General features: G+C 43.7%; 1 protein-coding gene across 4 annotated transcripts; it reads right to left on the reverse strand.

Moving 5' to 3' along the window:
• Positions 1-259: 259 nt before the first annotated feature.
• Positions 260-36813, reverse strand: eif4ba (eukaryotic translation initiation factor 4Ba). Of its 4 annotated transcripts, none has more exons than XM_078536643.1 (15): positions 36764-36813; positions 22125-22262; positions 18894-19102; positions 18588-18704; positions 16167-16221; positions 15481-15615; positions 12937-13035; positions 10844-11029; positions 10028-10271; positions 7810-7904; positions 4634-4877; positions 3869-3933; positions 2924-3047; positions 2454-2523; positions 260-417 (listed from the first exon to the last, which is right to left on the reverse strand). In XM_078536643.1, the coding sequence occupies exons 1-15, from the start codon at positions 36774-36776 to the stop codon at positions 346-348; spliced, it is 1866 nt and encodes a 621-aa protein (XP_078392769.1). In that variant the 5' UTR covers positions 36777-36813; the 3' UTR covers positions 260-345. The 4 variants fall into 4 exon arrangements, with proteins under 4 accessions (XP_078392769.1, XP_078392768.1, XP_078392767.1 ...); XM_078536642.1 differs by having other exon boundaries at positions 4634-4883; XM_078536641.1 differs by lacking the exon at positions 36764-36813 and adding an exon at positions 32983-33031.
• Between the last annotated feature and the right edge of the window lie 35276 nt (positions 36814-72089).

The raw sequence follows: 72089 nt of genomic DNA on the forward strand, positions 1-72089 counted from the left end.
AAAGTGCACCGACAGTTATAATTTCTCTTATTCCATGGCCCACTGCTTCCACTAATAATTTTTTGCCAAACTCTACCTGCTTAGGTCAAAAAAAAAGGGATATCCAAATGTAAAATACCATTCTAACTACTGCACACAATGTTTTCTCAAAAGCCTGAGGCCGACATGTTTTTAAATGGAAGATGAAATCTCCATATGTTTCATGTTCAATGGCTGCAGCAGCATGCAAGAAAAAGTTCCGGGAGATGTAAGCCATATGGGTTGTTAACGGTCACATTTTAATTGAAGTTCATTCTTTCAGTTCTCTGAAAAGGGGAAAGTGACGTGTTTTCCTCAAATAGAACTTTAATCTGTACTGTCGTCGTCTTCATCAGCATCGATCATCAAAGCAGCATATTTGCTGGCTGAGCTGAATTTCTATACAAAAGACAGAACAAATACATGAGGCAGGATAAACAATTAGACAGCTACAACTTTAAACTCAAAGATTCTTCCCCCCTCTCCTGATGGTGCTTAGTCTTACTTGTACTGGGGAACAATCTCTCAAGCACCTACAGCATTTTGGTTTACCTAAGAGAACACGCTCCATACGAGCCTGGACAGAATATTGTCACTATTCTCCGTGGGGGCAGTATCATAGCTAAGCCTAATCCTGTCCTCACCCTGGCATCCATAAATGCACTTTGTAGTAAGTGTCACCAGGCAACAGGAAGTCGGGCCCAGATATTTAGACAGTCAACTCTTTGGTTCGAACATTTGTTTGGTCAGTTACTGATTTTCATTAACCGCTTCCACATCACTTTTCATAACACATCATCTCCTGTGGACCTTCATTCTCCAATAACACAAGTATTCTGTGACCTCAACTTGGCTACATGAATTTCAAGTTTGTCCCTCACAATCTATGAAGAGTTTTATACATTTAAAGGGTTTTCTACAAATCTGGCACAAAGTTTGTGTCTCCAGTGCGTTTTTAAAAAAAAAACACCTACTCCAATTTTGTCCTCTAAACAGTTACCACAAAGTTTAAAAAAAAATGTATTTTGTACGCAGTCAGATAAAGCTCCAGGATCTGTACCATGACACCAGTTCATTTTGACTTGAAGTTAAACCCAGTAACAAGCCACTAATCTGCAAGCCCCTGCAGGGCCTGGGAGGTTGGATGGATCAGATTATACTGTGTAAAGGGTGCATGCCATAATGAAAACCTACAAGACAGCAAGTTATCCACCATCTTGATTTAAATACTTTCATATGCCATAGGAATAGTTTAAAGTGGTGTGATTTTTGAAGAGGGATCCCTTGTGGAGGAGTTTCAACAGTTGCCAGGACCAACTGAACAGACATCAGATGGAGCAGTCAAATATAAATGCGTAATGAACATCTGATGATTGCCCCATGTGACAACCTTGCAAATAACAGCAACTGGAACCTGATGGAGAGATCTCCAGGGAGCACCCAGGAATGGGTGGAATGACCTTAAGTCTGCCCGTGGACAACTTCCCTAAAAGATGGCAGTGATGCAGAATGCCCTCTGACTGGATTGCTCTACAGAGAGCTGAAATGGACTGGATGCAAGTTTATTTCCCTTAAGTGACCATCCAATTTCCTTTTGAAATCATTGATCGTTTCTGCTTCCGCCACCCCCATAGACAGTGTGTGCCAAGTCATTACCATTCGCTGTGTAAAATAAGTTCTTCCTCACATCTCCCCCCTGCATCTCTTGCCCAAAGCTTCAAATCTGTGCCGCCTAAACCTTTCCAAGTGCCTGTTATTTCCCTGATTACTGCTTCTAAAACCTTACCCACCACAAATGTAAAACTGGCCAGCCTGTAGTTACTTGGAATATCCTTATACCCTTTCGAGGGTATCACATTTGTCACTCTCCAATTCTCCTGCACTTCCCCCCGTATTGAGGGAAGATTGTGGCAAGCCCTTCCACTATCTTCATCCCCACTTTAACAACCTGAGATGCAAGCCATCCGGACCAGATGACTTATCCACTCAAACACAGACAGCCTTTCCGGTACAGCCCATCTATTTTCACTTCATCCATTACTCCTACCACCTTCGCTTCTACAAATATTTTGTCAGCAAAGCTGGCATGGACTTGGTGAGCTGGTAGAGTCATTGTGGCACAGAAGGAGATCAATCTACATATCTACCCACTTACTGGGTTAAAATAGTTAAGCCTTGAATATTTGTAAACTACTGCACTCTAATCCTATGGGCTTCTAATTAGCAGCTGGAAGTTGATGTAAGCATTCCATTTGACCATTTATATCCATTGTTATTTATCTAGTTTTTTGAAAATCGGACACGAATCATACTATTGGTTATTAGTAATTGAAAATATAACAATCCTTAACTTCTGTTAGCTTGAAGGCAGAGTTTGATTTTACATTGCAGACGGGCTAGTTTTTTGCAATTAAAACACCATCTCAACGACTTACAGGAGTGGGTGATTCTTCATATTTCTTTGGCTCAGTTACAGGTTTTGAATCACGGCCCTTTTTATCTTTCCTGTGCAAGAAAAGCCATAATTTTTATTTAATGATCATATATTGGAAAAACATGCCAGGAACTGTGAAAGACTTCATTTTATGTGGAAAATATCAACTGACTTTTGCTGGTGCACAGCATGCAGTTATAATCTAGAGCAGAATTTGGCAATGTTCTATTTCCAATGATCGATGTTACGATACCAGGGAACCAAGTGTGAGCTACAACATTTCCCATGACATTATGCCATATAGTAAAACAAAGACACAAGGCAAAATGTTCCAACATCAAAATCAAAATTTTGCAAATTAATCTATTTTCTACAAATGTTGGACATCAGGATCAGGCACAAATGAATTGGAGCCAGAACTATCCATGAAAAAGGAGAAATCTGGAAAGATGATAACTGTAAAAGACAGACCTGTCTGGTTCCTTCCTTCGGTCCTTGTTTACGCCATCATTCTGTGCCCGGCTCATACCACTGTTTGCACCACCACGTTCTTTGGGTGAAGTTTTGTCTTTTATTTCAGATTCTGCTTTATCATCTAAAATTATATATGAAAATGCCTATTAAATTTTTGTAACGTGCATAAAAATTCAGGTCAGATTGCTTGGTGCTTGCCTGTTAGCAAAAAGTAGGTGTGGTTGGTTTCAACAGATGCATTATTACAAGATTCTCTTCAGGAGCTCCTGGCCCCCACTATGAGTGAGGGATATTGAAAATACAGGTTTCAAACTGTCAGCAGGTGCCACCAAGTGATTATTCAAAAATGATCTATTCAAAGTGTTTGCGGGAATACCAAAAATTGAATGTGGGCGCAGTGATCACTCAATGAGAGCCCATACTATTCTGGACTCCTGTAAACTTGAATGGCAGACAGACTTTTAAACAAAAGCACATCAATGTAATATAATATGGCTTTCATTATCACAAAAGTATTGACTGATTTTCTTATTTATGCGGTTAGACCTGGAATCCACGGAGGATTATTCTTCCAGAAGGACAGAAGAATAAAAAAGGTGATCTCCCCATTTCCATCAATGTCAGAACTTGTAAATTAGAATATTGTTAAAGGTAAAACCATCCAAAATAAATTTCACTGCAGCTAACTGCTTTTAAAATGCACTCCCCAAATTTCACAGTGATTAATTATGTAATACTCTCGGAGAAAAAAATTGCTAGGCAAGAGAAAGAAAACCAGAGCATTGACAACCCAATGTAATATGAATCGACCATTCAGCTGTTTTGAAGAATTGATTATTCATTACTTTTTGATTCTGAAAACTATTACTATTCATAATGATTAGAAGACAGATGCCTAGGGTTTTAAATTTCAGATCAACAATGTACCATTTCTTGTCATACCCTTAAATGATGTCTTCATATTCGTATGTGTAGGTGAAACTAGGCCAGCTTTGCCACTTGGTGAACTGCATTAAAGGTAGGTGAAAAGACAACTGTCAGTACATTTTAAATTCACTGATGTTTGCGAAATCAAAATTAAAGACAGTCTTGACCACATATTCCTCAAATTATAAATATTACAAAAGTAAAGAAAATGTGCAGCGGAAGAATACAAAGTGGATGCCTTCACTGGTGCCACATTTATTCAAATAACCCAAGACTTTGGGGAAACATTTTAGGAAAGTAAAACTATTTTAAGCTTCAGAAAAAGGGAAAAACAAAATTAGCGGACGTCTCTTTCTTATCCCTTCCCTTCACAAAAAGGTATATACTGGAGACTTAATCCTTGTGATATCAAATAGCACACTGTTGCAGTCAATTTTCATTGTCAAAGGGACCAGAAACAAAATAAATCAACAATTTTTTGTTCTTCCAGTTTCTCTCTCCTGGAGGCACAGATTTACACAAAGATGCAATTCCATGAGTGTGAGCAGCTCTTGTACCTCTCCCAAGTGGATATTCTTCAAGTGCAAACCTGGATAAGTAAGTGTCAGGAGTCTATTTGCTCACAAACAACTGCTGAAGCCAATCCCATTCTAATGAGACACATGCGCACACACCCTAATGTCTGTAATTGTTGGGAAATCTCAAGCTCTTTTCAACAATGCAAAAGTTTCCAATTTTATTAGAATGGTTCAGATTTGCTTTGGAAATTGCAACCTTTACCTGAGTGGTTTACTTGATAGTGCACTAGCAGGTGAAAGAGGTGCTGTGACTTCTGCTTCAGCGCTCTGGTTACTACTGGAACCTCCAACTGTTCTCTTCGTCCAGGCATTTTCTTTAGGTGGAGGGGCAGGTACAATCTTAAGTGGAAGCTGGTCTGGTTTAGTTGATTTGGACACTGGTGACTGTGGCTCTTCCTCCTTGCTGAACATTTCATTGTCCAATGACTTCTCACTCTCTCTCCTAACTGTAGCTTGGTTACATAGAAAGTGATTTACTTTGGTAGAAAAACAGCTCAGATCAAAAGAACAATTTAAAACAAATTTAATAACTTGACACTAACCTTGATGAACTCTATAAATATGAATGTTGATTTTCCATATTTACTGGAATTTAATATCACTCCACAAGCCTACAATTTTTCTAATCGACAATCAACATGCTTTGCAGTATATTATTTTCTGTTAGACTGAAATAGCACGATAGTGGCAGAGAAAAAACAAAATAAATCATGTATAGAGGCAGAGACCATGCTCTGTAGAATACAAATTTACTGCACACAGTAACCTCAGGATATGGAATGGACGAAGGTTTTTATTTTTATTTCAAGAGGTATGAGACCATCTCCCTCTCTCCCTTCCTATATTTCCACTTGACCGCTTAAGCATGGCCTTCTCATTACATACACTAACAAATAATAGAGGCATGGTTCTACCATTTTCTGCCAACATATGGACAAGTAATTCTAAGCTGTAGTGTCCCATTGAAGCAACCTTCCAGGTATGGTCTTTGCACATCAATAAAACTGTCACATTTACATCTCTATAGAAGTAAAACACATGAGGGTCGTGACATGTTATCGAGTGGGATTTCCTTAATAAAACAGTCACAAAAGCCAAAGCTTTACCTATGTGGCTTTGCAATTGCATTCTTCTATCTTTGAAGTCCCAAAACAGTTAGGAAGCATATACAAAGAAACAGCAGAGGATCAGTTTCAGCTTCAGATAACACAATATTAACAGTAGTTTACAGAAGTGAAGCAATTGTCCTGTGCAGGTCATTGTAATGGCCAGTTTTGTTTTTCACTACAGTCAATGTTGTTGTGAAGTGTACAGTCTGTTTGTGCAGGCAAGAGTTGCAAAACATCCAACTTTTAAAAATATTAGCAGTTTATAACAGGTTTTAGTGAAGTCAAAAGCTACTACTGCAATATAAGCTATACTGTCAAAAGTTATACTTGCAATTTTAATATCAGATCTGTTAATCTTTCATGACTTTACAAAGTTTGATATAGTAGCGAAGTGGCAGTGGAATAAAATTCCAACAAGGAAAAAAGGTTAGCTAAAAATGTTTGAATGAACCAGAAACACAAAATGCTCATGGTTTTATACTTTGTTTGCTGGTTAGATTGAAGTTTGAAAAAATATGAATTTTGTTACAACTGGCTACAAAGTTGCTACTTATTAAAATTACCACTTCAAACAAACACCTCTAACAGACCAACTGTGCACCAAAAATGCACTTACCCAGTGCCCAAAACAGCTAAACTCCTGTAATTGTTACATTTCTGATTCTAGAGTTCATTAATTAAAAAACTTTTTTTAAAAAAAAAAGTGGCACAATTTTTCTGCTCCCTATTTAGGCCCTTCTCAAAGACCATTTTCAGCTGAGAGGGAAGCAGATTGCACCAGATCCCAAATCAGTTACCTTGAAATTGTCTAACTGACATAAAAGTGACTGGAACACAAATCTGTTATATCGTTACCTGCAACATATATGCTTGACAACAGAAATTTCCCCAACTACAACATGTTCAAACTTTATTCTGTCACTTACATATTATATAAACTAGGGCAGAGGTTCCCAAACTGGGGAGCGTGAAGAGGTTACCAGGGTGGCATGAGGACAATGCCGGGTCTGATAAATGTCAGTGAAGTGCATTTACTAACCAACTGCACCCACACCCAGAAACATCTGCAGTTCCAAGAGCCTTGTTGCTGTTTTCCTGCAGCTGGGGGTAGGGCTGTCAGTGCGAGTCACATGTGGTCATTAGGGCCTGTAATCCAAATGGTGACAGACACCAGAGAATAGTTGGGGCTTAAGCTTGAAGGTGCGGATCTGCATGGTAAGCACCCGAGCAGCTGAACCTCCTCCCGCGGGACTGAATAACTGCAGCAACAGCTGGGAGAGCAACTGGGGCATCACAAAAGGAAAGGCCAGGTTGGTGTGAAGACTGCTGGTGAAGTGCCAGAAGCAGCAGTGCTCCTGCTGCAGCTGTGGGGAACAGTTGGTGGGTATCCACTCACGACTGGGATGCTTTCAAAGCAATAACCAACATCAGCAACTATCTCAGGCAGAGTCATCTGGATTCTAGGACAAGCCATGGTAATTTTTATTGCATGAGGGAGCTACTTTAATTAATACCTGTAACGTCCATTTTATTCCACTATAATAATGTTCCCACAAATTAAGCCTTGTGCTTGAATGTGCAGAGGCAAGAAAAATAATGATAAAAATCAAGTTGAATAAAATAAAACTAGGGAAAAGGAACAAAGCTTCAAGCCCCAGGTTACCAAAAGGGATGGCTTTTCAGCAGATTGCACAATTGTTTGGATTAATTTAAAGCATTTCCACACTTTAAAGTTTTCATGTGTTGGTGCAAATATTTTTAATTACGGCATTCTACAGGCTAAAAGCGTTTTCAAGAAAATCACTGGTTACTTCACTGCTTCCCCCCTTCCTTTCTGTTTTATAGATAAAAGCTCCTCTTAATCAATAGTTTTTGGACCTACTTGCTATTTGTTCATTGTTAAGATTCCCTACTTGGTAATAAATAAGTTTTAGTTTATGAAAATGTTGAAGTCAACTAGGTGAAACTGTGACACACACGTTGAATAATTGACAAAAATGACTTGAGTGTAATAATGTTGTCAAGTTTACAAATGCACATTAAACAGAAGCCTTCTGTATGGAGTCATTACTCAAGTTTTGCAACGAAATAGGCAGACTTTTAATTACCTAAAGCAGCAAATTTGGCAAGTGTTAAAAATAATACATTAGCTGTGCATTCACTTTAGAAACCAATCTTCAACAGCTTAAAAAGCATAAAATTCAAAATTACTCACTCAACATTCATCCACCTAACCTTTTAAATACCCAGCATAAAAGTTAAATTTTACCTCGACCTGCAGAAACAATGGTATCGGTCGGCTGTGAAGAATCACTAGCAGTCCTTGGACGCTCCAGCTGATCCTCACTGCGCCAGCTTGGATGCCTACATTGAACCAAGGTACATCACTAAATGGCACCAACAACTAAGATTTACATGTTGACTGAGAAAAAAATTAGTTAGTTATCACTCAAAGTCAATTAAGTCAATAGAGACATTTCCAAATAATTCAGGGTGTCAACTCATACTTTGCTCTTTAGAACCACATGTACATAAGAATGTAGGAAAAGTAAACTGGGCATTTCTTCTACACAACTTTAAAATTAACTGTGTCAAAATTTCACAAATTTTAGCTGCTATGTTAATGTGTAAATTTAATGTTTTGCACCTTGCTAAAACAGCAGGTGGAAGAATTGCAATCTTTAACAAACAATGCTTTCTTATTCTTAGGCCACATCACCAGTTACATGGTGCTGTGGGTTATTCAGCAAATGTTATTCTCCCAGTTATCAGTTATTTTTTTATTACATTGAAGAATTTTCATATGTGAATAGGGTGGGGGGGACAGGGGTGGTGGGAGAACTACAGGCATCTTTGATATTAGCTAATCAACATAGACTCAAAGCATGTAAATAATAGGAAAAACAAACATTAAAAAATGTTCTGCTCACTACAACATTTTTTAAAAAAGCATTTTACAAGCATCCAGTGGGACAGAAGAGTAATTTACAGGATCGATGCTGAGAGGATGTTTCATGGGGGAAATTCAGAACTAACTTAAAAATAAAAGGGGTTTCCCATTGAAGACGGAGATGAGGAGAAATTTCTTCAGGGTTGTTAGTCTTCGGAATTCTCTTCCAAAGAGAGCAATGGAGGCTGGGTCATTGAATATATTCAAGGCTGAGTTAGACAGATTTTTGATTTATAAGGGAGCTGAGGGTTATGGGGAGGGGCAGGCGGGAAAATGGAGTTGAGGTCACAGGCAGATCAGCCATGATCTTATTAAATGGCGGAGCAGGCTCAATGGGCTGAATGGCCAACCCCTGCTTCAATTTCTTATGATCATAAAGTATCACTTTTCTAAATGCAAAGCAAAAGTTGATTCCTTTTTTGCTGCTGGAGCGATATCTGCAGATTTAGGTGGTCAATCCTTTATCGTCAATTGATAAGGAGCAGCGACTATAGTAACATATTTCACTAGTTAGGGCACTGTGCTAATTGAGGGTACAGAGACTGGTCAAGTGAAATAATGGTTATGGACAACTGAATCATTATCATTCCTTTAGCCGACACAACACACTCTGAAACACCCTTTGTTCCATGCAAATGTTAGTATCACCCCCCACCAGGTAGGCAGCACATTATCGAGCTCAACTACAGATTACCTAAACAAATTTCTATGTGCCCTGAATCACCACAGCTTCTGTGCTGCCGCAGCCCATTGCAGACTATGTCAATCTCATCTTAAAACAGTATTCACTTAATGTTTTTAGCCTTAATGTTCACATTTGCTGGATTTTTTGAATGCCACATCTATTTATCTGCACAAGATTAAAGATCTTTAATACTAAACAGCTTTCATTTCTGCAATACTTGAATTATGAAATGTTAAGATAAATGTTGCATACTGATGTATTCTAAAAAGTATTAGCATTCAAAATATCGATCAGAAGTTTAGGTTACCTTGCATGGCACTACGGATGGCACAAGCTGAGATCAATGGTGAAGGTACTGCAGCTTAAACCTTTTGAAGACTTAAAAAGCCACAGTTGTGAGCAAATTAGAGAGTGTTGTCAGTTCAATCTCTGGCACTGAATAGCCATATTTAATAGCTGGTTGCCTCTATAACCTCAAGAATATATGCAAGCATTGTTATCAAGAGCTTGTAAGAGTGTAGGCTATGTCTGAATAAACAAATGCTGCAAAATTAGTACCTTCAGATATAAAGACATGTAGGTAAGACAACACTGCCTTAAAGTGGCATAAAGTGCTTCTGACTATATACTTAGATGTTGAGCTTCCACAGGGGTTTGCAAGATGAACAATTATTTAGAATAAAGTTGCACTTCTCTAAAAAGCAAACAGCTCTGCTGCATTTCAGTGCAATAACCAAACATACCACTAGCTCTTCCTGGATCGTGGCATTTCTAGTGAAATACACGCACATACAATTTTTGACCTATTTAATTTACCCTGAAAAGAGCTTGAGCCCACTTGGACTGGCTCACCTTTCCCTTGGCTGCTTGACCCCTTTAATCCCCCTTTCTTGATCCTCTATTTGCCGCTGATACTTTTCTTGCTCTTTTTTCAATCGCTCCTCAACCTCTCGTTCTTTAGCTGTTGTGTCTACTGGCTTGGCGGCCCCAAATATGGATGCAGATCTTCCAGATGACTGTGCAGGAGGAGCTCGGACAACTTCTTCCTTTGGAATGCTGCGAGGCTTGAGGTTCAGTTTAGGTCTCTGCATGGAACCTATTGATACAAGTCCGTAACACAAAGTGGTTAAAACACAGCACAATTCCAAATTCACTCAGGCAATTAATAATTGGAGACAAAACAATGTTCTGGGAGATGTTTTTCAGCTGATTTGCCTAGCAACATCAAACTGCTAATGCATACAAAATCATAATGAAAAGTCTCAGCATAATGTGACTTTCAGCATGGTGACATGCACAATGCAGTTGTGACAGGAATCACAGGATGAAGTTCAGTAACATTAAGTTACTGAATGACAACTTTGTACACAATGTTTGTAGACCATCAATTCTGACTTTGGCCAGAGAAGGAGAAGAGCAGTATATTACAAGTTTCTTCAGTATAGAACCAACAATCCATCATGGAAATGTGAATGGGAAAAGTTAATGGGCTGATGACGGTAGTGCACAAAACCTGTAAGATGACACATGCAGGTAAGTTCAACATTCAGCTTTAACCCAAGTTTACTGTTACTGGGAAAAGACTCAAAATGCAATGTGAGCTTTTCCAAGGGTATTTCAAAGTTTCATTTTTGATGAAAACATTTCCTTTAGTACGAAATCAGCTACCTCTATCTTCATGTCTCATTTCATCTCTTGAGCCATAGTCACTTCTCCTGTCATCTCTTCTTTCAAAGCGGTCAAATCCATCATTGTAGCGGTCGCTGTAACGATCGCCACCACCTCGAAAATCATCACTCCGCTTGTCATCATAATTATCTCTTCTGAAGCCACTGCCAAATACACGCCGGGAGCCTGGAAAACAATTCATTCTGCTGAGACATTTTTCAATTGCTAGTGAACAGGTTATCGCTTGAAGAAATTTATTTCCATTTACTCACCTACATAACCAATACAATGCACCTAATTCACTCTGTCCTCAGTGGAAACTGCAGTACCTTTCCATATTTTATTAATCTCAGTAGAACATATACTTCTACAGAATTCCTATTCGCAGGAAAACGCTAAGCACTTAACATCCATTGATCACATTTATGCAATCTGTTTCGCTTATGGAATAACACCCAATATTTCAAAATACTACATATTCCCTTATATTCTTTATTAAAAGGCCATGGTCCCAAGAAACACTAAAAATATAGCCAGCTGTTTTCATACTGTTGTTCGGTCTTGAACAAATAGTGAAAGGCACCAACCCAGAGAGCATACTAATAGGTCCACTTTAATCAAAAGGAGGTTTTATGAACAAAAATATATCTGCAACAATAGTAATCGCAGAACAATGCAGCAAGTTAGCAATAGGATAACATTGGTCAGAATTTCCTCAGCAGTAGGTTAAAAAAAATCTGCTGGCTCAGGTATATATTTTGCAAATACATGGAGTTTGGAGGTTCTCAAAATGAAGAGTGGGGGTGGGGAAGAGTTCTATATGGCAATGATTTTGAGTTTTTATGAAAGGGAGCATGATCACAGTCCCAACAGAGTAGAATAAAAATGTGATTCTCCAGAGCTAATCGAAAGCAACTAATTTTTTTTTAAAGTTCTTGCAATATGTTGGGGTGTCTAAAGGGGCTTAAAAAAATACTTCAGATCCAACTAACAGAGGGAGATTCTTGGCAATATATCCTCAGGAAATACCCTGTAGCTACAGTGAAAATTATTCTTGCAAATAGAAGTAAAGTCAAATAGGGAAAAATATTGCTGAGAGCCTCCCACAGTTCAAATTTGGACATTTAAATCTGTGTTCTAGTCTGTACCTATTTGATGTATAGTTTTAAAAGTTTTAAAAAGTACAACATATAGCAACTGCACTTACAGATTCGATGTGCAGCAACCTTCGGTCTTGAGCACTGCAGCCAATTACTGGCTCAAATTTAACTTTCTGATGTTTAAAAAACAAACTCAATGTGATTGCACTTGCAACCCATCTTTCCACCAAGTGTTCTAAAACATATGTTGTGGTTTGCTTTGCTCCAGTCCTAGGCTTTGCTGAATCGCACTCTGAGTGCATGAGGAAATGATTATGTACCAGCACTGTGCTATAAACAGATCGCTGGTTCATAAATAGGAAGCCTATTTTCTTAAAACAATAATACAATAACATATAATGGACATAGTTTAAACAAAATTGGCAAATTTATACAGACTGTTTACATCAAAAAATTAAGTTCTCTTAAGCATATTTCCCCTTTAGAGTACCTTATAAATGATGCAATATTCTAGTCAGAAGGCACTGCAAGTTAGGCTGACCCTAACAATGTACGTGCTGGAACTGGCCACACACAGCAATACCTGATTTAGAGCATTTACAGAAGAACCAACAAAAAAAAACAAATTAAAAAATATTTGAGTTCCTTTCAAATAATTTACTGTACAGTGTTTGTTTATCTGGGATGCTTACAGAAATTTCCACTTAAGTAGGACATTGTTAAACTTTGGGGAAGCTGAGATTTATTTTTAAACAAACATGACTAGTATTTTCAGTGATATTAATCTGTTGCCAAAGTGGATGGGCACAGTCCTAATTTAGATTGAGTGGACTTACTTGTTTTACTTTAGTATTCAAATTAGTATATCCAACAACCAAGGTGATTGTTTTTCAATATTAATTCATTGCTGCGCACCCAACAGTGGCTCACAATGTACTGGGAGGGCAGGTGCTTCATGGTTCACCCTGTAGCTGTAAGCATTAGTGAACTCACCTCTGTCATACCCACGATCCCTGAAGCTATCATCCCTGTATCTATCTCCATCCCGACGAAGACCATCCCGGTCACGAGACTCATAGCGGTCCCTAGTTCCTGCAAAACCAGGAGCCAGAAAGGTTAAGCGTTTCAAGAAGCTGTATACCGAAGAATGCTTACCTTTAAAATCTGAAAACGGAATCAATGGAGATTAATGATCTCACATGAAAAATCTATTAAGTGTTGCTCAACTTAGGCTTCTACATTGTATGCACAACGTTAAGACATGCTGGAAGTGCTGCACATGAATTAGTGGAGTAGGTGATTAGCAGTCATAGTACATCATATATCTATCTTGAACTCAAATCATAAGGAGCAGCTACGCATTGAAAATTGGCAAATATTGCCAGTACTGAGTAGCTGAGCCCTAATTTGCATAACGTACAATCATTTTCATTTCTTTTAGCTGACCAATAGAAAACAAGCCAAGGTAATTTACAAAGAGTGTGGGAGGGGGGAGGGGAGGCAAGAACGACAAAGAATACACATAGGATAATCTAACGGACATCAAAATAAAGTCACTGATAGAGATGTGCCGTGTTTGAACAGTTAGAAGAACTATGCAAAGTCAGTTCCATAGAGCTGAATAACAGAGTAGAGGTGATAGTGGATAGTGTAACCGACCATGCTAACTGCTATGAAAAGGTCAGGGAGACATAAAGGTGCCACAACTGCAGTGCTAGAGGTTGTAATTCTTGACTTTAACCAGAGTGGTCTCAATGCTGTGTGTGGACCTGAAACTTGACTGGACAGTTTCAAACAACGAATTTGAAACAAAAAGCAAAATAATGCAAATGCTAAGTTTTCAGTCAGCTGGGTGGAGACAAAGTAGTTAGAGATAAGGCAATAAAATAAAAGGGCAGAAGGGTCAAGGGTGTCCAAAGGAAAAGGGCCATGAACTGTCATCTAAGATTGAGGCCAGATTGGGTAGTCGAGCACTTGGGAAGGAAAAGCTGCAGGGTGACGGGGCAGGAAAGGAAGACAAGATAGGTTGTGTGCCAGAAATTAATAAGCCAAGTTCTCAGTAAGCTCTATCCCACTGTGAAGGAAAAAGTACGCTGGCATTGCATGTTTTGCATTACTCATTTCCCAGCTTGAATGTACCTGCAGCTATCACTGTAGATCCAGACTCGGCAGCATATCTCAATTCTGTGGGACTATTGGTCCTTCTTGATTACAAAAGCCTTTTTCACAGGTATAATACTGTTTTCAGAGAACCATCATGTAATCTTGACACTTTGGTGGATGTTTCAGGTTTTGGGAAGCATATATTATTAGCATTTTCTAAAATAATTTTTCAGATAAGAATCTCTGCCTGAGGGATGCTGAATGAGACTGGGCACTACCACACCAAGCCATCACATTACAAAAGTTGAAATTTAGTCAATACATGCTGCAAGTTTGCAAATTCTATACTGTTCTGACACTTTGATTATTGAACTACTCATATAGTTCCAGCTACAGAAAATGGTAGCACTGTACCAAGGCAGAGGAGCTTCATCCTGTAGTACAATGCATCTTTAGCTCTTAACTCATTCCTCTTTATTACCTTTTCACTAATGCCATGCTACTCCACTCACCTGGCATCATTAAAAAATGTTGCCAACTGTCCATCTGAAATGTCACTTCACCACATATGCAAAACACTACAGATGCTTCAATTTAATTTCTGCCAAGCACTGCCTTGACTTAACATTTAAAAAAGTGACATATGATAAAAAATTCAACGCATTGCAGTGAGTTAGGAAAGCAAACCCCAGGCAGATTATAAATGACAACGGAACCAAAACACTGAATAAATACCAGTCATCTTGTTACCCCATCTGTACTTCATAATATTCAACATTAGGAAAAGATTTTTTTTAAAAAGCCATCTGAGAATGTGATACAGAAAGCCCATGACTTGAAAGGATATATGCAGGTGATGAATAAAAATTAGATAACCATCCGGCTCTGAAGTACAGAACAGCCAAACACTGTTTATACATTGGCAAAAAAGGTAATCCTGAGCCAGAAGGTTTTGCTGCTTTGTATTGTATCCTGACTTTTATTTTGTTCTATACATTACCTACATCCTTCCAACTAAAGATGTTTCTCCATTGTAATCCCCCCTTTTCTGCAAAAATATTTATATATTTCGCTGGTGTTGAAACAAAATCGTACTAATCGAGGTGAGTCATGTCAGAGTCTGCAAATGGAACACTTTTTCCACACTGGCACCTGGTATCACTATTAAATGCTCCCAGGTCACACTCCCATGCCCCAGCTCTAACCTAGAGTGCTTATTTTGCATAATTTTAATTTTCCACACCAGCCATCAATATGGCTTTGCAATGAGATTGTCAGATCATGTTGAATTGCGTGCACGGCTGATGCTTACCTGGAAATTCACACAAGACCCCTACAGGAGGGTAAGACTTTTATACAATCTAATGCCCACGACAGGGGAAAGGGCAGCATATTAACCTATTACCTCAGCCTGTAAAAATCTGATGAACTCACTGTCTCCAAATGAATCTTCCATCCTTCTTAACGGATAATCATCGTTGCTGTTAGTCGTTGGCCTAGCTCTCCAGTCAGACTCCATCTCTGCGTCACGAATTCTGTCCCGATCTCCTCCTCTGCCTGATTCTCTTTCTGAGTTCAAAGGAAACCATTTTGTTAAAATCAAGCCCATCAAAAGTTATCAGAATTGCACGTTTATTTACACTCTACATTCAGCGGTCCAGTGAGCCATGAAGTACAAACATTTCTAGGTCAGTCCTTTGCTCACTGGCCAAGCTCAAATGAAAAGTACAATATTATATAGGTAAGTTAGTTATCAAGAGAGTATTTGATTCAAGAATGTTCAAAACTTTCATAGTATGGTTACTTCAAAATAACTATTTCAAAAGACTAATTAATGTGAAATTTCCATCTTGTGATCTGCTCTGAAGAAATCTTGGTAAGAACACAAGTCACATCAAAGTGACATCAGGAAACTTCAACAGAAAAAATACTAATGTTAGAAGAAGAATGCATCAGAGTCAGCAAATAAATGACACCATATATCTTGCCATCTGTAGGCTGCTCATAACACTAAATGCAAGTTATTACTTGTAATCTCAGTGCTAGTTCTGACATACTGTCATGGAATACTGAATTATTTTCTGAGGTCAGTTACCAGTTATATAATATAGAAACCACACCTTTTTCCTGAGCTTGATCAGCAATATCCACCCTTATTCTTCGGTTCTGCAACATCTAAGTGCCAGAATGAAAAGATCAAAAGAAGTAGAAAGGTTGTAACATGGTGCTAAAGGCATACATATAGGACTATTGCATAGCATATTAACTGGAAATTCCCCATCTCAAACGTGATCTTGCAAAACTCAAGAAATCATTCAGTCATTTTGCACAAACCACAATCAACCATAAGGCGTAGGAGCAGAAGTCGGCCATTTGGCCCATCAAGTCTGCTCTGCCATTCAATGAGATCATGGCTGATCTGATAATCCTCAACCACTTTCCTGCCTTTTCCCCATAACTCTTGATTCCCTTACTGATTAAAAATCTGTTTATCTCAGCCTTGAATATAATTAACGATCCAGCTCCACAGCCCTCTGTGGTAAAGAATTCCACAGATTCATTACTCTCTGAGCGAAGAAATTCCTCATCTCATGTCTCAAGAAATTACACAGAATGACTCAAATTAAGCTCTTCGTGCCTAAAAATGGCAAGGGGTGGGGAGGAGATCAAGACCCTAAAAATTAATCAAATGCTGAAAGACAATGAGGTGCAAGAGAGAGAAAAGGAGATAGTCTCCCCCCACCGCCCCGGCAAGAGAAAGAAAAGGGGTGTCATCTAAACAGGAGTTTGACTCAGAGTGGATCTGAATTCTTAAGATAAAAGCAAAATACTGTGAATGTTGAAAATCCAAAACGAAAACAGAAAATGCTGGAAAAACTCAGGTCTGGCAGCATCTGTGGAGAGAGAAACAGAGCCAATATTTCGAGTCCATATGAATCTGAAGAAGAGTCATACGGACTCGAAACGTTGGCTCTGTTTCTCTCTCCACAGGTGCTGCTAGACCTGCTGAGCTTTTCCAGCATTTTCTGAATCTTTAAGGCCAGACAGGCTAAGTGAGAATTAGTTCTAATTAATTCAGGCTAGAGCAACACAGAAGCTAGCAACTAACAAATAGTGAATCCGGGTGGGTGGGGGAATGGAGATGTGATAAAGAGACAACAGGAGGAATCTGTACAGGAAAATTCTGGAGCTCTGGACTTGTTCACAGGACTCAATACACAAAGTAAGAACAAGGATTGAGGTATTGAGAACTGTGATCAAGAGCACCGTACAGCAAGGGGCATAAAAAGAAAAATTTTAACCTTAGAGATGGAATAGGAAACTGGGAGTTGTGGGGAATGATGCCAGAGCAAGGAACATAAAGACAAAAGCTTCTGAAAATGGAAGAAAACCTGTAGAAACCATGATTCACAGAAGAGTAGAATGGAGTTCATGGGAACGTGAGAGGAGCTAAGATTCCTCAAATTCCTTAGAATCCCCTGGAATGACGCCCAAGATATTAATAAAAGTCATCTCAGGATTACTCTGCGATTGGAGCTGGACAGTGAGAAACATGACTCAGGAAGATTTCAGAGTCCTGGGGCAGAGAAAGTTATACAGGACAGGCTTCATCTACAGGGTGTGATAGGCTGAAGCTACAGTAAAACAAGCCACAAGGCTCAGTTGAACTTCATATAAAAATAGCCAGCAAATGCAGTCTTTCCATGCCATTATCTTTAGGTAATCATAAGAATTGGAAGTGCTGACAAGGATTAATATCAATGTCTAAAATGAGGCAGAGGATAACCCAAGAACTATAGCTCAGCAAGTCTAACAACTGTTGTGGGTAAAGTCCTAGAAGGTATCCTGAAATACCAATATAAAAATGGTATAAGAAGAGGGAGTCAGCATGGATTCCTTTGGAGATCTTTGCCAAAATGACAGACCTTGCTATCAGTGGACATTCTGCGGATATGATGTATCCTGATTTCAGCAAAATTTCTAATACCATGCCACATAAACACTTAGTCCACAAATTAGGAAGGCATGGAACAGGAAATGGAAGTTTCCTAAATCTGAGAAAACAAAGGGTAATTGGGAATGGAGCTGTCCTGACATGGTTGGGGCGGTTGGTGGTTGCACCACTGCTTATGGTATGATATATGTGCTCTGCCCAAAGGCAGGTCCTTGGCTCATTGTCTGCTAATGCGTCATCCTGAGTCATTTTTCTTGGCAGTTTTTGTCAGTGATGGTTTGCTATTGCCTTCCGCCCTCAGGGTCAGGGTGAGGAGGCAGGTCTCAAGTCTATCTCAGCTAGAACAGGAATCCAACCTGTGCTGTTGGCATTTGGTAACCAAGAGAATTGCGCAAATCTGATAGCTTCAATATAAAAATAGTCAGTGGGTCAAGACACCTGGGAGGTAATTTCTGGAGAACAAAAGTCAGAACTTGTTGATGTCATCCCCCGGGTTTAGTAAAACGACTGATCTTTAAAATACCATAATATGATGTTTCATCTAAGAGAAATACATATGCAAAAAGGCTGAAAACATTTACTCTACCTCTTCATTGAGACTCAAAGCATTCATCAATGATTCCACATCGTCAAACTCAGCATAACCAAATCCCTTCAATCTGTCCTGGTTGGTAGACTCTCTCGGCAAACGCACTGCACTGATCTTTGGGAGGCCAAAAAACAGCAAGTTATACATCTGGCATTCTACACAACTCGCAGTTCACCTTGGGGTGAATTTTATTCAACAGTAAAATATATGAAGCTTATTTCTTCCTTCTTTCCCCTGAAGGTATGGACTCCTTGCTGGAACTGGTTCTATAGTGTAATTTGTATACTGCTCTCATTTACTTACATTCATTCCATGGAAAAATTTTCTGATGGAGTCCTCAGACACATCATAAGGCAAATTGCCCAGAAAAGCAGTGTAGGGTGGCTGCTTTGGAATACGGTTCATATCAACATCTGGTGCCCGAGCAGCACGAGGTGCTGTTGGCAGCAATGCCCGGTTAATGGCAGGCTTATTATAAATATCCTCTTCAATACCAGGCCAGGCAGTGGAAACTATCAAAAAGACAATGAAAACATTGATTAAACATTAAAATAACCTTCCATCTGTTTAATTAAAAATAAAAAAATATTTTTCCCTCGCAGTGGCCTGAACATTGAGCATCTTATTTCTTTAATATAAAGTGCGCACTTATGGCTATTAAGAACAGGACCAGGTTTTTCCATAAAACCCATTATGGTGAATCGCCTGCTCGACTCAAAGATGACAAATGGATTTTTGACGATATTCAATTTTTAACTTGTATCTTTATGGCTAGGAGCAGCTCACGATGAATTTAAAGTCACAAAGGTTGGCTATTAAAGGCAAAGCCACAAGCTTGGAGATTAGAAAGGCTGGTTATGATAATCTTCACAAGGTGCGAATCTTCAGACACCCTATTTTCTTTTCCCTAAAAGTGTGCAGTTAAATGGCTGCAGATTTCATATTACATGGCTCGCACCATAAGCTATTGTTAAAGATTAACTACAAATATAATATTGACAAGGGAGAGGTAGCCTCTTGTTTCAATATAGTTTTAAAAGGATCTTGAAAGATAAAGTTCGACTTTACGCGAATGGCAAGTCTCCTAAGCAGTCTGCAGGTCATTCAGAAAAGCTTTGCTCGGGGAACAGCACCTCATCTTTCAACTGAACACTTTACCGCCTTCCTGACTCAACAAAGAGTGCAACTTTAGATTGCAACCTCTGCTCCCATTTTGCTCCCTTTTTCTTTGCTGCTTGTTTTCCAACCACCCCACTCTTATTGCTCTCAATTTTCCGTTTTTTTGCTTTTGGACAGCAGCTGTTCATGATTCTGCCATTAACAGAACCTCTAGACGTCTTCTGTTTCTTTCCTTATCCCATTACCACTCCCCCTCGGCCTTGCACCATGAACCCTTTCTTCATTTAAATCATTTCTGCTTTCCACCATATCACAGACCTTCCTTTTGGTTTCTTCCCCCACCCTCCCCCCATTACTTAAAGCCTATTACACTTGTAACTTTTCCCAGTTCTGACAAAGGTTATCGACCTGAAAACTTTAACTATTTCTCTCTCCACAGGTGCTGCCAGACATGCTGACTATTTGCAGCATTTTCTGTTTTGATTTCAGAAAAGCTCTGCATTGTGCCAACCAGCAGAGAAGCTAGGCCAGTTCAATGCCGCATGTTTCAGTATAAAAAGTGAGCATCTATATTATTTGATGCAACGTGAAGAACAATGATGGTGTGAGAATTATCATTTTATACTACATATTGTTCATTTACCCATTTTGTTTCAATAAACCATCTGTTGGTTCAGAGCCTAAATCTTGACCTGATAGAGAGTACATTCAGTCCATCTTTCAAAATGAAGAGAATCACATGGCAGTACGTTAAACTTTGCAGTTGCCCATGTAAAAATTACAGGTTCTCTGGTGCCATCCCTGGGCAGAAAAAGTAAAGTCCAGATTGTATAGATGCAAGGTCTGTTTACAAGAGTGGCCAGCAATACTGAAGCAGAGAAACCATTTATCAAAAATTCATGACACCACATTAAATAAGATCATTTTGGTGGTATATGGCAGAGCTGCTAGCGACTGTGCAGCAGTAACAAGCAAACATTAACAATTTCAGTAGGGGGGCAAAAGGGTAGCGTCCTAGGCCCAACCATCTTCAGCTGCTTCAAGGGCCTTCTCTCCATCATAAAGTCAGAAGTGGGGAAATTCACTGATGACTGCACAGTGTTCAGCACCATTCACAAAGTCTCAGGTACTGAAGCAGTCTGTGCTGTATGCAGCAAGATCTGGACAACATTGAGGTTTGGGCTGATAAGTGGCAAGTAACATTTGCACCGCACAAGTGCTGGGTAATGACCATCTCCAACAAGAGAGAATTTAACCATCTCCCACTGATGGCATTACCATCGTTGGATCACCCATCAACATCCCAGGGGCTTGACACCATCCAGGACAAAGCAGCCTGTTTGTTTGGCATCCCATCTACAAACGTTCACTCCCACCACCACTGACGCACAGTGGCAACAGTGTGTACTATCTACAAGATTCACTGCAGCAACTCCCAAGGCTCCTTACACAGCACCTCCCAAACCCACGGCCACTACCATCTAAAAGGTCAAGGGCAGCAGATACATGGGAACACCACCACCTGGAAGTTCCCTTCCAAGCCACTCACCACCCTGACTTGGAAATATATCGCCGTTCCTTCACAAATACAGGATCAAAATCCTGGAACTCCCTCCCTAACAGCATTGTGGGCGTACCTACACTCCATGGACTGCAGTGAAGATAGCTCGTCACCACCTTCTCAAGGGCAATTAGGAGTGGACAACAAATGCTGGCTGAGCCAGCGACGCTCACATCCCATGACTGAATTTTTAAAAAAGAGGCTGGGAATTCTGCGGTGAATAACTCACCTCCTGACTCCCCAAAGCCTGTTCATCATCAACAAGGCATGAGTCAGAGTATGATGGAATACTCTCCACTTACCTAGGTAAGTGCAGCTCCAACAACACTCAACAACATCCAGGATAAAGTAGCCTCCTTGATTGCCACCCCATCCACCACCTTAAATATTCACTCTCTCCAGTGCAATGTGGCAGCAGTGTGTAGCATCTACAAGATGCACTGCAGCAACTCACCAAGGCTCCTTTGACAGCACCTTCCAAACCCACAACCTCAGCTACCGAGAAGGACAAGGGTAGACGTATGGGAACACCAACACCTGCCAAGATCCGCTCCAAGCCACACACCACCCTGACTTGGAACTATATCACCGCTCCTTCACTGTCAGTGGGTCAAAAATCCCTCCCTAACCACACTGGGTCTACCTACACCTAATGGACTGCAGGAATTCAAGATGGCAGCTCACCACTGCCTTCTCAAGAACAATTAGGGATGGGCAACAAATACTGGTCTTGCCAGTGATGCGCATATTCCATGAAAGAATTTTTAAAAAAAGGTTACTGCTACGTGCATTTTCCACTTAGCTGCTGAATATCTCATATTATAGGTTACTATTTACATTCGTTGATTGCTTACCTTCGCTATCCAAGTCATCAGTCTCATCTGCCCAGCTGACAGGCTTCGAGGGAATGTAGTATTGGGCAGATCCTCCACCATCCTCTGCCAGAAAGTCAGTCAGGGTAAGAGTCTTTCCCTTTTTCTGCTTCTTCTTCCCTGTACATTAGGAGTTAGAATTGTTAATGTTTTTAAAACTCAGTTGCAACACTAATACACTATATCAAGAATGTTTACTGCTTATACATTAGAACAGAGTCTGGGTTAACATTCTGACTGCTCCTTCCCTCCCCACGTTGAGTCTGCCCACCCCTTTTCACCACTGTGTGCGCATAGGACTGTTCTATAGCTCTAGGGTCAGGACAAAAATAAAAACTCAATCCCAAAGGGCTGCCTCCTAGATTATTGACTAAACTGATACTCCCTTGAAAATTGTTTTCCTCTGGCAATGAGGTTACCTTCTAAACCAGACAAGTATTATGACAAGGCTGCAGTGTCTCAAACTGCAATGAGCAAAAAACAAGGCACAAAAAGGGGAAGAGTCACAAATCTAACAGTAAATTTAAACAGCCTCTTGACAAAAAGTGCTTAATCATGAAGAATGGGCAAGAGAGATAAAGACAAACCTGCAGGGTTATAGAATTGCAAGAACGTTTAGAATCACGTTCTGAAAATGTCTATCACACTTGACCTACAGATGCAAGCCCTGGAGAGATAGCAAACCAGTCATTTTTAACCTTTAGAAAATTCCCCAGCATATTCCTGAGATTAATTAGTTTCTAAATGACCACAGCTTGTTACAGCAACTAGGCCATGTGTTATTAAAGAGACATCGTTCCCAAAAATGTATTTTACATCATCACTATTTCTTTACGGGGGGCAGACAGGGAAATATGAAAATCTTGTAAGTAACAGAATTTTGTCATGGAAGGCAAGTCTGTAGCCATAGAAAATTCCAGGAAAATGCACAAGTGAGCAGAGATAAGAGAATTGTTAAGCCTTTCCTCCCCTCATGCACAGAAACCTAGAATCACCATCCCACCCACTATACATGACGTGTTAAAATCATAGTTAATCATCATAGTTTTACACAAGCATTCTAGATCTATAAAACTATATATGCATCTGGTCACAATCTAAAGAAATATTTGCTGTTATCGGTTTCCTTGCCATAATCAGCTAGAGGTTCCCAAACTGTGGTTCATGACTCCCAACGAGGTCAGAGAGAGAGAATTTGGGAGTGGCGAGCTCTCCCTCCTCTGAGGCAGCAATGGCAACTGTGGAGAAAAGACTACCCAGTCCAGAGGCTCTGGCGGGCCAGCCCTGGGCCCACTGGATCAATGCTGCCAAACAGCAAGGGGCAGACAGTGAGCCCAAAGTGCTCTTTAACCTTTGAAGCAGCAAGTGTCGAGCAGGCCCAAGATGTTTATGCGTCGACTTGCTGTAGGCAGAGGCTGGCAAGTGTAACTCATTGACTGCTGTGTCCAGAGTGAGAGAAAAACCAGGAGGCTATGCCAGAAAATGAGTGACGGCTTCAAACTTTGTTGTGTTTCTAAATGACCACAGCTTGTTACAGCAACTAGGCTATGTGACATTAAAGAGACAGAGACAACATAATACACTATGTCATCTGATGCACAATGTCCCTCTCCATATAAAACAGCATATTCTGTGACTTACCATGAATGACACAGGAGACCTACATAAAAACTTACACACACATTATGTACTCCACCCAGTGTTATCAATGGTGTGCACGGCATACTTCTGGTCATCATTTTAACGTTCCCAAAAATGTATTTTATATCATCACTATTTCTTTACAGGAGCAGACAGGGAGTTATGAAAATCTTGCAAGTAACAGAATTTTGTCATGGAAGGCAAGTCTGTAGCCATAGAAAATTCCAGGAAAATGCAACAAGTGAGCGGAGATAAGAGAATAATTATGCCCTTCCTCCCCTCACGCACAGAAGAAACCAAGAATGACCATCCCACCCACTACACTTTTCTGGGAAAAAAATATCTGTTTCTGCCTTAACCACAGGTTTAAACCAGGCTTCTAAAGTTAATACAGCCACTTCAGAAACAAAAAAACCCAGTCAGAGATTAAAGTGTAAACTGGGCATGGTATATAGTGAATCCACAGGACACATGAGTATAGCTGTCCTAGTTTGGCAGGCTTCCCTCCCTGGGGAGCTCTATACTAATGCATGCTGGAAGAGTACATTATTGTCCCCTCCTCCAGTTCAACAGGTACCAGATCAGTAATGAGTTGCTCAAGCAGCATGGTTTGTTCACTTGGTAGTGAGTACCAGCAGCCTGACTTTGGGGCAGTTCTGGCTTTTTGATTAGGGGCTGCTACACTCCTGTCACGTGGAACATTTCCAAAAATCACACGGCAGGAGGAGAGATCACAGGGTAAACTCTCTGGAAAAAAAAAATCTTTTCATTATCCCATATCAAGTCAAGCTGGTTTTAGCCCACACGTGCAGGCTTCACAGCAAGCAAGGGCAGATGTATATAATAATTTAGAACAGATCACACAATAAGGACACGGAGAATTCAGCAAGTAAGATTTTTGTTTAAAAACGGAGGGCAGGAATGGAAAAATGAATTAACCTGGCCCAAATTAGTTCTGCCACAAAACCAGCCCAAGGTGCACCTGTAGTGTTTGCAACTGTGATGGACTGACACTACCTCAAAAATGAAAAGTAAAGATATTTTAGTCATAACGTAAAATGCCGCTAAATTTCATCTTTTTCAGTTTTTATTTTTGAATGACTTTAAAAACAACAGAGCAATCCCATAACCTTTTAGTGAGCTGGCGATGTAACCCAGTTTCTTCCTCCCACTCTGGAATATTACTTGCACTGATTAGATGCAAATTACTAAAAGAATTTCATAGCCAAAAGCTTAATATTCCGAGGCTCCAGGTGGACACCCTAAGCTTTAGATTTGACCAGTAAATATTATTTTAGTGGTCACAATCAAGGCTACCGAATTGTTGTTTAAGAAGCAGTATATTTAACAACAGATTGACAAAAACGTAACCCAAAAGGTTGCAATATGTGAGCGCAGTAACCAACAATCATTAGGAATGTGTTTCAACAGAAGCACAAGGTCACTCTTCAGTGTGAGATGGGTAACTAGAGGTTATAGATTTAAAATAATTGGCAAAAGAAATAGAGGGATGATTAGGAGATAAAAGCAAAGTACAGTGGTTGCTGGAAATCTGAAATAAAAACAGAAAATGCTGGAAAAACTCAGCAGGTCTGACAGCATCTGTGGAGAGAGAAAAACAGAGTTAACGTTTTGAGTCTGTATGACCCTTCTTCAGAGCTAAAGAGAAGTAGGAGGAGGATAATTAGGATAGTTTTTTTGCACAGAAGATTGTTAAAACCTGAACCACACTACCTGAAAGGGTGAAACTTCAAAAAGCAACTGGACATACTTAAAGAAAACAAATGTGCAGGGTTATGAGGACAAGGCTCTCACGTGGGACCAAACTGAATAGCTCATTCAAAGAGCCGGAATGGACATGATGAGCCAAAAGGCTGCCTTCTGTGCTGTAAGATTCTACAATTCTAAGGTGGATGGGTAGGCCTTAATCAGCCCCCCTAATAACTCTCTGATTTGGTGTCCACTTTTTGTCCAATTACACTTCTATAGAACATCCTTAAAAGTTTTCCTGTGTTAAAGGCACAATCTAAATGCGATAAAGGTTCACAAAGGTCACAATATGGTAAAATGGTTGTTGGTGCATTTTAAATTAATATACTCCAAACACTCCAAGACACACATCCAAATTGCTCAGTTGAAGCAAGTGGGGAGGCCTGTGCTTGTGGGGCAAAAAAACGTTTGGGAACCTTGAGCAAGATTTCAACACACTTTATGGGTTTTGCAAACTCTTTTGATACCAGCCACAGAAAATCTTTATTGTGTTAGCCACTTACTTTAATTCGTGCAATACAGCCTCAAGCTCCAATCAATAACTTGGGAATTTCTTTTAAAATAAAAAATTACCACATAATTGTCAAGCCAAGAAACAGCAGTGGAATATGAATTTTGCTGTTAGAGGAGGCAATAGGAGTTACGAGTACATGAAGTGTTAAACCATAATTAATCATCATAGTTTTACACAAGCATTCTAGATCTATAAAAGTATATATGCATCTGGTCACATTCTAAAGAAATATTTGCTGTTATCTGTTTCCTTGCCATAATCAGTTAGAGGTTCCCGAACTGTGGTTCATGACCCCCAATGGGGTCAGAGAGAGAGAGAGAATTTGGGGGTGGCAAGCTCTCCCTCCTCTGAGGCAGCAATGGCAACTGTGGAGAAAAGACTACCCAGTCCAGAGGCTCTGGCGGGCCAGCCCTGGGTCCACTGGATCAATGCTGCCAAACAGCAAGGGGCAGACAGTGAGCCCAAAGCGCTCTTTAACCTTAGAAGGCATGTTCAGCAGCAAGTGCCGAGCAGGTCCAAGATGTCTGTGCGTCGACTTGCTGAAGGCAGAGGCTGGCAAGTGTAACTCATTGACTGCTGTGTCCAGAGTGAGAGAAAAACCGGAAGGCTGTGCCAGAAAATGAGTGACTTTGCTGCGCTTCTGCTCCTGTCTCCCTCTTACATGGGGTCCTTACCCCACGCTTGTGACACTGCTTCGCAAGCCCTAGCAACTAGACCAAAAGGGGCTGATTACAGTTTGTGTGTGTGTGGGGCGGCGGAAGGGAGGGGGAGAGGGACTTCATGGAGTCTTTTTTCACTGGGGAATATGCAGAGCTTGGTCCAAACCCCAGAGGTCAGTAACTACTGCATGTTATGCTCCATGCCTGTTCTGAAGCATTCCACTTTCCCTGGGTTGGGAGGAGCATGGCTCCACATTCAGTTGTTACTTACCTTGTGAATTAAATCCATTTTATTTCAAAGCTGCATTGTGTGCAGCAGAATTCATACTGAAACTGCAGCATCTGGGACTATGGATATTATTTTGTGTCACTTGAAATCCTCATTAGAAAATTAAGTTTATTTGACTTGTCTGTAATGTCAGGAGTACGCAAATAACATTTTTAAAATAACATCTTTAAAAACAGAGATGTTGATCTATAATACGCAAACTTTAATAATTATATACTGAATGTTAGTTACCATGCTGCTTTTTTACAGTTTTGTTTTTGCTAGAGTCACGTTAATTAACATAGGGTCACATTAGAAAATAGTTTGGGAACCACTGACCTACACTATGATATATTGTATATTGCAGAGCCATCTTTTACTAATGCATCACCTATCAATTTATATTAGTGTAGATAAGATGCTGCAAAATGTTCACCATTATAATTTTATCAACTGCTTTCTAATTGTGAGACGTCCCTGCAGAAGGTGTCTGTCCTGGCAGCTCCCCAGTTTTACACCACTCTTCTGACTCTTCTGTTGCTTACAACTGCGGAAATCGAATTAGAATAAGCACAATCACAAGATTTCTACAACCTCCGAGACTGAGTACCCATGATTTAAAATGGGCCTGTTAAAATAGGATTTCAATTGGAAATGCATTAGAATGTAGAAGTTTGCAGAAAAGCTTTACAAGTTGGAAATCTGAAAATCACAAGTTGAAATTTGGTTTGTGTTAACAGTATTCCAGATATAAAACAGACACCATTTTATATGTAGCATGCTCCCAATTATCAAAGCAGATCAGCAAAGACATATACATATTAGGAATCAGAAATACAACTAATGTCCACCAGTTTTGAATCTTACAGCATAAGCACAACCATCCCTCTGCCAAAATAGCCTGTAAAAAACATTCAATTAATTTGTGCTTGGAATCAACTAAACTGACTGTAGTTTGGTCAGCTCAAGGTATCCTAATTCAACGCAAGGCTCTCTAAAACATTAACCATAACGATTAATAGATGTCAATATGTGCAGAGGTCAAACGTTTGAATGTGTTGGAATGCAGGCTTTCAATATACCATCAGCGTTCTTGGTCAACAGAATCATCTGGATTCAGTAGTTTATTCAGTGGCTTTCCCTTGTTTTCACAGATTCTCTCTGCAAGATGCAAGTTTTTCTCAAATTCGATGCATATTTTTGTTGTATCGAATATAATAGTGAACCAGAAACATAATATATTAACACACTTCATGAACCAGTTACAGTTCAAACTACATCTACTTGAACCATTCAGGAGAATTTCTAAAGTGCAATGCTTCGTGTAGACCACATTGCATGATTTTCAAAATAAAACATTAAAGTAACGCCATGCAACACACAGAGATAGGATCTTTCACTCATCCCCTCCTAAATTTACTCATAATAATGATTAACAGTGCTTAAAATAAAATAAAAAAATTTAGTCCTGCATTGTCAATTTTTAAAAGGATGTTCAGGAATGCTTAAAATGGACACAGCAGGGTCCCAGAAATTGCTTTTAACACTTACTATTTGAAGACTATAAATTTTGGTGGAATTGAAGATAGCCACAATCAAAATGTTTAAGTATGCAAAATTGTTAGGAATAAAAAGTTGGAAAATATACAAGTTAACTTTTAGCAAGAACATGCATTTGTACATGAAAGGAGGAGCGCGTGGGCAGGGGTGGGGTGCAGGTGCGGGTGTGGCGCGGTCATGGAAGGGGCGCGCGGGTGGGTATCGGGGCACGTGCGGGTGGGGGGGGGGGGGAGAGTGGGGCGTGCGCGCGGGTCGGGGGGGAGTGGGGCGTGCGCGCGGGTCGGGGGGGAGTGGGGCGTGCGCGCGGGTCGGGGGGGAGTGGGGCGTGCGCGCGGGTCGGGGGGGAGTGGGGCGTGCGCGCGGGTCGGGGGGGAGTGGGGCGTGCGCGCGGGTCGGGGGGGAGTGGGGCGTGCGCGCGGGTCGGGGGGGAGTGGGGCGTGCGCGCGGGTCGGGGGGGAGTGGGGCGTGCGCGCGGGTCGGGGGGGAGTGGGGCGTGCGCGCGGGTCGGGGGGGAGTGGGGCGTGCGCGCGGGTCGGGGGGGAGTGGGGCGTGCGCGCGGGTCGGGGGGGAGTGGGGCGTGCGCGCGGGTCGGGGGGGAGTGGGGCGTGCGCGCGGGTCGGGGGGGAGTGGGGCGTGCGCGCGGGTCGGGGGGGAGTGGGGCGTGCGCGCGGGTCGGGGGGGAGTGGGGCGTGCGCGCGGGTCGGGGGGGAGTGGGGCGTGCGCGCGGGTCGGGGGGGAGTGGGGCGTGCGCGCGGGTCGGGGGGGAGTGGGGCGTGCGCGCGGGTCGGGGGGGAGTGGGGCGTGCGCGCGGGTCGGGGGGGAGTGGGGCGTGCGCGCGGGTCGGGGGGGAGTGGGGCGTGCGCGCGGGTCGGGGGGGAGTGGGGCGTGCGCGCGGGTCGGGGGGGAGTGGGGCGTGCGCGCGGGTCGGGGGGGAGTGGGGCGTGCGCGCGGGTCGGGGGGGGAGTGGGGCGTGCGCGCGGGTCGGGGGGGGAGTGGGGCGTGCGCGCGGGTCGGGGGGGGAGTGGGGCGTGCGCGCGGGTCGGGGGGGAGTGGGGCGTGCGTGGGTGGGGGGGGCGCACGCGGGTGGGGGGGGAGCGGGGCGGAGGAAGCGCGTGAGAGTGTGTCGGGGGAGTGGGGAGCACGTGTGGGTGGGCATACAAACAAGGAGCACATGTAGCCCATTTGGTCCCTCGAGCCTTCTCCGCCATTTGATAAGATCATGGCTAATCTGATAGTAACCTGAAATCTGCACCCCACCTATCGCCAATAGCCTTTCACCCCCCTTGTTTACCAAGAGTCAATCCACCTCTGCCTTAAAAATATTCCAAGACTCTGCTTCCACCACCTTATCAGGAAGAGAGTTGCAAAGACTCACGTCCCTGAGTGAAAAAAACTTGCCTCATCTCGGTTTTAAATGGGTGACCCCTTATTTTTAAACAGTGACCCCTCGTTCTAGATTCTCCCAAAAGAAGAAACATCCTCTCCATATGCACCCTGTCAAGACCCCACAGGATTTTGCATGTTTCAATCAGGTCGCCTCTAACTCGTCTAAACTCCAGTGGATACAAGCCTCACCTGTCCAACCCTTACTCATAAGACAACCCACCCAATCCAGGTATTAGTCTAGTAAACCTCTGAACTGCTTCTAATGCATTTATATCCTTCCTTAAATAAGGTAACTAATACTGTACACAGTACTCCAGGTGTGGTCTCACTAGTGCCCTGTAGAACTAAAGCATAACCTCTCTACTTTTGTATTCAATTCCCCTCACAATAAATGATTATATTCTATTAGCTTTCCTAATTACTTGCTGTACCTGCATACTAGTCTTTTGTGATTCATGTACTAGGACACCCAGATCCCTCTGCACCTCAGATCTCTGCAATCTCTCACCATTTAGATAATATGTTTCTTTATTCTTCCTGCCAAAATGGACAATTTCATATTTACTCACATAATACTCCACTTGCCAGATCTTTTTGCCCACTCATTTAACCTATCTGTATCTTTTTGTAACCTCCTTATGTCCTCTTCATAACTTGCTTTCTTACCTATCTTTGTGTCATCAGCAAATTTGGCAACCATCCCATCATCCAAGTCATTTATATAAATTGTAAACAGTCGAGGTCCCAGCACTGAGGAGTGAGGAGAGTGCACGTGTATGTGTGTGTGTGTGTGTGTGTGTGTGTGGGGAGTGAGGAGTGTCTGTGTGGGGGAAGTGAGGAATGTGTGCGTGCGCGCAGTGAGGGTGTGAGCAATGAGTGTGTGCACGCGTGCGGTGAGGGGGGAAAAGTGTGTGTGGAGTGAGGAGAGAGTGCGAGCGTTAGGGGGAGGGGAGTGAAGGGAGAGTGCGTGCATGCGGGGGGGGGGGGTTAGGGAATAGACTGCATACATACCTGTTGGGATTGGGGGAGTGAGGAGAGTGCGCGTGCGTGTGGGAGTTAGGAGAGAGTGTGTGCGGGGGAGGGAGGGCGGGAGTGAGGAGTGTGTGCGTGTGGGGTGGGGGAGAGAGTGCAGGCATATGTGTGGAGAGCAGGGAGTGAGGAGAGGGTGCATGCATGTGGGGTGTGTGGGAGTTAGGAGAGTGCATGCGGGGGGGAGAGTGAGGAGAGAGTGTGGGGGGGGGTAAGTGAGGAGTGGGCACACCATGCACATGTGGGAGAGAGAGAATGCGCGCGTGGAAGGAAATGGGCCCACTCATTCAGTCAGGAGCAGATCCTGACAGTGGCCTCCGCCCAGGGAGGCGCTGCCTGACATTTCGATGCAGTTGGCTACTGAAGTGTTTATGGGGCCCACCATCGCAGTAGGATGTGGCGTACAGGTGTGTACCACCAGTTCACCATGAGAGAGAAGCACATTCTGCAGGTAAATCCCTCACTCTAGCACTGAGGCGTGGCCAAGTCAGTCCACTTCAAGCCTGCATTCCCCCAGAAAGGACAATGCATTCTACTTTGCGATTAATGTCCTTTCTTTCTTTGAGCAAATCAGGCAATCGCCTCTATTATAGTAGTTGATACAGCTCTCACATCACAGGTTTTTTTCTCAAGTGGCCCTTGCTTGAAAAATAGTGATGAGTGGAGTAAGTGGTCTTTATGATGGAGAGGATACAGGATCGAAAACTCAGCTCAAGGCCAAGACAGGAACAGTCTGGTTCAGACAGAAAGCAAGCAGGGAGGGAGATGGCTGGAGGTACTGAAGCTTGTGGTGGAAACTGAAATGCAATTTTACCAGTGTTTAATAGAAACTAATATGGCTCACCCAAGACTGGATGTTGGACCAGCTGGGAAAACGAACCAGGGTCATGGTCACAGGGGACATCATCCGACTTTGATTACAGCCTTCAGTGCTGTGGCAGTGTAGAATATCTAGCAAGATATTACTCTAAAAATTCACACTGTTGTAAATATACAACAGACCACCAGCTCTAGTAAATTTAACGAGAAAAGAGCATACTCTGTTGCACCACTGGGGAAATCCTACTGTTGGGCTGAAACTTGACCTTAACCCACCGTCAAACTTCAGTAGCAGGAAGCCATGGAACATATTTGATAATGGACTGCATAAAACAAGGCTTACTGTTGTTTTATATGCTGAGGACAAGGTTTGTAAAGTTCGGATAGAAGTTACACTTAAACTTAATCCTGTCATTACAATAATTTATTGAACTGTCTCAAAAATCTAAATTGTTACCAAGAGATACGACAAATATCAGTGTTTTATACTTTTATAACTGCTAACTGTAAGCATTCTTGGAAGCAGACATTTTGTATAGAACTCCCCCTGACCTGTTGTCATTGAGTTCTACTCCAGTGATCTGATAAAAGGGCAGTGCTCACTCATGTCAGTGAGGCAGAACTTTTGAGAGATAACACTGGAGAACTACAAAATGTCTGCTCCTAGATTAGACCCAATAACCAGCAGTTTTAAATTATAAAACAGATTAAGGGAGGCAACTGATAGGCATTAATACAGCATTTACGATTCCCACAAGTAGAACCTGCTAAAAAATTAAGGTAGATCAAAGTCCAATCTACAAGATCCAAATATTACAAAGTACAAACTCCCATAAGATTCAAAAATGGAATTGTGTGTGGCAGGATTCCATAGAGGTGACAGTTTAGAGGGCCAGAATTTGGTAAAACAACTATTCTCAACAGACATCAATAGAATGCATTGTGTGTACACCATTGGGATTGTGTGCATAGTATTCTGAGAAATCAATCTCACTCGCCCACATACTCTTTACAGGAATACCTGGGAAGGAAGAGCAAATGACATGTTGGCATTGTACCCTATGTACCACATCAATAGTTTCTAATTCCAGTCTTACACAAGAATTACACCATGAAAACAGGCCAGTTGGCCCAACAATTCTGCATCCACATTTCAGTTCCAGGCAAACAGTTCTATGAATCACATTTACCCACCGTTTGCATGGCACTTCAACTCCTTTTCCTTCATTCACCTATTCAATCCCAGCTCAAACCTTGACAATTTCTGCATCAACCATGAATCCTGGAAGTGAACTCCAGACTCTCAACTTCCTGCCTTCAGTTCCGAATCTTATATTTAATCTTGTATATACTTTTGACTCAATGACTGAAAGTCTACTTCTACCCTATCCCATTCTTTCATAATTTTAAACAATCAATTAATTATATTGCTCTATAACTGTGTTAGAGCAGGATTTCTCCCCCCGCCCCCTCCCGAGTGTTGTGTGCTTGGAAAATGAACAGTTCCACAGTAATGTCTGTGAATAATTTAACATTTTGAAATTTCTGTATATTTGATCAACAATACCCAGAAGAAATGCCCGCTGAAAATTAATCTGAAGCTTTTAATTTTGAATCTACATGGTCTTATACGTCAGGAGCAGCATTTAAGAATAAAACTTGGTGTATTATAGGGGATATATATGGGGAGATATATATAATAGATATAATTAAAAAAAACAGGATACCATCCCAAGCTGCTTCGCAGGAGCACAATCAGACAGAAATTAACACCAAGCAAAAAGAGATATTAGAACAGGTGGCCTAAAGCTTGACTAAGCAGATAGACTTTAAGGAGGTTTTTAAAGGAGGAAATAGGGTAGAGACAGAGGGGCTTAGGGAAGGAGTTTCAGAGCTTAGGGCCTAGACAGGTGAAGGTATGGATGTCAATGGTGGAACGAAGAGAGTAGGGAACACACAAGAGGTCACAATTGGCAGAAAGCAGTGTTCTTGATGGGAAATATGGTAAAGAGGTTACAGTGAAAGGGAAATGCAGGTTATGATACAGGCAGCAGGGTCTTGGATAAGTTAAAGTTTGTGGAGAGCAGAAAATGGGATGCTGACTTGGAAAGCATTGGAATAGTAGAGTCCAGAGGTAACAAGGGCATGCATGAGGGTTTCAGCAGCAGATAAGCTGACACAGCAGTGGTGATATTGCAGAGGTGGATGTTAACTGGTCTTTGTGATGGAGAAGATATGGATCCAGAACTCAACTCGAATAGTTGAGTTAAATGGGATCAATAGGACGTAGAGGTTGCAAACAGTCTGATTCAGCCTGAGACAGTGGCCAGACAGCAGGTGCTGTGTGTGCATGTATGTCTGCCTGCGTGCATGTGTTGGCGAAGTGAATCAACTGTGAAATAATGGAGATTATGGCTGAAGATAATACCTTTGGTCTTCCAAAGTGGAGGAAATTGTAATTCAATCAGAACTGCTTGTCAGACAAGTAATCTAACAACAAGGCAGTGGAGAGGTCGAGACAGATGGTAGTGAGGCAGAGCTGGGTGTTGTCAGTGCCAAGTGTGGAACCTGACGTCATGTCTTTCACGATGTTGCTAAGAGGCAGCATGTAGATTTAAAATAAGAGAGGGCCAAGGACAGATCCTCAGGAGTCCCCAGAGGTAACAATGTGGTGACAGGAAGTGAAGCCAATGCAGGAGATTCTCTGGCTCCAACTGTGTAGGTAAGAGGAACAATGGGAACAGGAGGGCATTCAGTTCCACATGCTCATCCTGCCAGTTACGCCATCTACTCACCTTGGGTCTGTAACTCTTAATACCCTTACCCAACAAAAATCTATCAATCGTAGTTTTGACATTTTTAATTGACCCACTGCCTCAAACAGCTTTGAGGGAGCGAGTTTTACATTTCCACTACCCTTTGTGTGAAGAAGTGCTTTCTGACATCACTCCTGAAAAGCCTAGCCTTTGTTTTGGACTCCCACGAGACGAAATAGTTTCTCGCAATCTACCTGATCAAGTCCTTTAATTATAAACACCTCAATTAGATCACCCATTAAATCTTCTATACTCAAGGGAATAGAAGTCTAGTCAATGCAATCCGTCCTCTTAAATTATCCCTTTTTAGCTCAAGTATCATTCAGATTTGAGTACATACCCATTATCCCTACTCTCGTCTCCTTGCTCCCATCCAAGTCTATCAAAGGCAGCAGAGATGTTGTGAAAGATGAGGAGGGATGGTGCACAATGGTCACAGTTGTACAGGATGTCTTTGATAAAGGCCATTTGAATCTTCTGGCATGAGGTGCGATAATGGCAGATTTGGAGGGGACGGGGGTAGTATCCAAGCAGAGAAAACCCTTTACATTACCAGTGTGAAAGCCAGGAAGAAAGTTGGGTCATAAGCAGCTTAGCAGAAATAGGATCCAGGGAGCAGGAATTGGATCTCAAAGACAAGATGAGCTCAGAGGGGGCCATAAGATTAGAAGAGAAGCCAGAGAAAGATGCAGATTCATGGTTAAGGCAGGGGGAATGCCTTGTCTTGGCAGGCAAGAATGCCAGAGTGATAGCTGAAGAAATAGTCACAATCTTTGAGATTAAGTAGTCCTTGCAACTGTTGTTGGAGACGGTGATGGGGAAGGGAGAAAAGGATGAAGGAAACAGTTGGTAGTGAAGAGAAGCCAGGGATGATCCTGGAATACTGAGCATATTTTGAAAGAGAAGAACAGGGCCCAATAGTGCTTTATGTGGTCCAGCCAGAGCTGGCTATAAATGGCTAAACCAGTTGTACACCATATACTTAGGGACAGAAGGCCATCCCTTAAGCCTGCCCCCTCATTTAATTAGGTTATGGCTGATCTGTGCCTCAACTCTGTTTACTTGTCTTAACCAATAAAAATTGATTTCAATTTTAAAAACTCCATTTGTCCCAGCATCCAAAGCCTTTCAGATAAAAGAGTTCCAGCACCATGTGCAAAAAAGCATTTGCTGACTTCCTTCCTAAATGGCCTAGCTCTCATTTTAAGATTATGTTCCCTCAATCTTGATCCCTCAAAGAAATTTGTTTCTCTGTATCTACTTTACTGAATCCCTTTAACATTTTAAATACCTCAATCAGATTACCCTTCAATTTCCTACACTCAAGGTAATGCAAACCAACCTGTCCTCATAATTCAACTCGAGTCCCATTGAAGTCTGTGATCCCCCTGGCCTTAGGGGAGTGAAGATGGGTGGCATGCCAGGCGAGCAACCAAGGTTAGAGTTTTACTGGGGATGAGGATAATATAGTTGGAGATGAAGGCGTGATTGAGCAGATCAGTAGCTGGAGAAAAAATAGTGGCAAACAGAGGGCCAAAGTGATGTTGACTGTGATGGAGGCAATGGGAACAGAAACGCTACGCAAGATGGTGGCTGCGAATATGGGCAGGAGAGCTCATCGGGAGTCGCGACCCATGGGTTGCAAACCATACAGTCCGATTTAAGTTTCGGGCTCCCCAGAATTTAGAATGTGCAGATGCCATTTTAATGAAATGGGCGATTACAAATGATGCCGCTGGGATTCGCAGAAGTTCCAGCACACGCGTACGCAGCGTGACAGTTAGGACCGCAGGGTAAAATACCAGCCCAAAGGGATTGGAAGCATTTTTTGAGAAGCTGAAGTTGATTGCATATGGCCTGGTCCGCCCGGTGCGCGCATGCGCGCCGCGCCCGGGGCGGCCAAGCTGCAGCGGAGGCCGAAGCCCCGGGTTACCGCTCGCTCACTCTCGCTCGTACACGCACCACAACGTACCGCAACCCATTTGGCGGCCATCCGCCCCGCTTTCTTCCCACACCGCGGGCCTCCCTGCCACTCAACGCGACATACGTTCGCCCCACTTTCTGAGGCGACTGAGTGACGGGGAGAGGGGAAAATGCCGCAAGTTGGACGCATTTTTATGCCTTTTTCCCGGCCCCGCGCGACACCCGCAGCTACTCACCTGAAGACGCCATGTTGGAGAATGACCACTGACAGAACCCGGATGTCGGAGTCACGTGACGCTCAAACTTCTTGGCAGTTGGAAGATAAATCTTGTGGTTCGCGATTGTTTCATTTAAATAAAGCGCAGGCGGTCATTTTTTTTCATTGTTTTTTGAAAAACATGTTAAAATGACCGTTTTAATATAAGATTGGAATTGATCACACCAGAACCTTTAAAGACTAGAAATACTCAGCAGGTGGAGAGACAGAAATCAATCCAGTATTTCCAGGGTTTTTTTTTTAGCATTTGCAGCATTGACAGAAAGTTAATTTTTGTTTACATGAGTCGGTTTGCATTTGATAAATAATTTTGTCAATCCACGGATCTACAAATTAATACCAATTTTCCCTTTGCCACAAATAGCTGCCCAGGTCCCTTCCTACTTATCTACATGATGCCCCTTAATTGGCACCACCAGCTCTTTCAACCCCTGCACTGTATCTGTGCTGTTGACCTGTTTGACCAACATTCACTGTTGATGAGTCAAAATTTTCATCACTTAAGCATTGGAAAGACTGAAACCTTGGTCTTCGTTCCCCTTTGTCCGCTGGCCGGGGTGGTGGGGGGGTGGGAGGAGTGGAGGAGGCCAGGACAAGGTCACCCTTCACACTGCACTGTGGTTAAGGAGAGGGTGCTGATTCAGAATCTTACAGTCTTGATCACCATCTTCCCAAACAGCAATTACCTACACACAATAAAAAACTTTAAATCTCTTCCTTCACTGTAAAGATTTGCAACCAGTAGATTGACTACGTCTGCCGTCCTTACTTGGTCTGGGGCTATATGTGATTCCAGTCCCACACCAACGTGATTGGCTTTAACTGCCCTCTGAATTGGCCCAGCAAGCCACACAGTTGCATCAACTTGCTGCAAAGAATAACACCTTATTAGGGCAACCAGTGTTGGGCAATAAATGCCAGCCTTGCCAGTGACACCCTCATCCTGAACATTTATTTTTAAAAATGTATTCTAAGCTTACACTCTCCTTTCCTGCAGATCTGTAAAGTAAATTGGGGAAGCAGCAAGGCTCAGAGGATAATCAATTTCCTTGCAGTGATACTTTTCTACAGCAACTTTCATGTACAAAGCACCTTTAATGTAGAAAAACAGCTCACTTCATCGGTGCTATTGGACTCAATATTCACCCCTCTGTCACTATTGTACCTTTGCTGCAGTATGTATGATCTACAAGATAAACTGCAGCAACTGGACTAGCAATCCAGAGCCCCAGGCTAATGCTCTGGGGACATGGATTAAAATCCCACTACGGCAGCTGGTGGAATTTGAATTAAATTAATTAATAAAATGTGGAATTGAAAGCTAGTCTCAGTAATGGTGACCATGAAACTATCATTGATTGTCATAAAAATCTATCTGGTTCACTAATGTCCTTTAGGGAAGGAAATCTGCCATCTTTACCTGGTCTGGCCTACATGTGACTCCAGACCCACAGGTTGACTCTTATCTGCCCTCTTAAATGACCTAGCGAGCTCCTCAGTTCAAGGGCAATTATGGATGGGCAACAAATGCTAAGCATTGCCAGTGATGCCCACATCCTATTAAAGAATTTTTAAAAATCACCAAGTTGACCCCCACAGCAGTTCCTTTCTGTGACCTCTACCACAAGGGCAATAACAGCAGTGTTGTGGGAGCACCATCACCTCTAGGTTCCCTTGCAAGTCACACACCATTCTTTGCATGGATATAGATTAAAGGAAGAAAGACTTGCATTTAAATAGTGCCTTTCAGGACCTCCCAAGCACTTTACAGTCAATGAAGTACTTTTTGAAGTATAGTCACTGTTGTAATTGCTCTAATTGCTGCAGTTCTTGTGGTGATGGCGCTCCCACAATTATATTAGGGAATTTTCAGATCTTGGCCAAATAATGTAGGAATGGGGAGGGGAGACTGAACAGAGCTGACTCAGGAGGAAACAGTCTCTTGCCACTGAGTCAGGTTCAAGCCCCACTCCAAAACATGAGTACATAACCTAGGCTGACATTCCAGTGCAGTATTGAGGGAGCACTGCACTGATACCTTCTTTCGAATGATACATCTGTCCTCTCAGGTGGATGTAAAAGATCCCATGGCATGATTTCAATGAAGAGCAGGGAGTTCTGCCTGCCTCTCAATCAACATCACTAAAACAGGCTATCTGATTTCTATTATTGATGTTCGTAGGATCCTGCCAAGCACAGGGTTGGCTGTGGCATCTGTTCACAGCGGGGAAGCCAGCAAGGACAGGGGTGCTGACAAATGGGACCTTGTGTAGGACAGATTGTGGACTGTGGCGTTTGGGTGATTTGGAGTTTATGGCAGTCAAGAGGCTGGCAAAGAGGGCATTAAGTAGCCAAGTCTAATGATGGAGGCACAAATATGGGTTTCCATGGTGGGTGGGGTGGGGTAAGGGAGGGACAGAGGTTAGCGATGTTGTGGAGGTGGAAATAAATTGTCTTGATCGTGCATAAGATATGGGGTTTGAAGTTCAGCTGTGGGTCAAACAGGAAGCCAAAGCTTTGGCATTGCATAGAAATTACAGCATTGAAACAGGACATTCAGCCAACTGGTCTGTGCTGTCCTTTATGCTCAACACAAACCCCGTCATACTCTACTTCATCACACGCCATCAACACATCCTTCTATTCCTTCCTCCATCAAGTGTTTATTTAGCTTCCTCTTAAATAAAATGCTATTTGCCTCAACTACTCCCTGTGGGAGAGAGTTCCACATTCTCGCCACTCTCTGGTAAAGAGGTTTCTCCTGAATTCCTTGTTGGATTTATTAGTGACTAGCTTATATTTATGGCCTCTTGTTTTGGACTCCTTGATAAGTGGAAACATCTTATCTATATCTACCATATCAAACCCTTCTAAAATCCTCACCCCTCAGCCTTCTCTTTTCTAGAGAAAGGAGCCCCAGCCTGTTGTTTTCAATATTTGGTTGGACATCTACAATCTATGGTAAGAACTAACATAAATAAGCAGTCTAAAAATCTGTGTGTTTCTAATTGATACTGCTCAGATGGAGCTTAATTTATCCTGATCTTTCTGATCATTTTCTGGTTGGTTTTGCCTCATTAATATTCAGTCTGGGGATCAGATACATAGTCTGCTGCTATTCAGAGTATCTTGCACTGTGAGAGTCAAGCACAGCCACACAACCAGACAGAAAAGTGAGTGGATTCCCCCCCCAACTCTCAGAAAAATTAATATTAAAATTAGTCAAACAAACATGGTAATAAGACTTAATACATTAAGTAAATAGTAATAATACTATTGTAATGGCTCTAGTCGCAGAGATCGAGGGGAACATTTTGTGTAAGTATACTGGTTACACCCATAATCGTTGTGCGAAGGGGCTACATTTCTCCTTCTGGAAATTAATGGGATGTGAAATATGAAGCAGCAGACAGCACAATATCATCATTTTCTTAGTGATTTCCTTAATCACAGTAAATGTCAGCTCTCTGAAAGTAGACAGTGTTCACCATGTAACTTGAAATAATAACAATTATTGAAGGCGCCAAACTGATGTTCTTTATGGTCTGTGATACAAATCTGCCCACATCCTGTCTGCCAAATCGGAGATTTCGAAGACTGGGATGTTCTCTTTAACCTAGCGCCCTCATGTGGTGTCTTTGGATACATGTCAAACTGCAAAGCTGCGGTCATGGCTCTGCAAGATGAGCAGGCCTTTGCTCAGGAACCTAACTCTCCCAGCCGAGCATCTGCCTGCATTTTGAACATCTGTCCTGGCGGAGGGTTTCCAGTGTTCAGTATCCTGTGAATAAACCACCTTTTCCAAGAAACTCTTTTAAATTGGCTCGACCCAACACAGATAACCTCACAGAAAAATTGAAGCAGATGTAGGCCCATTTTGCCAGTGTGGCAGTTGTACCTCTTTAATTCCAACTTTTCCATCTCTCTTAACAGCGTAGTATCGAGTACATCGCCTCATTTTCAGAAGCGCCACTCTTCAGAGATGAAGAATGATTAAACCAAGATCCCTCCTGCAGTGCTTCAGGTGGATCCCGCAGCACGTTTTAAAGCAGAGCAGGGTAGCTTTCAGGTAATCTGGTCAACAATCAAGGAAAACAGATTGATTGCTCATTCAACTTTTATAGAAGAATGCTGTGCGCAAAATGGCTGCTGTGTTCATCACCACAACAATGACTGCAACCGTGGGAGAGGCGAATGCGTTCTTTTGGTGTCCCCTCCTTCAAATCTCAGATTTGCCGCTGATGTCTCTCAAGCTCTTTATGGCTGTTGACGAGATTAGTGTATAAATATACACAATCGGTCAAATCCTGCTGAAGTGAGGCATCTCGTGGCATGGCCCGTCAGTTAGACTTTTTTCTGCACCCTTCAGTATAAAAATAGGGAAATATTGTTGCATCTGTACAAGGCATTGGTGAGACTGCGCCTGGAGTACTGTGCACAGTTTTGGTCCCCTTACTTGAGGAAGGATGTAGTTACATTGGAGGCTGTTCAGGGGAGGTTCACTAGATTGATTCCAGAGATGCGGAGCTTGTCTTATGATTGAGCAGTTTAGCCCTATACTCGCTAGAATTTAGAAGGATGAGAGGAGATCTAATTGAGGTATATAAGATGCTAAAGGGGATAGACAAAGTAGACGTGGAGTGGATGTTTCCCCTTGTGGGGCATTCTAGACTGAGAGGCCATAGTTTTAGGCTAAGGGGCGGTAGATTTAAATCAGAGATGAGGAGAAATTACTTTTCTCAAAGGGCCGTGAATCTGTGGAATTCATTACCTCAGAGTGCAGTGGATGCTGGGACGCTGAATAAATTTAAGGGGGAGATAGACAGATTTTTAATTAGTAATGGGTTGAAAGGTTATGGGGAGAGGGCGGGAAATTGGAGTTGAGGCCGAAATGAGATCAGCCATGATCATAATGAATGGCGGGGCATTCGAGGGGCTGAATTGCCTACTCCTGCTCCTAGTTCTTATGTGCTTATGTTCAGCTCAAATATAAATTCCACCATAACATGCTGGAAATATGAGCTGATAATTACACAGTGAGCGCTTCGGGAACCTTAGTCAACAATGGGACTAACTGTCTAACTGATGAGATTTAAGGATTGAGAAAGAAACAGAGGAATAATTGAGAAGGAAGATGAATTAGACTGAAATCGGGTACAGAAAGAGAAACAAACAAAGAGGGCATTCAGTAGAATGCATACCTCCGCCACACTGTTTTAACTCAACGTTATTACAATTACACAGCTCTTCCTTGAGGCTTTTCCCTGCCTGATTGACGCTGTCACTACAAAGCTGAAAGAATAATCTTTTTATTAAGAGCTTCCATCTCACTGAGGAGGCTTCAGGCCTCATCTAACAATCTGCTCTGCAAGCTCTGCTCACATTTTGACAACTGTGACAAATTGCACCACAGCAGCTGAGACAATCCACAGCACTCAAAAACAATCAACACAATATTCTAAATAAAACAACCCACAACATTCTAAAAATAACTTAATTTGCTCCACTTCCCAGTGCTAACTGATCCTTTTAAAAAATTCCAGGATCAAAAACTAATCAGCTCTTCCTTGGGCCATACTCTAGCTGTATATCAAGTTTTGTTGAAATTAGTCCATTAACTTTTGAGATTTTTTTTACAGACTAAAAGGGGCAAAAACATTACCTCCGCTCACTTTCAGAGGTGGAGGTAATTATCACATTATTAGAAGGATACTTACACTCTTAGTTACTAGCCCTAACTTTCTGTGGTGAGTTTAATGGGCAATTAACGTGTAAATCCAGCAAGTTCTTAAAAACAAGGGGGAGGCTAAAGGCGAGATGACATTGGTGCAAAGCAAATGATGGAGCATTGTAAATCGGCCAGCAAGAGATTCATAACCCCATGAACTTGCTGGCCGGTTTGCACATTAACAACACCGTACATTGTTATTTCTTGAGGAAGATTTGCCCAATGTGTGACATTCCTGTCTGCTATTTTAAGAGAAGCATGAACCTCTTTATCTTTTTGCTTTGTTTGTAACTCTTTCGAGTTATCAACAGTCACAGATTGCAACTCTTTCGAGTACAATCACAGTTCTTGGTTTCCGGGAGTGGGACATGAACCCACAACCCTCTGATTCAAAGGCGAGGGTGCTATGAACTGAGCCACAGCTGACACCTCTATGAACCTCTTTATCTTGGAGGGGATAACCCTCTCAGCCAATTATCAGATAGGGAAATGTCGTACAAATCCATTGGTCCAGCAATTCCCTGCAGCTGTTCCAGCTCTGCTGTCACTTCTGTTTATTTGTTTGAATGCCACAAAAATGCTTCACAGCCAATGAGTTGCTTTTGAGGTGTAGCCACTGTTGTCACATAGGTAAAAGTGGTAGCCAATTTGTGCAAAACAAGATCCCACAAATAGCAATGAGATAAACGACCAGATTATCTGTTTTTTATGATATTGGTTGAAGGATAAATTATTGGCCAGAACAACAGGAGAACTTCTTAAGAACATAACATAAGAAATAGGCGCAGGAGGAGGCCATTCAGCCTATCAAGTCCACTCCGCCATTTCAATGGGATCACGGCTGATCTACTTCAACATTGTTTTCCTGAACTATCCCCGTATTCCTTGGTATTTTTAATATGTAGAAACCTATTGATCTCAGTCTTGAACATAATCAACAACTGAGCCTCTACAGCCCTCTGAGGTAGAGAATTCCAAAGATTCACCACCCTCTGAATGAAGAAATTCCTTCTCATCTCGGTCCTAAATGGCCTGCCCCTTATTCTGAGACTGTGTCCCCTGGTTCTAGACCCCCTCCCCAGTCAGGGGAAACATCCTTCCTTCACCTACCCTGCTGAGCATTTTGTATGTTTCACTTCTCATTCTTCGAAACTCCAGAGAATAAAGACCTAGTCTGTTTAATCATTCCTCATAGGACAATCCCTCCATCCCAGGAATTAATTTAATGAACCTTCATTGCACCCCCTCTATGGCAAGTATATCTTTCCTTAGGTAAGGAGACAAAAACTGCACACAATACTCCAGGTGAGGTCTCACCAAGGCTCTATATAATTGCAGTAAGACATCTTTACTCCTGTACTCAAATCCTCTTGCAATAAAGGCCATTTGCCTTCTTAATTGCTTGCTGTACCTGTATGTTAGCTTTCAGTGACTCGTCAACAAGGACACCCAAGTCCCTTTGAAGTTCAAGCTTCCGAGCCTCCCACCATTTAAGAAATACTCTGTCTTTCTGTTCTTCCTACCTAACCTCACATTTATCCACATTGTATTCCATGTGCCAAATTTTTGCTCACTTGCTTAGCCTAAAATCCCCTTGAAGCATCTTTGCATCCTCCTCACAACTCACACCTACACCTAGTTTAGTTTCATCTGCAAACTTAGAAATACTACCTTTAATCCCCACATCCAAATCATTGATATAGATTGTGAGTAGCTGGGACCCAAGCACTTATCCTTGCGGTACCCGACTAGTCACAGCCTTCCAACCTGAAGATGACCTATTTATTCCTACTCTCTGTTTTCTGTCTGTTAACCAGTTCTCAATCCATGCCAGTATGTTCCCCCAATTCCATGTTTGTTTGTTTTTTATTCATTCACGGGATATGGGCTTCGCTGGCTAGACCAGCATTTATAGCCCATCCCTAATTGCCCTTGAGAAGGTGGTGGTGAGCTGCCTTCTTGAGCTGCTGCAGTCCATGTGGTGTAGGTACACCCACAGTGCTGTTAGGGAGGGAGTTCCAGGATTTTGACCCAGCAACAGTGAAGGAACGGCCGATATATATTTGTGTTCTAATTTTGTTTACCAACCTCTTGCGTGGGACCTTATCAAAAGCTTTTTGGAAATCTAAATATACCACATCCACCCCGTATCTATTCTGCTAGTTACATCCTCAATAAACTCCAACCGGTTTGTTAATTATGATTTCCCTTTTATAAACCCATGTTGATTCTGCCCAATCCTAACATTATTTTCTAAGTGCCCAGTTATCACATCCTTTAAAATTGATTCTAGCATTTTTCCTACTACTGACATTAGGCTAACAGGTCTGCAGTTCCCCATTTTCTCTCTTCCTCCTTTCTTAAATAGTGGGGTTACATTTGCCACCTTCCAATCTGCAGGAACCATTTCAGAGTCTATAGAATTTTGAAAGATGATCACCAATGCATCTACTATTTCTACAGCCGTCTCTTTAAAATACTCTGGGATGCAGATCATCAGGTCCAGGGGATTTATCTTCTTTAAGGCCAGGAATTTCCCTGAAATCAGCAAAGTCCGATACTGGGCGGGGGAATCAGCATTTGACCTGCCGAAGGCAATGGTGAAATTTCACCCTGTGTCGTGTGGAACATTGTTAAAAAAGAATCAGAAGCACGGGTTTTACATTGGATCGCTGGTGGGGTGGCCTCTGATTCGCCCACCCCACCGTGACCTCAGAGCTTCAGTAAACCAGGCACCATATTTAAAGGCCACCCCTGCACAGGGCTAGCATTCTCCATCGGTTAGGAAACTGCTGGGAACTGATGGCTACCAAAGCTAGGAAACATGCTGTCCCCAAATTTAGCGACGCCTCCCTCAAGCGCCTATTAGACGCAGTGGAGGCACACCATGATGTCCTCTACCCCTGCTCTGGTGAAGACCAGCATGCAATGTCACCAATTCAGCATGGGAGGTGGTGGCAGTGGTGGTCAGTGCCAACAACCTGCAAAAGAAGACAGCCACTCAGTGTAGAAAGAGGATGAATGATCTCCATTCCGCTAGGGTAAGTCACTCTTCTCATCACTCTCAACTCACACACTCACAAACCCATCACACACCCACAGGGATCTCACTCACTGCCAGTTCAAAGGGCCATCACCATGCACTCTCTCACACACACTTTCATCTGCCCGACAGATCGTATCCTCATCCCGTCCATGGCACCACTCATCACCCACACATGCCAGGCATCCTTCTCATCTGGCCTGGCAGGCATCCTGCTTACACTCTCTCCATTTGTATTGATGCAGGACAAGCTGGCACACAACAAAAGGGAGAGGTCGCAGACTGGTGGAGGAATGCCTGACATCATGGTCCTCACAGACTTTGAAAACAGAGCCAGCCAGCTGGCCAGCGACGATCTGGACTGTTCCTGTGCTGACGGTGAGGTCAGCGGTGCTCAACCAAGTGAGGATCCAGCAGTGCAACATCCATCAGACAACCAAGCTGTGAGTGAGTTCCCCCGTTCCACAGTCCCCTGACGTGCACTCATTATCTCTCCTTGCTTTGACAGGCACATCTGGGAAGCAGCCGAGGGGGTCCATGACCCAGGTCCTCGACTCCAGCCCCAAGGACACCTCTGAATAGGAATTCGCAAACGCTGACATTGAAGACCCGTCACAGTGCTCACTCTCACCCTCCACCAGCGCAGAGAGACACACCTCAGTGGGACCTAGCTCTAGAGTAGCCTCGGGGTCACAATCTGGTGAGCACATCGCACTGTCTGATCCACAGCAGGCAGAGGCAGGGACTTCCCAGGTTTCTGGCACTCGGAGGACTGCTGGAGGCCAGAAATCTGCTGAGTCTGAGTCAGATGAGGAGCCTTTGGACTTGGTCATACCTCAGTTGCTGGAGTTGCAAAGACAAGCTTGGGAAATTCGGGAATGGAGTCCAGGGGGAGGAACGAGTTTGGAGGGGGGAAGGAGTCCAGTGGGGAGAAAGAGTCCGGAGGTGGGGGGAAGGAGTCTGGGAGGGGGGGGGAAGGAGTCTGGGAGGGTGGGGAAGGAGTCCAGGAGGGGGGGCCAAAGGAGTCTGGAGGGGGGTTGAAGGAGTCCTGGGGGAGGAAGGAGTTTGGATGGGGGAAGGAGTAAGGGTGAAGGAAGGAATAAGTGGGGAGGATGTCCAGGTGAACGTGCAAGGGAGGCGTCTGTGGAGTCGATGATTGCTTCCCGGGGAGGGCGTGGGAGGAGAGAAATGGTGAGAATGAGAGAGGGTAGAGTGAGTCAGCAGGATGGGAGGGTGCGACTGTAGCGGTAGAAGGGACGGCAAGGGTGATTGGTGGGAACTCAGAGGCAGACACGGACCCTGGGGTTGGGGAGGAGGAGGTCAATGTGGATGGGGTTCTCAGGAAGATAGGGAATGTGCACGTTCACCTGGATATCCCGGAATGACAAGGGTCCTGGCTGGTAGGGGACGGTGGGGAAGTGGAACGTGATGCTGGGGGAGGGAGGGGTTCAACAGTGATGAGGAAAGGACATGGGTGACTAGGGGAGGGGAAAGGTCGGGGGAGCTGAAAACATATTTCACTCCAACCATCTTGTAAATTTGAAGTTGACCACAGCCTCATGTTGGACGGGAACAGGCTGCATGGGAGTGTGGTCAGTGGGCGGGCGGAGATGTAGGGCAGCTCAGATGGACACTGGAAGGGAATCCCAGCAGGCAGCATTGAAAATGCTCGGGACAGTGAAATGAGTGTGATGGAGGAAGGATCCACGTCTGTGGGAGAGGCTTACACGAGACTCCGAAAGGCCCTGCCACACACACACTTCTCCCTCCAGACTCACTGGCGGTCCGGCTGCGTGCAGCTGAACTGCTAGTGGGCGAGGGGGTGGTGGGGGAGCATGCAGGGGGAGGACTCGCAGAGCCTGTCAATGAAGCTGAAAGACACCATTACACATTATTCAGTGAAAGTGAATATATTTTCAGATTATAAAGTGACAAAATGTGTTCACCCGAGTAACCACTTGTGATCAGAAATTCTTAACTTTTCTAGGCCTACCACTTCTTCTAGGTGCTGCCCTGACATCCGCAGCAGGGGTGGAGACAGCCTGTGCAATGGTTGGCCCTGTTGCCTCTGATGGCTTTGGCGTGGGTCCTCTGGAGAGCCGAGGCCTTGAGGGCCCGGACTTGCTTTGGCCGTCCTCCTGTGGGCCAGCTGCTCCCTCTGTGGTGACAGAGGATGAGGTTGAGGCGGGTAACAGGCAAAGGGGACTGGGAGGGAGAGGACAGCCTCTGAGATTCCTGAGTGAATGACCCACGGGTGTCCAGCTGCCGCTCCTCCTCCCTTCGGGTGCCTGAGGGCCCCAACCTGACACTCTGAGTGGAAGGGCTAGCTGGAGGGACATCGGGGTGCCCAGTTTCCCTCTTGCATTGCCACTGCCGGAACTCACCCATGGCTACCATGATGGAGTGCAGGTCTGCGCGCATCTCCACGTTCTGCTGGACCAGGGTCTCCATGGCGTCCACCATCATTCCTATGGAGACCTCCATACGCGCACATGTGGGCACCACTTCATCAGAGAGCAGGCAGACACACTCCTCTGACACGTGAGCCGCTCTGTTGAGGGCTTCCAACAGCTCTGCGTGATGTTCCCCCACCTTCTGCTGACTCTCCACGATGAGTTGGAAGTCCGAATCCAGAGGCTTGTCATCTGACTCGGACCCTCACAGATGCCTCTTCCCCAGCAGTCCTCCGAGTGTTGGGAACTCGGCTGAACCTGCCTCCTCCTGCTGCGGACACGTTTCCGTGTGGTGACCACCAGACTGTGAACCCGAGCCTGCTCTAGATCTAGGTCCCACCGAGGTGTGTGTCTTTGCGCTGGTGGAGGGTCTGGGTAAGCGCTGTGACGGGTCTTCCAGGCTGCTTATTTCCAGCTCTTCAATGGAGGAGGAGTCCTCTTGGCTGGAGGTGAGGATGTGGATGGAGCTGAGGGACTGGCTGGCTGAGGGTGTCATTTGCTTGGCAGAGCTCCCTGTGAACCAAAGTAGAGATAATTAGTGCACGGCAGCAGAGTCTAAAGCAGGAGAGAGAACGCTCACAGTTACATTGAGAGAGGGATGATGTGGTGCAGGATCCTCACGTGGGTGTTCGCCACCGATCTCACCATCACCATAGGCACAGTCCACGTCCTCACCAGTCAGCGCGATGGCTCACTCCTCAAAGTGAGTGAGGGGCCTAATGTGGGCCACTCCACCCCAAGTCTGGGACCTCTCCCTGCTGTTGTGAACCAGCTTCTCCTGCATGAAAACAGATGGAGAGAGTGTGAGCAGGACACATGGCACTGCATGGAATGTTTGTGTGGTGAGCGGAGCCATGGACAGGATGAGGACGTGAGCTGCAGAGGGTATGAGCCTGATGAAGATGTTAGTGTGTGTGAGAGTTAGTGGTGTTGTCCTTTGAGGTGTGAGATCCCTGTGGATGTGTGATGGGCTTGTGAGTTGAGAGTGATGAGAAGAATGACTTTCCCTAGCGGAACAGATGAGACCATTCATCCTCTTTTGGCACTGGGTGGCTATCCTCTTTGTCAGGTTGTTGGCACTGCCCACCGCTGCCACCGCCTCCCATGCTGGATTGGTGACCTTGCTTGCTGGCCTTTGCCCAGAGCAGGGGTAGAAGATATGGTGGTGGGCCTCCACTGTGTCCAGTAGGTGCTTCAGGGAGGCGTCGCTAAAGCTGGGGGCAGCATGTTTCCTCCCTTTGGCAGCCATCAGTTCCCAGCAGCTTCCTATCCCCTGAAGAGTGCGAGCTCTTTGCAAGGGCGGCCTTTAAATATGGTTTACTGACGGCCTGAGGTGACGGCGGGGCGGGTGAATCAGAGGGACGCCCCGGAGTGTTTCCCAGGAATGCATGATTAATGAGGTGAGATTGGGACAACATGGCGCGAAAATCTGCCATTGCGGCCAGCGGGTAAAACATCCTTTTTCCCGCCCATTACTGCACTTAGTGCGAATCCGGGACAATTCCGCTCATGGAGTTGTGGGGCACATTCTATAACCCACAGGTGAGCTGACCTGATGGCTCAGGGGCAATGAGGTAGAAATCCTGAATCATCTCCCCTGATTTCTCATTACATGCCACTTAGAGCCACTGGATGGTGTGATGGGACAAACTAGAGGGTTATTCTTTGCATGATGCATCAATGTCTCTCATCTGTACTCATCCTGTGAAACACTTCAATTATAGGGCTGTATTTCAAGAGGGCATTAATGGAGTTTTATATGGTGTGAGCAATCTCAATGACCTGAGTCACAGCCAATATGTCTGACTCAATTATGGCTCGGTGAAATATCACTAACCCTGTTGTTCATTTTTATTTCATGGAAGCCTAATTCTATTGTGCCAGGGATGGTTGGTAAAGACAGACATGTCTGAGCTCTGCTGAATGATCGCTTCCTTCCATTTCAGTCCAGCTGCAGTCTCGATTGTCCTAGGATGATCACAGACGTCACTGGAGTTTGTATTTTACAACAGTGATTCAGTGACTACAGCAATATCCATTTAAAATATATTTGGACTGTGAGTTAACTTGCACAGAATGCCATGCATCGAAAAGGCTAGTCTGTGTACATTAGCCTGGCTGTTGAGAACCCCTTCAATTTGAAACAGTATTGTCTGGCATCCCTTCAGGATGAGATAAGAATGGAACAGGTTTCCTTTTGATTTACCAGCAAGGCAGAAAAGGTTTACTTCACTGGAACAAAGGGGCATTTTCCCTGTGGACCCCACCAGTAAGTTCAATACTTCAGACTAACCCAGGAAGTGGATTTGTTGGAAACAGAGAGCCCCATTGTCCTTGACGTCCTGCTAGCCAATATTTAGTGAGAAACTTCACATCGTTAGGGAGTTTGGAAAGAGCTTTCTGGAAAACTCCAGACCCTTGCTTTAAGAAAATGGTTGAAAGTAGGAGACAGGCAAGAATCTATCCGTATGATTCAGAACTACATGAGACTTAATGAAGCATTCAGAAGAAAATGTCTCAGAACATACTGCGGTGCAGGGAAGCCAACAGAGACAGTGGTAGCAATAGATGAGATTATAGTAGGAAAGGCCAGATAATAGACTGCTTCCTAATATGGCGTGTTGCGAACATTGCTCCAACACTCCCCTCCCCTTTCTGTGTAACTCCCCTGCCAAACTCTCTTCTGTGCATTTCCCTTCCCTTTGCTCCATCTGTGGCCATGCCTTCAGCCATCTAGGCCCAACATTCTGCAATTCCCTCCCTAAATCTCTCTGTCTCTTCACCTCCCTCTCCTCTTGAACCACATTTTTACAGCCACCCTTCTTAACAACTCTTCTTTTTGATTATGCCTCTGAGAAGCACCTTGAGATGCTTTTCTACATTAAATGCACTACAAGTGCACACCACTGGTGTTGTCGCCTCCCCATTTCACATGCATTTTTTGAGACTTGACTTAAAATATTTTCTGCCTCCATTTTAAATAACTTCAAGTGCTGATCCTGATGTGTGGACATTTTTTTTGGCATTTGAAAATCTTTATTGATGGCTTTTTAATCCTTCAGCTCCCTGAGGCAGCTCTCTGCCTTCAGGGAGCTTTCTGTGAGTACTCCCTGCGCCCGTGCTGACTTCAGCGCTCGCCCTCCTCCCGCCCCCACCCAGGCAGCGCTGAGCATTTCAGTGTGCCTTTCACACTGGCTGGCCGTTAATTGGCCCGCCAGCATGAAATGGCAGTCGGGGGCCTATTGCGCCCACATGCCAAACTCAACATCCTGCCCTATATCACTTCTTTTTGTGGAGTGTTCAGGCATATTTAACCCTGGAAAGCCTGCTCTAAAACCTCCATTTTCCCTTGCTGCTGCAATAAGACATGAAAGAAATCAGAACTGTGGTCATTGAACTTTATCCTTTCTTTTGCTATTTTAAAATAGACTTTTGCTGAACCAAAAGATGGCTGCTACAGGTCACATGAATCACTGAATTGGCCATCTGTCCCAGAAGCTTCCAACAGGAGTTACAAGAACAAGGTAGCTCCCCTCTCATCCTGTGGAATCTCACCTCCCATTTTAAGGACATTATAATTGCGAAACCAAGGGACTCGCAGAGGTCAAAACTCGTTATTCCTGCAGAGGTTTTAACAGGCCCATCTCACACCTGGGACTGTCCAGTCCACTTCAAAAAGGGACCATTGAGGGGAAAATGGACATCATTTGTGCCTTGATGAGCTTACCCCTTCCTAGCGGAGTCATAGGGTCTGTCCAGATAATGGCTCCCCTCAACATGGATAGTGACTCTTTCAGAGGCTAATGACTGGGATATTATAAATCATAAAACAAAAGTCAGTCCCAGACACCAGGTAAACATCCCTTTTGAAATCATTGTGGAGGAAGGAGGTCACATGACTCGAGTGAACTTTTTGAAATCTCTATATTCAGTTGAGAACTGAGAAACGAGCAGTCTGTGGATTACCTCCAATCTGAAAAGAACAACAGCAGAATTCCCGGCTGACCAAGCAGCGGTCAACACATCTCAACCCCTCGAAGCCTGTTTCAATTTAAAGGCATCTGACCATCACCTGCCAAGCAGTCTATGTACAGAAATCTCATCGTGCTGCATCATCATTCCCTTTAAAAGGAATTTTGTGCTGCTGTCCCCAACCAGGGACTCATCTAAACTGAACTATTCCACGAAGGAAACTCCCTCTGGACTTTAACTTTCTGGACTCCGAAAATCATGTGAACTGGTATTAGTTTCCGTGGTTTTCTTACTGTTGGTGTGCGTGTGCGCGTGTGTCTGTTGGACCACACAAACTGAGGGTTTTGGGAAACCCGTCACAGTCTAATTTTAAAACAATTAAAAACACCTCTCCTCAGGGACAGACGGCGAGACGATAAAGAAGTTCAGTTTGCCTTTCTCCTGTCCGTAACACTGGTTACTAGGAAAGTTCGGACTAAAGCAAAGCAATGATGCACTCCATTCAGCTGTATCAGGTGTATTTTTCTGTTAAAGTGTGCTTTTGAACAATGACTGTGTCTGTCAGTGTGCAGCAATCATTAAACCTTGGTGAACAGAAAGGATTTGCGTTTCTGTAGTGCCTTTCACAACCTTAGGACTTCCAAGAGCACTTCACAGCCAATGAAGTATATTTGACCTTCTAATGTCCTTTAGGGAAGGAAATCTGCCATCCTTACATGGTCTGGCCTACATGTGACTCCAGACCCACAGCAATGTAGTTGACTCTTAAATGCCACTCAGTTGTATCAAAACGCTACAAATTCTCAAAAAAGGAATGAAACTGGACGGACCACCCGGCATCGACCTAGGCACCAGAAACGGCAACAGCAAACTCAGCCTTGTCGACCCTGCAAAGTCCTCCTTACTAACATCTGGGGGCTCGTGTCAAAATTGGGATGGCTGTCCCACAGACTAGCCAAGCAACAGCCTGACATAGTCATCCTCACGGAATCATACCTTACAGATAATGTTCCAGACACCACCATCACCAACCCTGGGTATGTCCTATCCCATCGTGAAGCATTGGCTACAATCTTCAGCCAGAAGTGCCAAGTGGATAATCCATCTCAGCCTCCTCTAGAGGTCGCCAGCATCAAAGATGCCAGTCTTCAGCCAATTCAATTCACTGCACATGGTATCAAGAAATAGCTGAAGGCACTGGATAGTGCAAAGGCTATGAGCCCTGACAATATTCCGGCAATAGTACTGAAGACTTGTGCTCCAGAACTTGCCACACTCCCAGCCAAGCTGTTCCAGTACAGCTACAACACTGGCATCTACCCGGCTTTGTGGAAAATTGCCCAGGTATGTCTTGTACACAAAAAGCAGGATAAATCCAACCTGTCCAATTACCGCCCCATCAGTCTACTCTTGATCATCAGTAAACTAATGGAAGGGGTCATCAACAGTGCTATCAGGCAGCACTTGCTTAGCAATAACCTGCTTACTGATGCCCAGTTTGGGTTCCGCCAGGGCCACTCAGCTCCTGACCTCATTACAGCCTTGGTTCAAACATGGAAAGAGCTGAACTCCCGAGGTGAGGTGAGACTGACTGCCCTTGACATCAAGGCAGCATTTGACCGAGTGTGGCGTCAAGGAGCCCTAGCAAAACTGGAGTCAATGGGAATCAGGGTGAAAACTCTCCACTCGGAGTCATACCTAGCACAAAGATGGTTGTGGTTGTTGGAGGTCAGTTATCTCAGCTTCAGGACATCATTGCAGAAGTTCCTTAGGGTCATTCCCTTGGCCCAACCATCTTCAGCTGCTTCATCAATGACCTTCCTTCCATCATAAGGTCAGAAGTGGGGATGTTCGCTGATGATTGCACAATGTTCAGCACCATTTACGACTCCTCAGATACTGAAGCAGTCCATGTCCAAATGCAGCAAGACCTGGACAATATCCAGGCTTGGACTGACAAGTGGCAAGTAACATTCGCATCACACAAGTGCCAGGCAATGACCTTCTCCAGCAAGAGATAATCTAACCTTTGCCCCTTGACATTCAATGGCATTACCATCACTGAATCCCCCATTATCGACATCCTGGGGGTTACCATTGACCAGAAACTGAACTGGACTAGCCATATAAATACTGTGGCTACAAGATCTGATCAGAGGCTGGGAATCCTGCAATGACTAACTCACCTCCTGACTCCCCAAAGCCTGTCCACCATCTGCAAGGCACAAGTCAGAAGTGTGATGGAATACTCCCCACTTGCCTGGATGAGTGCAACTCCCACAACACTCAAGAAGCTTGACACTGTCCAGGACAAAGCAGCCCGCTTGATTAGCACCACATCCACAACATTCACTCCCTCCACCACCGACACACAGTAGCAGCAGTGTGTACCATCTACAAGGTGCACTGCAGGAATTCATCAAGGCTCCTTAGACAGCACCTTCCATATCCACGACCATTAACAGCTAGAAGGACAAGGGCAGCAGATAGATGGGAACACCACCACCTGGAAGTTCCCCTCCAAGTCACTCACCATCCTGACTTGGAAATATATCGCCGTTCCTTCACTGTCACTGGGTCAAAATCCTGGAACTCCCTCCCTAACAGCACTGTGGGTGTACCTACACCACATGGACTGCAGCGGTTCAAGAAGGCGGCTCACCACCACTGTCTCAGGGGCAATTAGGGATGGGCAATAAATGCTGGCCCAGCCAGCAATGCCCACATCCTGTGAATGAATGAAAAAAAAGAAATCCAGTAGCCAACCTGAACACAGCAAGGTCAGACAATCAGCAATGAGGTAAATGAACACAGCAGCTCTCTTGATTGGCACCCACCCACCACCTTAAACATTCACTCCCTCCACCACCGATGCACAGTGCCAGCAGTGTGTACCAGCTACAAGATGTAATGCAGTAACTCACCATGGCTCCTTTGGCAGCACCTTCCAAACCCAAAAACTCTACCATCTAGAAGGACGACAGCAGCAGACGCATGGGAACACCACCACCTGGAAGCCACACACCATTCTGACTTGGAAATATATCACCATTCCTTCATTGTCGCTGGATCAAAAATCCTGGAACACTCTTCCTAACAGCACTGTGGATGTACCCACACCACACGGGACTGCAGCGGTTCATGAAGGCGGCTCACCACCACCTTCTCAAGGGGGCAATTAGGGTTGGACAATAAATGTTGGCCTTGCCAGCAACACCCACATCCCATGAAAGAATTAAAAAAAAGACTGTATCATCTGTTTTAGTGTGAATAGCAATTTCCTCTCCCTGCTGTTTAAACAGTGGTGTTAACCAGTTTAAAATGTGGATGAATGTCTCGGTTCTAATAGTTTGGAGGGGAATTTGGGACAAGTATTTTAAACAATCAATCCTACAATAACAGAGGTTACTGAACTGAATTGAAACATCTCCACTAGGTGGCAGTAAAGGATAGTGTGTTGTGCCCAGATTCACCTCATTAATGAATTACATTGGGCAGTAATTCATATTAGGCTGGAAATTATGGTGAGTGTCTGAGCACTTAGTACGTTCAAATTAATTTCATTTCTCTGCCTGTATAACAAAGGTGACGAACCATTTAAAATAAACAGGCTGATAATTTCCAGGATGCTGACAATCGGCTAATTGCACGTCAGCAAGTTTACAGATTCTGGCGTCTGTTTTAATGACGATGCTTTGTTGCTCTTTAATAATGAAACCCTAGACAGCTGGTTCTCAAAACCCCTGCTTTGGTAGGTAAAATAGTCATTAAAATTTCTCAAAGGCAGGAACAGCTGCTTCTATTTACACACCGTTGATGGACTCTGCACCTTACTTGGTTGTGCTGCGAGGTGTCAGCTGTGGCTCAGTTCATAGCACCCTCGCCTTTGAATCAGAGGGTTGTGGGTTCATGTCCCACTCCCGGAAACCAAGAACTGTGAATGTACTCGAAAGAGTTACATGCCATCTGCTGATAACTCGAAAGAGTTACTTGGTTGTGCTGCGAGGTGTCAGCTGTGGCTCAGTTCATAGCACCCTCGCCTTTGAATCAGAAGGTTGTGGGTTCATGACCCACTCCCGGAAACCAAGAACTGTGAATGTACTCGAAAGAGTTACATGCGATCTGTTGATAACTCGAAAGAGTTACTTGGTTGTGCTTGATGCTGACACTTGGGGCCTGAGCTGGAAAGTGCTCTGTACTCCAGCACTAACACCCCTCAGCTTCGTCAGTGCAACATTCACAAAAACAGAAGTTAACATGAGAAACTGTTAACAAAATGTAGATTCACATAACCAGATGAAAAAGAAACAGAAAATGCTGGAAACACTCAGCAGGTTAGTCAGTATCTATGTGGAGAGAGAAACAGAGCTGATGTTTAAGGTCGCCGACCTTTTATCAGAACTGTAAGATGTCGGAGACTAACACCTTTTAAGCAAGTACAGAACCCCTGAAAAAGGACAGGTTTTACCTTTTTTCTGATCATTTGTTTTCATCAACATCAGCCCAATGCGGTCTTATGGATTTAATGCCCAGCAAGTAGCTTAGTAGGTCTCAGTCAGGGAGTTGTGGGCTTGAGTCGCACTTGAGCGCAGTATCCAAGCTGACAGCAGTATTAAAGGAGTGCTGCATTGTCAGGGGTGCTGTCTTTTGGTGAGACGTTAAACCCAGGCCCTGTCTACAGTTCAAAAAAGTACGACATTAGCTGTAAAGCGCTTTTGGGGCACCCTGAGGTCATGGAAGATGCAAGTCTTTCTCTAGACGTACCTCTGAGTATGAAATTGAGGCCTACAGGCCTCTGGGCTGAGCTTGCTGGTGCCATCTCGAGGCACTGCTTCCCTGGGCTCAAAAACGGGAACAATCAACCACTGTTCCCGTTTTTGGAGTGTGCACATCTTGCTGGAAAGCGCACATGCGTGAATGACAGATGTTGCCCACCCCAGATGAATGGAATGGTCACACGGGTAAGATACAGGAGGGTGACCGAAACCCATGGAACTAAACTCCAGCAAGCGGAGGGGAAAGTGAGGGAAAAAAAACAACTTCTCATATTGCCTTCCAAATTTGTTTAATGGATTAATAACATCTGGTAACTATGTGCTCAGTCTCATAAGCTCGTCAATGTGTTGACAAGTACAAAAAAGGACACAATGAGGCACAAGAAAATAACTCATCCTTTCTTCTCCACATTCTTCCCTCTATATACTCCACTTCAGATTGTGCACATTCCAAGTGTTCCAGACTCTGACAATGGCGTTTTGTGTCTGAGCCCTCCAATGTTCGACCTCCTATGGCGCCCTGAGTCGATGCACCCTCTCATTTCCATTGAATTTCCATCTTTTCAGTGGCCCTTAGCAGTCCTGCAAAGCACTCTCCAGGTCCATCAGCTGATGCAGGCACCAATGAGTTGAAATTGCACCTAGTATCACTTTGGAGTGAAATTTCACCACCTTCTATTTTAACAAGTGCATTCATTTGTTTATTTTAAGTCTATCCAAGTCTTTGTTAAAAAAAAGTAGACACAGGAATTTTCTGCAGCCACATTACCACACCTCACTCACATGGCCATTCTTGATGTGCACGCTGAGTGTCGATGGCTGTTTAGCTATGGAGGGGGCGGCTTCACAATGGATTCTGTCACTGACAGGAGCAGGAATAACTAAATTGTTTCCCCCCCCGCCCCCGGCAACCCCAGGTCACAGGCACAGCTGAGACACAGCACAAACAGAGACAGAACCTGAAACCTTCCATGCTACAGTGTCACACTGGGCTTCCTTAGCAAGTATCTGCAGCAGCCCTTGATTGATTGATCTTGTCCCTCGGGTGCAGTTTCAACCCACGTTAACCCAAAGCCCCGTCTGCCCTCTCAGGTAGATGTGGAAGATCCCTCAGCACAGTATTAAAGGCACTATATAAATGCAAGTTTATTGTTTTGCAGAGTGATACAATTGGCTTCAGGACCACAAGCCAGAGAGATGAAAAAGATCTTGGAGAAGTGGATGTCAGTTGAGGATAGAATCAGGCTTGACTTCTCTCTCTATTTGGCAGTCCCTCAAAGCTAGGGGGACACTTGCCATGGAGCCCATGGCAAAACTTGCACATGGACTCTTTTGATGTGGGGATGCTGTTGTGCTGCAGCTACCACACAGTTCTGGCTGACCAGGAAACTCTCCCTCTCTTACTGCCTGCCATAGGCATATCAGAAGGACTTACAGGTTGATAATCAACCTATTTGGCCACATTATGAACACACCTTCCTTGGCCACCAAGTCCTGGGGCGGGACTCAAACCTAGGGTTTCTGGCTGAGAGGTGGGGGTTGCTACCCACTGTGCCACAAGACCTCCTCAAACTTAACCATGACACCCTTTATGGTGGAACCTGGTGATGGTTGATCAAATTTTTGATCATTGTTATTTTAATGCCAATGTTAATCCTTTTTATTTTAAGTGGGTCAATGCCAGTGTTCAAATAATGCCAGTCTGAAAATCTGGGCTTCTCTATTTAGTTCTCATTGAACTTCAAGGGCTCATTTTGACCAGCAAAGTTGGGCAGTTGATGTTGCAGGGGACTTGTCATGACCGAGGTTGCCATTTAAGACCTCAAAGAGGTCAACAGATTTCTTGGCCCCTTTGAATTCAGCAAATGATTGTGATCCCCCTGGATTTTGTCAGAATGCCTGAGGCAGGAATGTCTTAGCTATGCTGCACCTTTCCTCCAGGTTGATGTCCGAGCTGTTGTCTTGGTTTGGCGATCATCTGCATCCTTGCATTCATAGGGACCTCAGTGAAGTTGATGTCCACCTGTGGTCACAATGGTGAGAATGGGTTGAGGTACAAGAATAATGCCTTTCAGAGCTGCTCCAGAAGCTCGCTTAGGAGACCCAGTGTGACACCGTAACATGAACGCTTTCAGATTCTGTCACTATTTGTGCTGAGTCTCAGCTGTGTGCGCGGTACACAGCCATCATTGGCCTGAACACTCCTGGTGTTGGGAAGGAAAAGTAATTTTGTTATTCTTGTGGCTGCCAGTGACAGGATCCACTCAAGGCCCCCCCGCCGCCCCTGGCTATGCAGCCCATCGGCACTCAGCTTGCAAGTCAGGAATGGCCACATGAATGAGGCACCGCAGGATGTCTGGATCCAATGGAGGAGATGGTGGCATAGCAGTAATATCACTGCACTGGTAATTCAGAGGCCCAAGCAAATGCTTTGGAGACTCGGGTTCAAATCCCACCACGCCAGCTGGTGGAGTTTAACCTGGAATATAAGGCTAATATCAGTAATGGTGACAATGATACTATTATTGATTGTTGCAGAAACGCATTTGGTTCAGTAATGTCCTTTAGGGAAGGAAATCTGCCATCCTTACCTGGTCTGGCCTACATGTGACTCCAGCCCCCACAGCAATGTGGTTGACTCTTAACTGCCCTCTGAAATGGCCTGAGAGGGCAATTAGGGATGGGCAACAAATGTTGGCCTTGCCAGTGATGCCCACATCCCATGAAAGAATTTTAAAAATGGGCTCTAGCCCATTGGCAGGGAGGTGAGAATATTGGAGAAGTAGGAGAATAGGGCTTTGTTATGCAGAGACAATGTGGACGTGCCCAGGTAACTATGGGTCACAAATGGCTTACTTCATAATAGAGTCTGTTTAGAATGTGGTGTGAAGCCACCTTTGTAACCAGGTCCTGAAATGGATGAGTTTGTAACACAGGCTCCGTTCAGGTGAACAGTAAGATGAAACATCCCCAACTCTTTCATTCATTCTATTGTGTTCCACAGCACTGTATAGGGCAGTGTCAGAGAAAGAAGCTGCCATCTTTGATACTGGCAAATCTGTAACAGCGAGAGCATGGCATCAGTCATACATAATACTTGAAATTGGACTTGTGCTGAGTATCTCCATTCATGAAACTAGCTGTAAGTAATAAAACTACATTACTACAAAAATGAAATCCAACCAACTGGTGGGTCTAATGTGTGAGGATATTAATCCAATCTTAATGCTGACCACATCCCTGCCCCGTGTACACTTTATTAAAGGCAGAGAACAGAATGCAAATCTCCAATTGTACAAGAAAAGATTGGATAACCAAGAGCTCTTTCAAGGCAGTAATTGCAGAATAATTAATGGTTAGAGCAAGACTAAAGTTTTTGGGAATAAACTACTGTTTTGGAAGAAATACTGTACAATATATTGTTTTAATATAACCTACGTAAACTCAATGCAAACATATGCATTAGGAGCAGGAGTAGGCCACTCAGCCCCTCAAACCTGCTTCGCCATTCAATAAGATCATGGCTGATCTGATTATAACCTCAACCTCACATTCCTGCCTACTCCCGATAACCTTTCAACACCCCCCCCCGCCTTGTTAATCAAGAATCTATCTAATTCTGCCTTAAAAAATATTTAGACTCCGCTTCCACTGCCTTTTGAGGAAGAGAGTTCCAAAGACTCAAGACCCTCAGAGAAAAAATTTCTCCTCATCTCTGTCTTAAATGAGCGACCCTTTATTTTTAAACAGTGACCCTTGTTCTAGATTCTCCCACAAGAGGAAAGATCCTCTCCACATCTACTCTGACAAGACCCCTCAGGATCTTAAAGGTTTCAATCAATCTAAATTCCAGTGGATACAAGCCTAGCCTGTCCAACCTTTCCTCAAAAGGCAACCTGCCCATTCCTGGTATTAGTCTGGTAAACCTTCTCTGAACTGCTTCCAACGCATTTACATCCTTCCTTAAATAAGGTGACCAATACTGTACACAATACTCCAGATGTAGTCTCATCAGTGCCCTGTACAGCTGAAGCATAACCTCCCTACTTTTGTAATCAATTCCCCTCACAATAAATGATAACATTCTATTAGCTTTCCTAATTACTCACTCTATCTGCACACAAACCTTTTGTGATTCATGCACTAGGACACCCAGATCCCTCTGAATCTCAGAGCTCTGCAATCTCTCACCATTTAGATAATAAGCTTCTTTTTTATACTTCCTGCCAAAATGGGCATATTCACATTTGCCCACATTATACTCCATTTGCCAGATCTTTGTCCACTCACTTAACTTATCTATGTCACTTTGTAGCCTCCTTACATCCTCTTCACAATTTACTTTCCGACCTATCTTTGTGTCGTCAGTAAATTTAGCAACCATACCTTCAGTCCCTTCATCCAAGTCATCTATATAAAATGTAAGAAGTTGAGGCCCCAGCACTGATCCCTGTGGCACACCACTCGTTACATCCTGCCAACCAGAAAAAGACCCATTTTTGGCTACCCTCTGTTTCCTGTTAGCTAGCCAATCTTTTGTCCATGCCAATATGTTACCAGTATGTTACCATGAGCTTTTATTTTCCGTAATAACCTTTGATGTGGCACTTTAGCAAATGCCTTCTGGAAATCTAAGTACAGTACATCCACCGGTTCCCCTTTAACCACAGCACATGAGACTCCTTCAAAGTACTCCAATAAATTGGTTAAATATGATTTCCCTTTCACAAAACCATGTTGACTCTGCCTGATTGCCTTGCTTCTATTTTACTTTGTGTTCTGGCTGCCAGATCCTGACAGGTGATTAGGAAATAATTTTCAGTTCGATACTGGGAGCTCAGAGCTTTGTAAACACAGGGTTCATATGAGGAATTCTGGTGTGGTGGGGAGTGGCCCCTCAAGGATTTTGCATCCATTATAAACTACTCTCCAATGTATACGCTATATAACGTTAACTGTCATTCCTTTCCCAATCCTTTGAGACCAGTTGCTCCCTGCATTTCGGGCACGGGTTTTCTGAATGTGTGTCACTGGCAGGAGAACACATCTGGAAACACATCTCAGAAACCCAGGAGGAGTGTGCCCATGATTACTCAATACGTGGGCCAACACTTCGATTACATAATTGCAATATTCAGCCCTTTTGTGTCACTTGTGAAGTGGTTTTGGCTTCATCTTTATTTAAAAGATGCATTAAACTTGGCTGTGAAGTTATCTAAAAAAAAAGAACTTATGCATTTCTATAGCACTTTTCACAACCTCAAGACGTCCCAAATCGCTTTACAGTCAATGAAGGACTTTTGAATTGTAGTCACTGTTGTAATGTAGGATCTAAGACAAAGTTAGATCGGTGATGTGCCAATAATCACATTGCCTTCATATTCACTACAGTTTTACTCAAACTAGGTGTACACGTTATCAATGTCAGTTTGGCTATTTAATGTCCTGTCTGCTCTACAGTGACATTGAAGTTTTGTCAGGACTCTGTATTCTCCTTGAATACAGACTGTTGTAAAGCCGGAAATAAATTCCATTCTGATTACTCTCAATAAGGTACTGGTTTAAAACCAGCTACAGCTACACTCTCCATGTAAGATGAAACGCACAGCCGACAAGTTACTAATAACAAGAAGGCAGGTCACCACCAGAGTCTCAAGGGCAACTAGGGATGGGCAACAAATAATCCACATCTCGTGAATGAATAAAACAAAATGATTCACTCAGTAGGCCTTCCTATTATTTTGTGATACAACCTTATCTTAAAGAGTTTGTCGCTCTCAGAATGGAATGATATGCAATCATACCTACCTCTTGCCAAGAGCCATTAAAACCACACCAGCCAGAATGATAATTTAAAAGGAATGAAAGGTGACACCTCCTACTGAATTTTCAGATTGCCTGTTTGAGCACAGTCCTAGGTGATGACACACACGAACAACACACCCCTGAATACGCCTTGATCATTGTTTAGCTCCACTTACAAAATCAAATTATGAAGTCACAGCTTCCTTTAGAAGCCACGAATTTAGAGAACCAGAAACTCCCACATAAAACTGAATCACCTGAACATCCTCTTAGCCTTCAGTACATACCGCTGATCCACCCGTGCGATGCCAAGTTTGTGAAGGTAATATTCAACACAAGAAGTTTCATTAGATTGAAGTGCACAGATTAGTTGAAAGCAAAAGCCAGAAAACACACTGACAGTCATCTTTTCATCCAGAGTGATTTGGGTTGCTGGTACTCACTCCAGTGTGACCACTCACACCCCACTCTTTTTTTTATTCATTCATGGGATGTGGGCACCACTGGCTGGGCCAGCATTTATTGCCCATCCCTAATTGCCCTTGAGAAGGTGGTGTTGAGCTGCCTTCTTGAACTGCTGCAGTCCATGTGGTGTAGGTACACCCACAGTGCTGTTAGAGAGGAAGTTCCAGGATTTTGACCCAATGACAGTGAAGGAACAGCGATATATTTCTAAGTCAGGGCGGTGAGTGACTTGGAGGGGAACTTCCAGGTGCTGGTGTTCCCATCTATCTGCTGCCCTTGTCCTTGTAGATGGTAGTGGTCATGGGTTTGGAAGGTGCTGTCTAAGGAGCCTTGGTGAATTCCTACAATGCATCTTGTAGATGGTGCACATTGCTGCTACTGTGCGTCTGTGATGGAGGGAGTAAATGTTCGTGGGTGGGGTGCCAAATAAGTGAGCTGCTTTGTCCTGGATAGTGTCAAGCTTCTACAGTGTTGTTGGAGCTGCACTCATCCAGGCATCTCGCAGTATAACCACTCATATCCCACAGTGTGACCAGTTACATTCCGCAGTGTGACTACTTATATCCCGCAATATGACTCTGCATATCCCAGTGTGACTAATCACATACCACAGTATAACCACTTGCATCCCACATTGTAACCACACACACCCTCCAGCATAACCACTCACATCCCGCAGTATAGCCACTCATGTCCCACAGTGTGACCACTTACACCCCAAGGTATAACCATGCATATCCCATACTGTGACCAGTCACATCCCACAGTGTGACCACTCACACCCTCCAGTATATCTACTCCCATCCTGCCATATTCCCACTGGCATCCTGCAGTGTGACTTCTTACACTGACCTCCCAGAGATTGTCACCATGCCAACAAGGTGGCATAAACAAAATCACCTCCAGTTCTCAGGCACCTTGATGTGGAGAACAATAATAGTGCCAGCTCTGCTGCTGATTGGTCCATTCAACCAGCCAACTTTCAAACTGAGCATAACCCTTGTGATATTTAGTCCTTTACTGTGTGCCATTCCTCTGAAGTCAGGTGAAGGATATTCCCATTTGGCGTTTTTTATTTTCCGACCGTGGTTTAATTAATCTCTTTAGCTGGAATGTTGCCCTGTCTGTTCTCCTTTCAGAAGCTGTGGATCTGCTGTATATTTCCCACAGTTTCCTGCTTTCGTGTAATAGTTACATTGTTCCTTTTTCAAAAACAATATCCTATCCACTGACTGGTGCTAGGGTAGACCTCCCTCGAGAGCCTGGATAAGTGAATGCCTGCTCCATGGCAGGGGCATCACTACTGAACCTAGTTCTGCCTTCACCCAGCTGGAGGAGCAGAGCTGAAAGAGAAACAGATGTGGGGTCCTTTCGTGAACCAGCCCCCAGTGGTCCCTTTAAGACTCAGTGCCTGGTGCATATTTGCATCTTGCGATTCGAGGCAGCACGTCTACCGTGTGCCCTGTTTGCGAAGAGATGCTGTAAGAGCTGAGTTCTGTGCCAGCAGTGGTGAAGCAGATGATCTGAGCCGTTTCTTCACTCTCCAGAGTGCAGGTCGAATAACACTCAAGAAGCTTGATCTCATCCAGGACAAAGCAGTGCGCTTGATCGGCACCCCATCCACCATCTTAAATATTCACTCCCTCCGCCACCAACACACAGTGGCTGCAGTGTGCACCATCTACAAGATGCACTGCAGGAACTCATAAGCCTCCTTCGACCGCACCTTCCAAACTCACAACCTCTACCACCTAGAAGAACAAGGGCAGCAGACGTCTGGAAACATCACCATCTGCTAGATCCCCTCCTAGCTGTGAATTGCCATTCCTTCACTGTCGCTGGGTCAAATTCCTGGAACTTCCCCCCACTGTGGGCATACCTACGCCAGATGAACTGCAGCAGTTCAAGAATGCAGCTCACCATCTCCTTCTCAAGGGCAATTAGGGATGGGCGATAAATGCTGGCCTAGCCAGCAACACCCACATCCTGTAAAAGAGTAAAATAAAAAAGAGAACTGGCTGAACCAATGAGAACAGAGTCAATAAGCCCCACAAACTGACTGGTTTTAGCTGCAGTCTGGAGCACTGTGATCTCAGAGGGTTGTGGGGCTGGAGATTACAGAGATAGGGAAGGGACGAGGCTTTGGAGGGATCTGAATGGGAAGATGAGAATTTTAAAATTGAGGTGTTACTGGACCAGGAGCCAATGTGTATCGGCGAGAACAGGAGGTGATGGGTGAGCGGGACTTGGTGCGAGTTAGGATATGGGCAACGGAGTTTTGGATGAGCTCAAGTCTATGAAGGTTAAAAATAGTAGGCCGTCAATTGGTGCAAAGACTAAGTGGATGTGAGGCAACATCCTTGAGGTGATCTCGCACTGCCTGCCGTTGGTTTGGTGGCTTCACTCACTAACAAACTGATGCACACTCTCTAACATAACTGGGCCATTCATTTCTGAAGATAAGCAGTATAGTGCAGGTAAAAGCGACCAAAAACAGAAAAGACATTCATTCACTGCCTGATAGCAATCATGTACCAAACTCCTGGGTGTCAATCTAGCATGGTTTAAACCTGTCAATCTAGCATGGTTTAAACCTGTCAATCTAGCATGGTTTAAACCTGTCAATCTAGCATGGTTTAAACCTGTCAATCAGGAATGGTTTAAACCTGACCATCACATTTCTCAGATGATGTTGCCTGGTTCAAAAGCTGGCTGAAGCTATAGTTGATTCACAGGATTTTTAATCAGCACTTGTAACCAATCCTGTTTGTAACCAGATATTTATATAACTTCTTGTAATAAACAGTTCACTAACATAGCATGAATGCTTTTGATGTTTCGCATATCTATCATTCTTTTAAACTTGAGCTTCATTGGTTTAATAGTGTTGTCGCTTTGACCGCTGGGGAGAGGTGTGGTCAAATACCTCTATCGACATTGCTCTTAAGGTTGAAAGACCCAAAATATTTCCCCTGTCATTGATAGCCTCACCCCAGTACCAACCTTGCTCTGAAAGAGTTTACTTATCAAAAACAGAATTACCTGGAAAAACTCAGCAGGTCTGGCAGCATCGGCGGAGAAGAAATCAGTTAACGTTTCGAGCCTTCATGGCCCTTCGGCAGAACTGAAGCATAGTTAGAAGGGAGAAATATAAATTGGTTTAAGGTGGGGGGGGGGGGGGGGGGGGAGAGAGACGTTGAGGGTGTGGTGATTGTGGAGATAAGCAGTGATAGGAGCAGATAATCAAAAGATGTCACAGACAAAAGGGTCAAAGAGGTGTTGAAGGTGGTGATATTTGTCTAAGAAAAGTGCTAATTAAGAATGGAAGACAGGATATTCAAAGTACAGCTCTAGTGGGGGTGGGGTGGACAGACTAACAAGGTTTTAGTTTTAGATTTAAAAATAATGGAAATAGGTAGGGAAAGAAGAATCTATATAAATTATTGAAAAAAAAAGGCGAGGGGGGGGGGGTGGAGAAATGGGGTGGGGATGGTGGGAGGGAGTTTAAGATCTAAAGTTGTTGAGTTCAATATTCAGCCCGGAAGGCTGTAAAGTGCCTAGTCGGAAGATGAGGTGCTGTTCCTCCAGTTTGCGTTGGGCTTCACTGGAACAATGCAGCAAGCCAAGGACAGACATGTGGGCAAGAGAACAGGGTGGAGTGTTAAAATGGCAAGCGACAGGGAGGTTTGGGTCTTTCTTGCAGACAGACCGCAGGTGTTCCGCAAAACGGTCGCCCAGTTTGCGTTTGGTCTCTCCAATGTAGAGGAGACCGCATTGGGAGCAACGAATGCAGTAGACTAAGTTAGGGGAAATGCAAGTGAAATGCTGCTTCACTTGAAAGGAGTGTTTGGGCCCTTGGACGGTGAGGAGAGAGGAAGTGAAGGGGCAGGTGTTGCATCTTCTGCGTGGGCATGGGGAGGTGCCATAAGTGGGGGTTGAGGAGTAGGGGGTGATGGAGGAGTGGACCAGGGTGTCACGGATGGAACGATCCCTATGGAATGCCGTCAGGGGGGGTGAAGGGAAGATGTGTTTGGTGGTGGCATCATGCTGGAGTTGGCGGAAATGGCGGAGGATGATCCTTTGAATGCGGAGGCTGGTGGGGTGATAAGTGAGGACAAGGGGGACCCTATCATGGTTCTGGGAAGGAGGAGAAGGCGTGAGGGAGGATGCGCGGGATATGGGCCGGACACGGTTGAGGGCCCTGTCAACGACCGTGGATGGAAAACCTCGGTTAAGGAAGAAGGAGGACATGTCAGAGGAGCTGTTTTTGAAGGTAGCGTCATCAGAACAGATGCGACGGAGGCGAAGGAACTGAGAGAATGGGATGGAGTCTTTACAAGAAGCGGGGTGTGAGGAGCTGTAGTCGAGGTAGCTGTGGGAGTCTGTAGGCTTGTAATGGATATTGGTGGACAGTCTATCATCAGAAATTGAGACAGAGAGGTCAAGGAAGGGAAGAGAAGTGTCAGAGATGGACCATGTGAAAATGATGGAGGGGTGGAGATTGGAAGCAAAATTAATAAATTTTTCCAGGTCCCGACGAGAGCATGAAGCAGCACCGAAGTAATCATCGATGTACCGGAGAAAGAGTTGTGGGAGGGGGCCGGAGTAGGACTGGAACAAGGAATGTTCCACATACCCCATAAAGAGACAGGCATAGCTGGGGCCCATGCGGGTACCCATAGCCACACCTTTTATTTGGAGGAAGTGAGAGGAGTTAAAGGAGAAATTGTTCAGTGTGAGAACAAGTTCAGCCAGACGGAGGAGAGTAGTGGTGGATGGGGATTGTTGGGGAACAATTTGGGGAAAATTTTGTTTTGGATTTCCAGCATCCGCAGTAGCTTTTAGCTTTTTGTTTTTATCTAAGAGTTTACTTATGCTGGGTCCAGGTTCACAGATAACAATAGCATCCTGACACCCAACTCACTTGGGTAGTCATTGCTCATGTGAAAGCTTAGCAGGCTGTACAACCATCAGGGCACCACACACAAGCCATTATTGTTATTCTTCTTATCTAACATCTACACACATGCACTTTCCAGCAAAGCTCAGTGAGTAATGTTAGGAGTGAAACTGGTTTAAAATTTCCGAACCTTTTTTTTCAAATCCCTCCATGGCCCTTTCCCTATCTCTGTAACCTCCTCCAGCTCTACAACCCTCCATGATCTCTGCATTCCTCCAATTCTGGCCTTTTGAGCACCTCCGATTTTAAACACTCCACCACTGGTGGCTGTACCTTCAGCTGCCTGGACCCGAAACTCTGGAATTCCTTCCTTAATCTCTCCACCTCTCACCCCTCCTTTAAGTGCCTCCTTAAAACCTACCTCTTTGACCAAGCTTTTTGTCATCTATCCAAATATCTCCTTACATGGCTCAAAACTTTGTTTGGCAAAGCTCCTAGAAGCACCTTGGAACTTTTTAATATGTTTTAATGCACATTGTTGTTGATTTTCTCCTCGAACTGAGCAATGTATGTCTATTTGAGTGAACAGACCACTCTTTCTTTATCTTCTGTGACTATTTGGGAGACCTTGTATATTTTCTTATTGCTGTAAGTGTATAGAGCCAATTTATACCCATCACTGACAGAAATTGTTGTGCTATTTACTTTGGTATCTTGGCCAAAATCTTTTAGGATACCAGCATGAAGGACTGCAGTTCTGTGTAGAATTCTGATGAACATTCACAGTCCCGATAGGTTAATTCTGAATCTCTCTCCGTAGATCCTGCCTGACCTGCTGAGTGTTTCCAGCATTTTCTGTTTTTTAGTTCATACTTACAACATCTGGAGTATTTTGCTTTGGTCAAGATATAATATTAGTTTTGTGGTGCATTATTCCACTTCTACCTTGTTGGTTTCAGCTCATAAAGACTCGGTCTGTTTTTGAAAATTGTGATTTTTGTGACAAGAGCAAATTAAAAATGTTGGCGAGAGAGCCTGATTCATAACAAAAGCCACAATATTTCATGATTCTATACAAACACTTAACTGTGCTGTTTAGTAACAGCATTAGAATGCTATATTGAAAGGGATAGTGTGGTATACAGTTGTACAATTTAACAACATACATTCAAAAGCAATCAAGTTTCAGTACTTAAAATGATTCACTTGTTAATGTAATGTGTAGGACAATGCACATGCAAACATTATTGTTCTTAATGCTATTTTACAGAAGAGTTATTACAGATATGTTTTGCTGCTGTTTAACTCATGCTAGTAAGCCATTTTGCTTGTATTTCCTTTGGGGCATTTGGGCAGGGACTGGGGAAAAGCACCCCACCTAGACCACAATTATCAATCAGATGAGTTTAAACACAAGAGCTTTCATTGTTTTACCAACCAACGCCTTCGTTCAGATACTTCCAACCCTTTGAGAAATGAATGAGGTCGTCATACTGCATAATGTTGCAGCACTGCTATTCTGAAAAGCCACAATCATTTTGATAATTAATTCTTGCAGGGATTGCAAGCAAAAGTATTCGTACTGACTGACTATGCATGGGGTGAATTTTGTTGTCCCTGCTATGGACTTTTAGTGTGTAGTAACTGGGAACTGTAATGCCATGTTGAATTAGCTCCACACTCTATTTGTGCATTGAATAATTTCCCTGGGGACTTTTCATGTGAGCAGACCAATCTCTTGCACAAATGGTATGAGAGCTTTATATCTAGAATCAACATGATGCAAGTGAATTCTGCTGAAATCTTGTGCTGCTAATGTCTGCTTCAGCATTTTATCCGACCTATATAACATGGCCGTTAAAGGTCAGTCACGTTCTGGTAATTACAGGAAATTTAGCCATAAAGGTGGACGGAATCTGAGATCTCTGTTTTGGTGTGATCCAATTTTCTATTAATAACCTCACAGCAAACTTGAGATAGGATTAACTCAAAAAGTTAGTTTATTTGCACACACTCAAAATGTGGAAAGGAAGGTTGCAACATCACCTCCACACTCAGACAGTAAAGAGGGGGATAGAGAAAAGAAGGATTTACAGTACAGAGACCACAGAGAAAATAAATATTGGTTCACATGAGTTTCAGAGTCCAGAATCAAAGTCCAATGAGGTATTCCTTCACGAAGGTTAGTGGGCTGCAAACCGATGCTGGATAATTCACTTCTCCGGAGGTGTTGACTTCTCACAATGAGGCAGGCATGCAGAGATGAATCAGTCTTATATGCAATGGTACAGAATTTCCAACAGAAGCAGTGTAGATGGGGCCAGGTGTCCGACTTGGGCCAGAACTCCTTCGGTGTGGCCTGCCGGCCAGATGTTAAACAGCAGACTGAGCTTTTCAGTTCAGCAAAACAATATTATTTGTTCCACAAGCCAGAGGCCCATGTCACATGACTCCCACCTCTCCACCATCTTTGACAAAGCATGCGTATCCATCATCTGGATTCCAATGACTGTTAAATGTCTTAGCCATGAAGAACTGAAAGAAAGGTTGCGGGGCCTTTGTCATAGCAGACGATCCATCTCCTTCTGGCCAGCCTGGGTTTTTAAATGCAGATGTCATTTGTAGCTCTCTTTGAAGTTAGGCTGTACAGTCTCACAGGGTGTTGTTAGTGGCTTCTCAGAGATAACAAGGTATGAGTGTTCCTAAAGCTACCAACTGGCTTCTTTTGTTCAGGGGGTCACAGACAAACACAGTTTTGGCCATTTCAAAGGTCTTCATTCAGTTTTAAAAATTTTAGAAATAGCAATGAGCACATATCTATGTATATTTTATAAAAAATATATAGTGTGAGGTCTTAGTCCCTCACACAGGTAATATCTTTCAATCTTCCTGCTTTGCTGAGGGATATGAGGAGGATGAATGAAGGATGAATGCCAAGGAAGCTCACAAACATCAAAAGCAGTCTGTCTGCCCGCGACCTGATCTTTTGATAGTTGCACCTACTTGGGACTAATGGAACTGATTATTTCAGGCTAAGGTTCATCAGGGAGGCAGTCATAGTGTTGTACCATCTACTGCAAGCTAACCTGCAGACCAACTCCACTACAGGGATGGCACTGCCAGAATCTGTCAATCTTATGTGTCCAGTTTCTACAACAGGCATATCTCAGATCAGTTCTTCAACTGTGCACAAATGGATCAAGTAGGACATTGACGCCAGTTGTTCAGCGGGATAAACACTGATAGCAACTCCCCCATGGAAAAGCCATCTCAGAATGAGAGGGCATTTAAAGTCTTCCCTATCGGAGGATTGCCCAAGTTCTGGACAGGGGAATTGAGGGCATATGTGCGACCATTTGGGATGTCAGACAGAAGGCAAACCACTTACAAACTGCAAGGGCAATAAAAGAAAAAAAAGAGACTTATACTTCTGTCGCGCCTTTTATGACCTCAAGATCCCCAAAGCACATGACAACCAATGAAGTACTTTTTGAAGTGTAGTCACTGTTGTAATGTAGGAAACACAGCAGCCAATTTGTGCACAGCAAGCCCCCACAAACAGCAATGTGATAATGATCAGATAATCTGTTTTTGTGATGTTGATTGAGGGAGAACTCCCCATTCTTCTTCAAAATTGAGCTGCGGGATCTTTTACGTCCATTTGAGAGGGCAGACAGGGCCTTGGTTCAACATCTCATTTGAAAAATGGCACCTTTGACAGTGCAGCACTCCATCAATACTGCACTGGAGCGTTAGCCTAGATTTTTGTACTCGAGTCTCTGGAGTGGGACTTGAACTCGTAAAAATCATAGGGACATTGCAGTTTGTGAGGGCTTGCTGTGTGCAAATTGGCTGCTATGTTTCCTAAATGACAACAGTGACTACACTTCAAAAGTACTTCATTGACTGTAAAGTGCTTTGGGACATCTTGCGGTCGTGAACGGTGCTATATAAATGCAAATATTATTTATTCAACTAATTATATTGCATGGCTTCCCCTCGACTCCTTTGCGACACTATGATGATAAATTTTGTGCGTTATTGAGGCGCCTCCAAGAACCTTGAAGTGGTCTTCCTCTCCCTCCATTCCACCCCCAACATGGATCTATCAAAAGTCATGATCTTGTGCCTCTGTGGGTCACTT

This window comes from Cetorhinus maximus, unplaced genomic scaffold (assembly GCF_964194155.1).
Source record: "Cetorhinus maximus unplaced genomic scaffold, sCetMax3.hap1.1 HAP1_SCAFFOLD_1376, whole genome shotgun sequence".
Lineage (NCBI taxonomy): Eukaryota > Metazoa > Chordata > Chondrichthyes > Lamniformes > Cetorhinidae > Cetorhinus > Cetorhinus maximus.

Bases quoted from the DNA above. Each gene is read 5' to 3' on its own strand.
- eif4ba (XM_078536640.1), bottom strand. From the start codon at position 33,016: ATGAAGGAAAAGGAGTTGAAGTGCCATGCAAACG. The intron at 11,030-12,936 runs GTGAGTTCACTA...ATTGTTTTCCAG, and splicing joins GGATCGTGGGTATGACAGAG to GCTCCCGGCGTGTATTTGGC. The intron at 3,934-4,633 runs GTAAAGGTTGCA...CCTTTAATGCAG, and splicing joins CTATCAAGTAAACCACTCAG to TTCACCAAGTGGCAAAGCTG.